This window comes from Trachemys scripta, chromosome 1, assembly GCF_013100865.1.
Source record: "Trachemys scripta elegans isolate TJP31775 chromosome 1, CAS_Tse_1.0, whole genome shotgun sequence".
Lineage (NCBI taxonomy): Eukaryota > Metazoa > Chordata > Testudines > Emydidae > Trachemys > Trachemys scripta.
The window spans coordinates 188,973,096-189,045,184 of record NC_048298.1 but is presented as its reverse complement, the minus strand read 5'-3'; the positions used below and the strand labels follow the sequence as shown (position 1 = coordinate 189,045,184).

At 42.5% G+C, this 72,089-nt stretch overlaps 1 protein-coding gene and 1 long non-coding RNA gene across 3 annotated transcripts; one reads left to right on the top strand and one right to left on the bottom strand.

Annotated features, from left to right (window-relative positions):
• Positions 1-11,863: 11,863 nt before the first annotated feature.
• On the bottom strand, positions 11,864-44,826 carry KCNJ15 (potassium inwardly rectifying channel subfamily J member 15). Its single transcript, XM_034752822.1, has 3 exons — positions 44,637-44,826; positions 44,439-44,498; positions 11,864-13,082 (listed from the first exon to the last, which is right to left on the bottom strand). The coding sequence occupies exon 3, from the start codon at positions 13,064-13,066 to the stop codon at positions 11,939-11,941; it is 1,128 nt and encodes a 375-aa protein (XP_034608713.1). The 5' UTR covers positions 13,067-13,082; positions 44,439-44,498; positions 44,637-44,826; the 3' UTR covers positions 11,864-11,938.
• LOC117867634 lies at positions 15,911-39,108 on the top strand. 2 transcript variants are annotated; one of them, XR_004643452.1, is made up of 3 exons: positions 15,911-16,019; positions 35,114-35,240; positions 38,539-39,108. It is a non-coding gene; the product is annotated as an uncharacterized LOC117867634 (long non-coding RNA). The 2 variants fall into 2 exon arrangements; XR_004643451.1 differs by lacking the exon at positions 15,911-16,019 and adding an exon at positions 30,684-30,903.
• Positions 44,827-72,089: the final 27,263 nt, after the last annotated feature.

Below are 72,089 nucleotides of genomic sequence, written 5' to 3'. Positions count from 1 at the left end.
ACCAGGTGAATGGTGAACCGCAGCCACTGGGAACTGCAGACAGTCAATGTAAACAAATGGTCTTGCGGCCTGCCAGCGGATTACCCTGACGGCCTGTGTGGGGCCTGCAGACTCCAGGTTACCCACCACCAATCTAGATGCCTACAAACAGATTGTTTAATAATTTGTTCCTGTATCTTTCCAGGTATGGAAGTTAGGCTGACTGGTTTTTGTGGGGGGTTAGGCGTGCTCTGAGCCTGCCTATTGGGTCACACCTCACAGGCAAGATAGGTGGAAGAACTCCTATCTATCTTGCATAGGTTTGTGAAGCACACTGGGGCTTAGTCAGGAGATATAAATTCGGGTGCCTAGAGTGAGGCAGCAGTGCATGTGCTCAGAAGCAGAAACATAGGTGCCTAGGGAACTTTTACTGCAAAAACTTAGGTGCCAAGTGAGTTTCGGTGCCTACAGTGTTCAGCAGCGGCTGAATGGGGGTTTTGTGCATACCAATAGTGCCTGTAGCAATTAGGTAACTAAGTCCTTTTGTGAATCTAAACCAGTGCCTCTAATATATGCACAGAATGGAGATTCTTGTTCTGGAAAGGTCAGTATTCAGCTAACTCTAAATTTCTGTTACATCTACTAAAGTCCCATATTATATCCTATCGGAACTTTTACAAGTCATGTTATTTCATGTTTCCTCTATTAACAGTCCACTAAATGAAAACCATGAAAATCATAATCATATAATCAACTTTATTCTAATGCCAGTTTTTAACAGAGGGGGGGGCTACCGTGATTCCCAAACATAACGAAAAGAATAAAAAGTATACATGCAAATGGTTAATATTTCAACAATGCACTGAAACACAAGAACACATTTAAAAATGATTAAGGGAAAAAGCAAAACCTTCACGGTGTAATTGGACACAGAGTGTAGTCTATGTGCTGATGGGCATGAAAATTTAATTACTGCTTCAACTATTGAAATGAATGTTGCAGCCTCCCGTGCCTATAGAATAAAATTTATGGGCCAGATTCACTGTTGGCACGACACAATTCCATTGACTTCAGTGGAGCTGAGTTCACTTAATTCAATAGTGTATTTGGCTCACAATCTCCAAAGCCCTTTGAAATCTGTGGAAAGGCTTCTTTTGCATTCAGTGAGTTTTGCATCATGCCATAAGTGTGGTTTGCCAACAATTGAATTAAATTTATGGTATAGACCAGCATGTTGACCAGACTTAGAACTGCAGGAATGGGAATGAAGTACCCAGTAGTTAGTGGTTCTATTTCTGTATCTCAGGGTCAGGTCAATAACCAGTCAATGTACATTTAGAGTAATTCCATTTAGTAATTAGACCATCCATTTTCTTGCATTATAGTTACTGCCAAAGTGTTCTCCCATCACCTAACACATTGCTCTCCAGCAGCCACACAAAAATTAAGGCTATTTTGAATCACGCTTCATCGGAAAAAACATGATTCTAGGCCAATGCATTCTTGTACTGCACCAGCTCTCTATTCTTTAAGCCTATCCAAGAAAATAATTTCCCAAAACAAGTTATTAGGTAGAAGCTAGGATTGAAAAGAAACTGAGAGAGAGAGAAAATGTATTTTTAACTACCAGTTAACACCTTTTATTTGTAGATCTTGTTGTTATAAAATATTGCTAGAGGTTTACAGCTACTGGCTTGTGCGACTAAAGCAGTTACTCTAATTGTAGCTGATAAAGAAATGCAGCCAGAACCCAGTACAATGTGAAGCTTTACAAAAACTGTACTTTAAGATGCTTTGGAATGGATCCCAAAATCACATTATGGGAATCACATATGGGTTCAGAATAGCTCTGCTAGAGAATGTCAGCAAGCCACATCCCCAGTCAGTCTTTTAGCTGAAGAATTTCGCAGGGAGCCACAACGGCTCCCTTAGCCCTGCAGTGTTTGCAGGAGGAGGGAGAGAGTATCTCTTCTCCTGCCTGCCTTTTGTGTGTGGGAGGGAGCTCAGGGACGGGGGCTGACCAGGAACATGTGGAAGAAGAATGGCAAAAGAGACAGAAAGAGCCAGGCTATGCTGGTGAGCAGTGATGATAGAAATGGTGCAAAACAAAATAAATATTTAATAGAGCCATATCCCTGCTTATAAGGACTGGAAGAGATACAGCCAGAACTACGGATAGAGCAGATTCCAGTGGTGTGCAGTACGGACAGTAGCAACAATGTCACATACCTACCATAGCCTAATTGATAGAGCACTGAGCTAGGAACTTGGGTTCTAATCCTAGTTCTGCTGCTGGCCTATTAGGTGACCTTGGGCAAGTCACTTCTCTCTGTGCCTCAGTTTCCCCTTCTATAAAAGTGGGGATGATTATATTGACCCCATTAATAAGTGCTTTGAGATCTATTGATGAAAAGTGATATATAAGAACTAGGCATTGTTATTAAATAGCAACTGCATTCAGGTATCAGTTGGGTACTTGGGCAAGATTCTTGGGCTCACAATGGTACTTGGACAACTGGATGCTGATAGCAGATGGTCAGGTTTGAAAATATCACTTGCATTTCATTTCTGGCTACTATCAGACTACAGCAACTCTTGTTTGCTCATCTGCTAAATATTAACACTGAAAAGACCTGAATTTAAATTCCAGGTAAACATCTACATTTAAGGCATAAGAGAGAGAATTTAAACAAACCTTTATCTGTGATCAATTTATCATCATAGGACAGAATTAGAGTTAGGCAAAATATTTGTTATTAAATTCAAAACTATTTGACGTGTATTTCATATTTAGTTATGATCTCGATTGTGGACTCCGTTTTTGCATAGGATTTCACTGAGGCTTTTTTTTTTAATCAAAACGAGGCCCATTTTCCAGTGGACCCAGGACAGTCTTCATGCTGTTTCGATCTACGCCAGGGAAATTCTCAGCTCGACTGTTAAGTTGGCTTTACACCTTTGCACCACCAGAGCAGTGCAAAAGGACCATTGTGAGCCCAAGAATCTGGCCTATTGACTTCAGAGGCATTATACCCAGGAAATTTGACTCTGTATGTTGAGCATATGTCAATTTAATTAATCCTCACAGGCAGGTGATAAGGAACCATTGTTAACAATATCATGCAGTATTAGTGCATCTTTCCTGTGAAGGAACATTTCAATAAAAGGAACTACAACCATTACCAACAATCTGAAAAAGCCTGGGAAACTCAAGTGTTATCTAGAACTGAGGGAATTGGGAAATCACACCTGAAGCAAGTTTTGTTTGATTCCCCTCCCCCCTCAAATTTAGCTCATTTGTCCAGGTCAGTGGATTCAGTGCTGTAAGTGAACGGAGAGATCAACGCTTCAGAAGAGAGCCATTTTGGAGATCAGAGCCTTTTTAAAACCACCAGTCAGCAGATTCAGGGTTTTGTTTTGTTTTTTGGCTGGGCTATTGTTTGTAAACGTTTTATTGCTCTAGCCAAGTTTTGTGCTCTGCTTTTGTCTCTCAAGTGCTGTGGAGGGGAGGAACAATCAACTTAGAGTCTCTCTGTGATCTATTTGTAGAGGTAAGCAAGGGAAACCAAGCCAATAGGTGCCTTCGCTTGAAGGGCTAGGTTTACAAAGGAATTTAGGTCTGGCGATGCTGAGCATCGCCACACTCAACATTTAGGTGCCTAGAAAGTCACTGGGATTCCCAAAGTCTGGTATAGGTGCCTGTGGTCATATACACTGAAGGAAAAGAGATAGGCATCTCAGAATAGGAGTCACAAAAATCAGCACATTAAGTGGCTCCCTGGTTAAACTAGCCAATGGGAGATGCCGAGGCAGGGGATGTGTCCTAAACCTGCCCCCCCTCTCAGGGAATTAGGCTTCTAAATCCAGGCAGGCACCGTCCTCTGCTTGGGATTCTCAGCTGCAAACCCTCTCTTGGGGTTCAGCTGCGAGGGCTGCACTGCTTGTGCAATAGGCCTGAGAAGGAGGAGGAACAGCTCCCTCATAACTTTTAGTCCAATGGGGCTCCCTCAGGCTCCCCTGTTGAAGCTGTTCCGCTGTGGATAATAAATAAAAAAGTCATTGGAGTAGGGGACTGGATCCTAGTTCTTCCACTTCCAAGGTGACCACGCTAACCACCAAGTGACAGAGCCAATCCCATGCTTGTGCTCACTCTCCTTTCCCCTGCCCCATAGTTCTTTCATGATTTTCCACAGTGGAACAGCTGCAATAGGGGAGACCGAGGGAGCCCTCTCAGAACATTCCATAGCCCAGTGGTTAGGGCATTCACCTGAGAGGTAGCAGATCCCTGTTAAATCCTGTCTCCTCATCAGGCAGATGGGGGACTTGAACTGGGGTTTTCCGCCATCCCAGGTGACCCCCCTCAACCCCATCCTAACCATTAGGCTAAAAGGTATGAGGGAACTCCTTCTTGCCTCACAGCTATTCTGTGTAAGCTGCCCTATAGGGGCCAGATGCAGAAGGTGAAGTCCAAGCATGCTTACTGGACTGGGCAATGCAAGCAAGTAACACCTATCTTCCCCCAGTTTGTACATTGCTCTGTGGCTTAGTCATCTGGCTAACTGGCGCAGTGGGGTAGTTCACACATAGGTGCTTAGGGAATATGTACTGAAAACATTTAGGCGTGGAGTAAGTTTAGTTGCCTACAGCTGCCTGATTCTGGGATTTAGGCACCTAAAGTGGCAGTTAGGAGCCCAAATCCTTTTGTGACTCTAACACTAGATCTTAACCTTTAATACTTTAACCTTAAATCTTAAAGACCTCCTCTCAGAGAAAGGTGTTTCTTTCCTTCTCCTCTTCTGCTCTGTATTTTGTTAAGAGTTTGCATTATTATTTGACAAGTAAAAGATGGCACGGTATGTACCGGGGGCTGGAGCTTGGAGATATTTGTGTAGCTTCTCACCCTTCAGGAATCCCACAAATTACTGCCCGCTATTCTGATCCACAGGACACTCTGTGAACAGTAAATCGGGCCAAATGAATTCAGAGAAGAAATCAGAAGAAAAAAGTGCAGGGATCTCTTTTAGAACTATGGTTAATTTTCAAGTCTGTTCTTAGTCAAACGCCTAATGGGCACACATTGAGGCTTTCACAAATAGTGTGATCCTAGCCAAAGGGTATTGGTAGTGAGGCAAGCTAAGGCCAAGGAACATTGTTCATTTCAGTTTTCTCACGAGGAAGGCAGTAGTCTACAGGCTCATGCTCAATGATAATATCTTCATGGCACACCACAGGCATCCTTCATTGGTTAGGTGAAACCATTACTATAATATGTATTATTCCTTCCAAGATTTATCCTAGTGTAGGATAACATAAAGACCTTTACTTAAAGACCTCTCCTACTTAATACAACATTCTCAGAGAATTGTTAAGGATCTCTGTGAAAATAGCCCTCCCTTTTCTTGCCATAAGTAGCAAGGTTAGCAGTTGAGCAGGCATTACATACATTATTCCCGGGTGTGGATTTTCAGATTTATTCGGAGTCATTTCTTAATTTGGAGCACTGCAATGGGAACATTTTTGCACACAATTTTACAAGTTTCGTTAATGAAAGGATAAGCAATAATCTCCTAACTTTTGTTGTTTTGACCACAACTGTTAAGTGAAATCTTACTCTTCTCAGTGATTCAAGGGTATATCATCTTAGCAGAGGAAAGTAAGTGAGTTGTGACCCTATCTGAAATCAAACAATTAGATCCGTAACATGTACAGTATAGAGGGAGAGACTTTGGAATGGAACAATGGGAGGCTAACAATTCGTAGCAGAAAAGCTATGCACAAATATTGAAAATATACACGGTCCTTTAAAGTTCCAGGTCTAAGTCTCCACTACAGGACAGTAGATTTAATGGAGTACAGCATCAGGCCCATAGTATCTTGTTCATGAAAATATTCATCTGAGGTTGGTGTGTCTGCTCCAAACTTCTAGCAGATACCTACATCTATATACAGTACTTAGCGCCTATCAATTCTACTGATGTCAGACATCATATCACCTCTTGTTCAGGATAATGAGCAAAGGAGGTACAATTTAATGAATTTAATACAGCTTATGCAATCTGTTGAGGTGTGCAATAATCATCAAAAAGTTTATTATTAAAATAGATACAGTATATACAAAATACAGTTGCTGGGCTACTTGTGGATTACATTGTTTTGTTTCTGTTTACTATGTGGTGATTCAGAACAGGACAATCCTGAGTAGCCTCCGCTGACAGACTATATAAAGCACTGGAAATGTTTCAAACATTTTTCCAAGCCAGTTAGGTACAGGATGTTCAGCAGAAATCTTCTCCATTAAGAAGACCCTGAACTGGTAATCTAATATTTTCACAGAATAGGCTGATGGCTGACCAGCCTAGTAAGAGCACAAAGTTCCATTATTCATGTAATAATGTACATACGTGTGACAGATAGTTATATTCCAGCCAGGCAGAATTTTAATATCGAATATGCAAGTTCTACTATCTACACAATACCTTCTTTTGTGCTGCTTTACATTATGGATCAGACACAATCGATGCACAGTCATACCTGTTTTGAATTGAGAGCAGTCTGTCATAGGAAGTGTTCTCACTGGAGCTGGGCAAATACTACCAAATGTAACGGTGGAGATTTGTTTGAATATAAAATCATGAATTCACTTCAGAGCTCACAACCCGTTTTATTTGTTTATACAAACATGAGCGCCATTTTTGCAAGAAGTTTTGCATTTCTTCAGAAAGCAAAGGCCTCCAAAGTAGAACGGGGCAAATAATAATAATAATTCAGTGAATAGTAAATTTGCCAAAAAATGCATGTTGAGGGGTACTAAAACTATTACTTGGGTTAAATTTAATGAACAGGTTTGGCTGAACGAACCCTGAAAAAATATTCATTTTTTTAAACTATCCCTTTTGCCATTTTGTTTCAAAACAACATTTGCAAAATGAAATGACAGTCTAAATATTTTGTTCAACCCAAACACAATGTTTTTTGTTTGGTTTAGTTTCAGTGAGAATTCACTTTGTTTGAAACTAACCAAATTTTTTTTCCAGATTTTTCGGTTTAGACACTGAACGAAAAAATCAATTATTCACTTAACTCGACTCACAAATACGTGTACAAATGCATTTGCACAGTGCTATATTCTAAGGGTGGGATCCACAAAGGGACTTAGGCTTTGCAAAACTGAGCATCATGGTGCCTAACTTTTAGATACCTAGAAAAATCACAGGAACAACAAAGCTGAGTTAGGTGCCTAGGCTCCTTATACAATGAATGGAGAGAGACAGGCACTTTGCAATGGAATCCACAAAAGCCACCAATGCTAGACAGGGAGCCACCTAAGCTAGGTAATAGTGGGACACGGATCAGAGGAGTGTGTGCTAAGCCCGTCTTCTCTCTCAGAGATAGGCGTCTATCTCTACTCAGCAATTCACAAACAGGAACCCAATAACTATAGGGTGGCCTTTAGGGTCAGGCAGCATAGATGGCTAAGGCATTTCTTGCAGGAATGAGTTAGGCACCTGCCTCCACACAAAATGGCTGGTGGAGGAGGTGATGCTGCCGCCCACGTTAGAACCTTTAACCCAGTGGTTAAAGCACTCACCTGGGATGTGGGGAGACCTAGGTTCGATTCCTCCCTCTCTTCCAGAGGGGGAACAATTTGAACAGGGATCTCCCACCCCTTAGGAGGGTGCTCTAAGCATGAGATATGGGATATTCTGACATGGGGCTCCTTCAGTCTCTTCTGTTGAAGCTGTTCCACTGGGGATAAATAATGAAAGAGTGATCAGAGCAGGGGGACTGGCCCCTGGTTCTCCCATGTCCCAGAAGCATGCCCTAACCACCAGGCTAGGGAGTCATTCTCTCACTCTCTAGCCCAACGACTGTTACAATGTAGGTAAATCCTTAAATAGTTATTGGGCTAGAGAGACCAATGGGACCCGATCCAGTAGACACGCTCAGAGGCTGCCTCTCAGATTGGGCCCTGCACATGAGATAGGCAACTGAATGCCTATCCTCTCTCAGTTTGTGATTCACTCTGAGGCTTAGGTGGGAGATAGGCATCTGGATTCCGGACACCTAGAGTGAGGCAATGGTGCTTGTGCTCAGAGGCAGTAACGTAGGCACCTAAGGAACTTCTACCCTGAAAACTTTGGTGCCAAGTGAGTTTAGCACCTTCAGGGTTTGGAAGGAGTTTTGTAGATCACAGTGGAGTGAAAACTGGGATTTTGGCACCTAACACTGAGACTTAGATGCCTAAGTCTTGGGTTTAGGCACTTAAGTACCTTTTGGATCCCACCATAGGTGTTCAAGGCCCTCTCGAAATCTCTTTAATTTATTTTTTCCTGTTTCTAAGATACCCAGGGATGCAGCGGAAGGTAGCCGCTTAACAGCATGAAAAACTAGTAACGAGGAGTTGAAGACATTGACGAAGCAAATAGCTCATAAACAACCCATAGGCTGAAATTTCTTCATATTTGTTCATGGGTTGTACAGTTTCAAATCATTAACACATTTTCAAAATCAAAGTCTACTCAAAGCTAACTTATGAGCAGGAGAAGAAAGGGCTAACTTTCTACTATTATTTGGTACAAGTAGATTAACAGAGTTTAAGGACAGACTGGACTATTATAATCATCTAGTCTGACCTCCTGTGTAGTACAGGCCACAGCATTGCACCCAGTGATGTCTGCATCTAGCCTAGTGACTTGTAGTTCAGCTAGAGCATATCCTTTAGAGCAGGGGTCCCAAGCTGTCCACCCCCCACCGCTTCCCCCAATCCCAGCTCACCGTGTCCCCGCGCCTCTGCCTACCTCCAGGTGCTTCCCGATGCTAAACAGCTGTTTGCCGGCGCTTAGTGCTTTCCAGGAGGGAGGGGGAGGAGCAGGGAGCCCCGTGCTCAGGGGAGGAGGCGGAGAAGAGGCGGGGCTGGGCGGGGATTTGGGGAAGGGGTTGGAATATGGGCAGGGAGGGGGCGGAGTTGGGGCAGGGACTTTGGGGTGTAGGGATATTAAAGAAGGTACTAACAGTGATTCCCCCGAATGACAGTGACCCCCTCATAATTTCTCCCCCACACTTTAAAATCTAACAGTTTCACCAAGTACAAAAATCTCTTGGGTCTTCTGTTAAAATTTGTAAGCTACTGTCTGTAGAAACCATTGATTGTATCTACACTGTGAAAGATACTTTATTACTATGTAAAATTTACAAACAAGTTAATTGACTTTGTTCTTGAAGTAATTGATATAATGTAAACAAATACTATAAGCCATTAAGTGACTTTCACTTCATTGTAATAGCACCGGCTCCTAGGACAGACCCCCACCCTCTGTGATTAAAGGGCCAGGAGTCTCAAATGAATTAGCACACACCCCGAAAGTGGTGGAGACAGTAAATTAAAATATGGTTAAGATATGGAATGTATGCTGATGAATGCTTGATATTCATGAATGGTTAGGGAGGTGCCAGCCTAGAAAGGGAGTATCCATCGGCCGAAGAATGTGTCAAGTGGACCACCAGAACCCCCGGAGGGTAAACTGGGATCCACCCCATCACCTGGAAGGATGAGAAACACAAACTTTGGACAGTTTGGAACCACCAAGAATGTGCCCAGGAATGTGCCATCTGCTGATTGAGTCAGCAACAGCAGGATGAAACAGCTCCCATAGACTAACATAGGAACTAATTCCTATAAGAATGGACTCTAAAGACTGATGACTTTGAGTCTCTGGTTCTGCTGCCAACCTCCAGGAGCATCAGGTGCATCTGACACAGACTCGGCTCCATCCTCATGACCAAGATACCTGGCCAGTAACTTGGCATGAGCAACTTCTAGGCTGGTAACTATAACACCTATACAGAACTTGAATGAATGATTGTGTGAATGAATCTCTCTCTCTATATATATATATATATGTGTGTGTGTGTGTAAGGAATAAGTAGTGATAGGAATAAGTAGTCAAACAATGTTGTTTACTTTTATCTTTTGCTTTACCATTATATTTACAATAAATGTGGCATCTTTGCCTTATCCCTCTTAATAAGATCCTGCTGGTTTTTATTCTATTGGTATAACAGGGGAAGGGAATGGGGGCGGGGAAGGGGTGGCAAGAGGCGGGGCAGGGGTGGGGCCTCATGGAAGGGGTGGACTGGGGGCGGGGGCAGGCTTTTGTATCTTTATATGAAAAGGTGTCAGTGATGCGGCCCTTGGGCCAATGTATTAGTCCTCATGTGGCCCTCGTGGTGATTCGAGTTTGAGATCCCTGCTTTAGAGTTTGCACAGCTCTAATTCTGGTCATGTGCAAGTGAGCTAAAATTTTTCTTGGCATAAAATCATAGAAATGTAGGGCTGGAAGGGAACTCGAAAATGATTTACCTTAATGGCAGGACCCAGCGGTTCCCAGACCTAGGCCCAGCCTGCATACACGACACACCCAAAGCTCACACTCCGGACAACAGGGACTTTTCCATGTACCAGGTTTGCCAGATCAGGGCCTCTGGAGCTCAGCACTACCACTGGCAAAAGCACACCTGGGGCTGAAAGGAAACTCATTTCTAAATTATATCGGATAGCTGTTCTTCATGCAGAAAGTATGTTTCCAATTCACCACTGCTCCACAGCTTTCTCCCCATTCCCTGACTAGTTAATGTGAGTCAATCTGTAATCTTTGCTTTTGCTGTATGTAAATTAATATGCCAAGCATATCCTAACTACCACACCCTCTGACTGCGCCACAAAGAAATCAGCAATCGTTCAAATTACATTCCTTTATTAATAAAATGGTTTAATAGACCAAAACTGAAATGGATCAAAGGAATGTTTGTCCATTAAAGTGGCCAGAAACAGTAAATATTGGCTACAGATGTCATCAAGATTTCATTTAACAAAAATTAAATATGGCCCATGGCAAAACAAGCAACCTTCAGAAATGTATTGTTAGGCTGCTAATAGAAATGATTTACACTTTATGAAAACAAAAGTCTTGGCAAAGCCAGTTTTAACTTAGTTAATTACTGTTTTGATTCTATGTTAACTGCCCGCAGCTCCCTCCCTAGATGTTATATACAAGCCTGCCATTAACATGGTAAAAAAACAAATGAGTGTTCAAGAAACTAATGGTCCCTAATGGAGCTGAGAACACCCTTTTAACAAAGTCCAGCGGGGCTATTAGTGTACAAGTCATTTTCTCTCATTCAGGATAAAAGGATCTGTTTACCAGCTATAGTATGTCTGCATTGATTGAACCACACATCTCTCACATTAACTTAGTTAAGACCACTTAAAGAAAATAAAGCACTGGTATGAAAATAAACATTTTAAAGGAGCCTATTTCCTTCTGGAAGCACTGTGTGCTAACTTTGAGATCCCACTGTTATAATTAAATGATGGCAAATATCTATGTGAAGAAATCTTCTCACGGTATCAAACTCCACTTACCAAATGGAAAGTAGTATGTCTGATCTTACAGCTGGTACAAGGCAGACTCTCAAAATAAATCCAACTCTGTTAAGTCATTATGATAAACAAAGAAATCCCACCTAATTAAAACAAATACTCGATTAACAACTTGACTTCACAAAAGGACAGCTTTACTCTATACCAAGGCACTTGCTTAAGAGGTCTCTGCTGCATTTTCTTAAGAGCCATACAGTATATAATGTATGCTTTTGTTTCAGTTTGTAAATAGGCATTACTAATGTTAAAGTTTGCTCATACAATCAGGGCCGGCTCCAGCATTTTTGCCACCCCAAGCGGTGGAAAAAAAAAAGCCATGATCGGCGGCACTTTGGCGGCAGCTCTACCGCTGCCACATTGTTCTTCGGCGGCAATTTGGCTGCAGGTCCTTCCCTCTGAGAAGGAGAGAGGGACCTGCCGCCAAATTGCCGCCGAAGAGCCGGACGTGCTGCCCCTCTCCGTTGGCCACCCCAAGCACCTGCTTGCTGCGCTGGTGCCTGGAGCCGGCCCTACATACAATCACACATTGCTTTGCTGTAACAATATTGTTCTCAGTCCTCTCTCTCTTTCATCTTCCTGTCTGTATCTCTCTTCTAGTTTCTGTTTTTCAGAGTCCATGCTATAAAAAGTAGAGTCTACACTTCTTCTGATTTGCTCAAACTGACTAAAATCAGCAACATATTTTCCATTTTGAGAGAGAGAAACCACAGGCACAAACTCATAACCCCAGTGGATCTCCTCTGGTATATAAGAAGTTCTGCTTTGGCAGACGGCACTAGTGGATTCTACTGTGGCATTCAAGAGGACAACCAGTTCAAAATCCTTTTCTTTTAGGTTTTGGGGTGTGAGATCTCTTAAAGGGCTACTCTCATCCAATAAATGGTAAAAGGTTAAAGGTAAAATCAGAAAAGGACTTTCTGAAGAGGAGTCAACATGGAATTTGACACTGGCTTGGTTGAGCAGGATCCTCTCCCCTTCTTTGGTTTCATAGGTTTGAAGAAGTTTCCCAGACAGCTGACACTGAATCAGAAGACTCTTCCTCATATTTGCTACTCTGATCACAAGGCAAAGCTCTCCATTGTGTTTGGTAATTACAGCACAATGACTGAACTTAATAGTCTCAGCCCGTTTTTTGGGTCTTGCAATTTTGGCCAAGAAGGTACCAGTGATAAAGATCTCAATCAAGGTTGTGATGACCAGCTGAGCAACCAGGAGGAATATGGCATGAGGGCACTCCTCTGTGATGAAACGAAAGCCATAACCAATAGTTGTCTGTGACTCCAAAGAAAAGAGAAATGCCCCAGTTAGTGAATTTACTTCCTTGACACAAGGCATATGTTTGGGGGGGAAATGATCCCTTTCTAAATCTCCATGAAGAAATGCAATGGCATAATAGATAACTCCAAAGAGGAACCAGGTCATCACAAAAGTAGCAGCAAACAGGGTAAGTTTGTATCTCCACTTCATGTCTATAACCGTTGTCCACAAATCTTGAAGGTAAAGCAGGTATATACCATCTACTTTGTCAATCCTCACATTGCTGTGACCACTTTTGGACATCACCCGGGGTCTGTGTGTCTTGAGGTCAGCGCTGATGATACCGTTAACGAGTGGGGCACTTGACGTATTGATTTGAGTGGTGCCCATTTTCAGTTCCTCAGTTCTAAGAAGAGAAAAAAAGAATTCAGTTACTTAAAGTCAAAGTACATGTGCCTTAAAAATCATTTGAAAAACACAGAAGGACAGAAGTACACAATCATGACCGCATTACATATGTATAATAAAGGAATGCCCCTGGAACAAAAAGCTACCATCATATAGTGTCTGATATTAAAGCTATTTGACTTTTTTTTGACTTTCGTGACTGCCATATAAAGAGAAATGGACTATCTTATGGTATCTTGGAAAAGAAATTTGACCAAGCTAAAATCCTATGTTAGTACTGTGTTTTTTAAAAAGGCATGAGGTAAAATTCTTCTCATATATTGTTGAGAAAGCAGGAGAGACTTGTTTTGACTACTATATTTATTCCCACTCATGCACTCAGGAGAAGGATTTCATTAAAATTAAACACATTTTGATGCTTGATTTAGAATGCCGGACCACCTTTGTCTTGCAAAACAATACAGTCAAAATAAGCAAAACAAATTTTGTTCATGGCTAATTAACTTCCATAAGTGATATAATCAATCATTTCTAGCTCTTCCCTAAACATATAACTAAGCTACAGGGAAACAGCATAGTCCTGTGAACACATAAAAGAGAGTTTTGGAAAGAAATATTTGCATCTGAAAACGCTTCAAGGCTCTTTGTAACATATAGCACTCCAATTTCAAAACAGTCAGTGGAAAACAGGAGGCAATTCACAAATTCAGCATTCTAGCATTAGGCCCTGACCTGTGCAAACACAGGAATCAATGGAGCACAAAACTCAAGAAGTTTGTTTACTGTGAACCAAGTTCAGTCCAGATGGAGATTAAGTGGGAGTACATTCAGGACGGAACAAAACCCACAAAGTGCAGGAGAAGGTTGCCTGTGCCAGTTTGATGAGGCAAATAAAGAAACACAGCTTCCAGGACAAGACAGTGGTTGCGTAGTGCAAGGACAGGGGATGTTACAGTAGTAGTTTCCAATAACAAAACTTCCTGCTCTAAAAAAAGCCCACTGTGCATCCTTTGTGCTTTTGGCAGGTCATACAACAAACATTGGTTTGTTCCATTGTTTTGCTTAAAAAGAAGCTTTAATAAGTGTTTCTTTTTTATGAACCACAGGAAAAAAAAGTTCTCCCTTGTAACTACTTAAAAGAAACTCACAGGAAACTCAAGACCTATTTGTGGTGGGAGGGTGTGCCTGCCCAGGACAACAACATAATTGTTCAGTGTTGTAACTTTCCTGTTATGTCAATAAAAGAGAGTTTTGTTTACTAAATACACTGATAACCAAATTACTGTTTTTCAGGGGGAAAGTAATTGCAATTTTATTTGTGTTGTCACACTGTAATTCATTCAGCTTTTGTTTTAATCGTTAAAGCTCATTTTCCTTATTTTAGGCTCAGTTTTAAAATATTAAAAAAAAAATAGGACTGCACTGGTGATCCCAGTAGGAGACCTTTTATTTGACAATCAAACCACCACACACACTGTGTAGCATGTCCAGATAAACAGAAAAAAAAAAAAAAAAAAAAAAAGACCAAGTGATCTTAAAAAGAACTACAGGAGGAAGCAGAAAAAGCAAAATAAAACACAGCAGCAGATGAGCAACTGCTGTTTAGACAAGCCCAGAATTCAAATGGTGCTGCCAGAGAAAATACAGCGTATGTAAGTATATGCAACATGCAGTGTAAAACTCATTAGGAAAAAATGCATGCCATACAGTCAAGAGGCTCCATTGCCCACATCAAGCATTACCATGATATAAAAAGTGCCTAAAATCTGTCCTGCTATCAATCCTATCTCCTCTAAAGCTCACTTCTCCGTAGTCTCTGCTTCCATTCATGAGAAGTGATGGGTTACAATTAGTTCTCTGCCACAAGTAGCTTTAATCCGCTAAAGGCCAAATTGTACCTGGACTTTGAGGCCATGCAGCAGAGTAAGGGCCAGCCCCACTCCCCTGTGCAGCCTACCAGCATTGCTGCTTCGTGTGCAGGGGGCAGAGCAGGCTCCCCAGAACTACTACCTCCTACCAGTTGTGCAGTTGTGTGAGGCGTGGGTGGAGAGAGCCAAGGACCTGCCCTCTTCCCTCAGGGCACCAGTTAGTGGAGTTGAGCTGTTGGGGGAAGGAGAATGCTGGGCCTGTGAGGTGGGAGGGTCCCAGAGCTCGGGCATCTACACCACAATTAAACAGCCCCTTTGCCTAAGCCCCGGGAGCCCAGTGTAAACATACCCTAGTGGGCTATCGCAAAACAGTCTCCTCCAAGAGAGCAGGGAGGAGCCAGGGAAGGAACTGTGATTCGAAGGCATGATTCTTTCTCAGGGTTGCTCGTGGCATGGAACAGTTACAACATGTGCTGCCTCTTCCAAAGACATCAGATTTCAGTTTAGCTGTAAGTGACCTACAGAATGTTCCAAGTAACCTCCCATTCACCCCTTTACTCAAGCGATCTGCAAGTCTGTCCCTGACATCCCCAGCCTTTTCTCCACTTCTGTGGTGGGGATTTACACATCTGTAGGTTGCTGGATCTCCCTTAGCTTAAATACGAATTATAATGGCTTCATTCTGGTTTTTGCTAGGCTCCTCTCTTGATTTGTATTTCTATATTATCTCAAGGCTCTCAGCTCTTCAGATACTTCCTTTGGTATTCTGGAATGGATCCCATCTGATCTTGGACTTTTTTCTGACTTCCTGCATTTTCCCTGTTACATCATCTATTCCTGCACAATTTTGAATTCCTTTAGTATATTTCTTCCTCTCACAGGAAATTCATGTTGGTTTTCTCTCGCTATAAAAGTACTTCCTCTGTTTGGTGTCATCCTAGCTGCATGAATAGCGGAACAGAAGCATTGCCATACTGTATCAGACTAGCAGCCCATCTAATCCAGTGCCAGATGCTTCAGAGGAATGAACCCTTGAGTAACCAGTTATGGGATAACCTGCACCTAAGGTAAATTTTCTCCAAACCCAAATAGTTAGAGATTGGCTTATACCCTGAAGCTTGAGGGGTTTTATCCCTTCCAAAGCTCTTGGTTTTTAAAATGTTCTCTATTTTAACAGGATAGTCTTGTTACTCAGATAAATATTGAATCCCTTTTTGGACCTGCTAAACTCTTGGCCTCTGTGATATCTTGTGGCAATGAGTTCCACAGGCTCACGGTGAGCTGCCTGGATAAGTATTTCCTTTCTGTATTTGCCACTTTCCAATGTCATTGAATGTCCCCTTGTTCTTGTGGAGATTAGAGAGAAAGACTGAACAGAAGTTGCCAATCAACCTTCCCCCTCTAATTCGGAAAATATCCTTTCTAAGATGAGGTAACCAATACAGAATCCCAAATGAGGGCAAGTCACTGAGTTATATAATGTCATTATATTTTCCTTAATATTCTCCATCTCATTCCCTATGCATCTTTATATACAGGCATCTTAAAAGATTTCTACAGGGTGACTTCCTTACATTTGGAATTTTTTAGTTCTGTCTTGATTCCCTGCCCAGCTTTTATTCTACTTCTTTTCCTTTCAATTTTTTCCTGAATCAGCAAACATTCCTAAAACAACAAATTTACATTTTTTCAAAGAAACATTCCCAATAACAATAACATGCTAGTTGTAAGGGAGCAAACTAGTTGATTTATACTGAAGTGAAAACTACCAAAATTTAGCCAAAATACCCTGTTAAAAAAGAAACCAAACCCCACCCCAATTCTAACTACAGAATTAATTGATAGCTTAAAGAAACAGTAGCATAATAAGGGAAGGGAAGGACGAGTCTGATATTTATATTGTACTGTCATGCCCAACAGTTAGCCCCTCCAGATTTCTGGTAAGAACTCTGGATCCACCAGAAGAGAGATTCCCCACCAGAGTGCACACTGGTAAAGGACTTGAATGCACACAAGATCAAGAAAGCTTAGAGTTATGTACCAAACCACTGACAATCAGTATCTTGATGTTAACACTGACTCCAAGGGCCACATTATCAAAGAGCTGAGACCCACTTGCATACACACTAATGTCCACACCGTACAACTAGAGTTGCTTGTTTAGGACCTACTTGAGCCTACACAAATCAATTAAAGAAGACAAAAGCATTATTTGGTCAAATGGCCTCAAATGCCTCCTTTCTTATCCATCGGATATGCTTTGCCAATGGAGCCTCCCTCACTCTCCTCTTGGATATAAATGGCTAAAACTTACATTGCTCTTTTAGCCATTGTAAGCTACCAGCATTTGAAAAAAAGAAAACAAACCTTTTTCGTCTTGAGATCTTTGACAGGTCACACATAGGGTTGCCTGACATCCGGTCAACCCTGGTTGAAAAGGGACTCTGGGGACTCTGGTTGGCACTGCCAACCAGGCCATGAAAAGTCTGTTCGGCAGCGCAGCAGGGACCCGGGGCTAACGCAGGCTCCCTACCTGCTCTGGCTCTGTGTTGCTCCTGGAAGCGGCTGCCAGGTCCCCGCGGTCCCTAGGCGCTGGGTCAGAGAAGGACTGGGAGACTCTGTGTGCTGCCCCTGCCCCAAATGCTGGCTCCACAGCTCCCATTGGCTGGGAACCGCAACCAATTTGAGCTGGAGGCAGGCAGCGCTTGCAAGCACGAAGACACTGCACAGACCTGTCTGGCTGCCCGTGTGCCTAGAGGCCGCAGGGACCTGGTGGCCACTTTTTTCTCTGAGCCAATGTAAGTGATGCCAGGACCCCATAACCCCACCTGCACCCCAAACCCCTCATCCCTGGCCCCACCCCCAGCCAGAGCCCTCACCCCCCACACACACCCTAACCCCCTGCCCTAGCCTGGAGTCCTCTTCCGCACCTCAAATCCCTCATCCCCGGCCCCACCCAAGAGCCTACACCCTCAGTTGGAGCCCTCACCCCCTCCTGCACTCCAACCCTCTGCCCCAGCCGGGAGCCCCCTCCTGCACCCCAAACCCCTCATCCCCAGACCCATCCCAGAGCCCGCACCCCCAGCTGGAGCCCTCACCCCCACACACACACCCTAACCCCCTGCCCTAGCCCAGAGCCCCCTTCCACACCCCAAACTCCTTGGACTGAGGTGGAGATGGACATAGGAGACGGAAGTGTTGAAAGTCTCTGGGTTAGGCTAAAAGGAGTAAAAAACAAGGGTGATGTCATGCTAGGAGTCTACCACAGGCCACCTAACCAGGTGGAAGAGGTGGATGAGGCTTTTTTTAAACAACTAACAAAATCATCCAAAGCCCAAGATTTGGTGGCGATGGGGGACTTCAACTATCCAGATATATGTTGGAAAAATAACACAGCGGGGCACAGACTATCCAATAGGTTCTTGGACTGCATTGCAGACAACTTTTTATTTCAGAAGGTTGAAAAAGCTACTAGGGGGGAAGCTGTTCTAGACTTGATTTTAACAAATAGGGAGGAACTCGTTGAGAATTTGAAAGTAGAAGGCAGCTTGGGTGAAAGTGATCATGAAATCATAGAGTTTGCAATTCTAAGGAAGGGTAGAAGGGAGAACAGCAAAATAGAGACAATGGATTTCAGGAAGGCAGATTTTGGTAAGCTCAGAGAGCTGATAGGTAAGGTCCCATGGGAATCAAGACTGAGGGGAAAAACAACTGAGGAGAGTTGGCATTTTTTTAAAGGGACACTATTAAAGGCCCAAAAGCAAGCTATTCCGCTGGGTAGGAAAGATAGAAAACGTGACAAAAGACCACCTTGGCTTAACCACGAGATCTTGCATGATCTAAAAAATAAAAAGGAGTCATATAAAAAATGGAAACTAGGTCAGATTACAAAGGATGAATATAGGCAAATAACACAGGAATGCAGGGGCAAGATTAGAAAGGCAAAGGCACAGAATGAGCTCAAACTAGCTACAGGAATAAAGGGAACAAGAAGACTTTTTATCAATACATTAGAAGCAAGAGGAAGACCAAAGGCAGGGTAGGCCCACTGCTCAGTGAGGAGGGAGAAACAGTAACGGGAAACTTGGAAATGGCAGAGATGCTTAATGACTTCTTTGTTTCAGTCTTCACCAAGAAGTCTGACGAAATGCCTAACATAGTGAATGTTAATGGGAAGGGGGTAGGTTTAGAAGATAAAATAAAAAAAGAACAAGTTAAAAATCATTTAGAAAAGTTTGATGCCTGCAAGTCACCAGGGCCTGATGAAATGCATCCTAGAATACTCAAGGAGCTGATAGAGGAGGTATCTGAGCCTCTAGCTATTATCTTTGGAAAATCATGGGAGACGGGAGAGATTCCAGAAGACTGGAAAAGGGCAAATATAGTGCCCATCTATAAAAAGGGAAATAAAAACAACCCAGGAAACTACAGACCAGTTAGTTTAACTTCTGTGCCAGGGAAGATAGTGGAGCAAGTAATTAAGGAAATCATCTGCAAACACTTGGAAGGTGGTAAGGTGATAGGGAATAGCCAGCATGGATTTATAAAGAACAAATCATGTCAAAGCAATCTGATAGCTTTCTTTGATAGGATAATGAGTCTTGTGGATAAGGGAGAAGCAGTGGATGTGGTATACCTAGACTTTAGTAAGGCATTTGATACGGTCTTGCATGATATTCTTATCAATAAACTAGGCAAATACAATACTATAAGGTGGGTGCATAACAGGCTGGATAACCGTACTCAGAGAGTCGTTATTAATGGTTCGCAATTCTGCTGGAAAGGTATAACAAGTGGGGTTCCGCAGGGGGCTGTTTTGGGACCGGCTCTGTTCAATATCTTCATCAACGACTTAGATATTGGCATAGAAAGTACGCTTATTAAGTTTGCAGAAGATACCAAACTGGGAGGGATTGCAACTGCTTTGGAGGACAGGGTCATAATTCAAAATGATCTGGACAAATTGGAGAAATGGTCTGAGGTAAACAGGATGAAGTTTAACAAAGACAAATGCAAAGTGCTCCACTTAGGAAGGAACAATCAGTTTCACACATACAGAATGGGAAGAGACTGTCTAGGAAGGAGTATGGCAGAAAGGGATCTAGGGGTTATAGTGGACCACCAGCTAAATATGAGTCAACAGTGTGATGCTGTTGCAAAAAAAGCAAACATGGTTCTGAGATGCATTAACAGGTGTGTTGTGAGCAAGACACGAGAAGTCATTCTTCCGCTCTACTCTGCGCTGGTTAGGCCTCAACTGGAGTATTGTGTCCAGTTCTGGGCACCGCATTTCAAGAAAGATGTGGAGAAATTGGAGAGGGTCCAGAGAAGAGCAACAAGAATGATTAAAGGTCTTGAGAACATGACCTATGAAGGAAGGCTGAAAGAATTGGGTTTGTTTAGTTTGGAAAAGAGAAGACTGAGAGGGGACATGATAGCAGTTTTCAGGTATCTAAAAGGGTGGGATCTGAGTTGCTACAGAGAATTCTTTCCTAAGTGCTGGCTGGTGAGTCTTGCCCACATGCTCAGGATTTAACTGACCGCCATATTTGGGGTCGGGAAGGAATTTTCCTCCAGGGCAGATTGGCAGAGGCCCTGGAGGGTTTTCACCTTCCTCTGCAGCATGGGGCACGGGTCACTTGCTGGAGGATTCTCTGCACCTTGAGGTCTTTAAACCACGATTTGAGGACTTCAATAACTCAGACACAGGTTAGGGGTTTTGTTACAGGAGTGGGTGTGTGAGATTCTGTGGCCTGCGTTGTGCGGGAGGTCAGACTAGATGATCATAATGGTCCCTTCTGACCTTAAGTCTATGAGTCTATGAGTCATAAGGAGGGGGGAGAAACTTGTTCACCTTAGCCTCTAAGGATAGAACAAGAAGCAATGGGTTTAAACTGCAGCAAGGGAGTTTTAGGTTGGACATTAGGAAAAAGTTCCTAACTGTCAGGGTGGTTAAACACTGGAATAAATTGCCTAGGGAGGTTGTGGAATCTCCATCTCTGGAGATATTTAAGAGTAGGTTAGATAAATGTCTATCAGGGGATGGTCTAGACAGTATTTGGACCTGCCATGAGGGCAGGGGACTGGACTCAATGATCTCTCGAGGTCCCGTCCAGTCCTAGAATCTATGAATCCCTGGCCCCACCCCAGAGCCTACACCCCCAGCCACAGCCCTCACCCCCTCATGCACCCCAACCCCTGCCCCAGGCCAGAGCCCCCTCCTGCATCCAAACTCCTCATCCCTGCCCCCACCCCCAGCTGGAGCCCTCACACCCTCCTACACCCCAACCCCCTGCCCCAGCCCAGAGTCCCCTTCCTGTACCGCAAACCCTTCATCCCCAGCCTCACCCAAGAGCCTGCACTCCCAGCCCAGAGCCCAGACTCCCTCCCGCACCCCAACCCCCTGCCCCAGCCTGGTGAAAGTGAATGAGGGAGGGAGGGAGGAACGGGGGATGGAGCGAGCCGGAGCAGGGCCTTGGAGAAGGGGGGGGGGCATGGGCAAGGCCTCAGAGAAGTGGGGGTAGGGGGCGGGGCAAGGGTGTTCGGTTTTGTGTGATTAGAAAGTTGGCAGCCTTAGTCACACAAGGTTCAGTGGGTTGTACAAGTGTCTCAGAAATTCTCACAACTTTGTCCACCATCCCTCTGGACTACACAAGTGCTGCATGGTGGCAGGTTCTGCTCTGTGACAGTTGACCAGCTAGACCCTCCTCCATGTTCCAACACATGGAATCAGAAAGGTGGGCAGTACCTGAAAATGAGCTCCTCACCTTCCCCAGGGTGCAGCATCCAGTAATAGAGCCTTGTCACCTGAAACCCTGGACACTTCCAGCGACTGTTACTTCTAGGCTCCTGGCTGGGCTCCAGGCTGGAGGAACAGTCTCCTCTACAGCTGGGACCAGGGAAGGACAGGCTGGTAGCCCATGTGATCAACAGAGCCAATATTTTTTTAAATTAATTGCTTTTTATTTGTAAAAGGGCTGGACCCTTATGCCTATAAATATATCTGCCTGTGGCTGATAGATCAGTTCCTGAAGCTAGCCATTTAATAGCCTGTCCATTTGCCTCTCCCCAACCACCAGTTGATACTAAGGCACATAAAACAGAATCCAATGGATGATATGAATAGCTCTCTCTGACTAACCTTAGACATGCATCTCTCAGCGAAGGGAGTAAAACATCCAAATCCAGTCATGGTTTTTCATAAGTTTTTCTATGCCTGACACATTTGGTCAGTCGAGGAAGAGGTCAAATCAAACAAGTCTTGGGTGTTCCATTGTGTCCAGCAGAGATTCATATCTCTCCAAGGGCCTGATCAGGGTCATTGCTATTGATTTGATGTGTAAGATGCTCTGGTACCACAATGATGGGCCGAAGAATAAAAGAAGATAGATAGATAGATAGATAGATAGATAGATAGATAGATAGATAGANAAGAATAAAAGAAGATAGATAGATAGATAGATAGATAGATAGATAGATAGATAGATAGATAGATAGATAGAAAATCCATCCAAGTCAATGATTCCGTTGGTTTCAATGGGCTTTAGATCAGACCCCTCAAACAGGTTTGAGGAACATAGTCCCTGCCACTGCCCATGTCCAGTAGATAAACAGAGGTTTTTGCTGTCCACAGAGCTATCAATCTAGAATCCTTCATGAGCACCATTTTTTTAAACAAACTAAACGGTTACTAAAGTTTGTTTTTCTGTTGTATGAAACAAGTTATAAAATGCTGCTGGAACAGAGACAAACATTTATGCAAAGCATCACCAGAAACCTGTTATGTTCAAACTTTTTTATGAATGACTTTTCCTCAGTAACAAAATGTTCAGAACTTTTTTATGTGGCTCTTGCTGGGATATTATTTTTTCAAATTCCTTAAGTTCAAAGCGCTTTCATCTTTACTCTTTATTAGCATAGCCAGGCATTCTGACTCCTAATTCCTGAGCGGTGCTCTGCCCTCCCATCACCCTTCCTCTAGTTCATGCTGTGCAAACCTTACCTGTCTCTTTAGGAGGGCAAGTCTAAACAGACACTAGTTCACTATGAAGTCACACTTTCCATTTCTGAGGCTCGGAGTGCTGGAATTAAACTGCAGGTTACAAAGAGCCATTATCAGCTGAACATGCTTATCATCATAATACTTAGCACTTCCCCACTGTATCACTTACAGCTTCAAAGCACTGTACAAACACTATTTAATGCTCACAACACTGCTGTGAAGCAGGCAAGCATCCCTAGCCCACTTTATGTAGGCAGAAAGGAGCAGAGAGAGAGGCCAATGTCTTAGCCAAAGCTGCATAACAAGACAGTAGCCAAGCCAGGATTAGAACTCCGAAGATCCTAGATCCTACCCATTTTTTGTCCAGTAGGCTTTGCTGTATGAGGCTCCCCATTTCTTTTCCCCTTACCTTGTTAGTGTGCCCTCCTGGGGTCCTCCATCCCCATGCTCTCTCCCCACTTCCCTCTGGGGTGTGTCTTTTCCCTGTGAGGTATTCCTAGGTGTGCTGTTTTCCCTTGTCCTGGGAGGTATCCCCTTCCTGTCCTGCCCTCCTTAGCTCTTTGAACTAAAGGGGCTCTACCTATTTGCATGTGTTACCACCACAGTATATTGGTCTCTTACATGTTTTATTTATTGCTTTACGAGTCTCTTATGTTAGGCAAGGCTGATAGCACCACCTACAGTGAAGGTGGTCTGACACTTCCCATTATCACACCCTGTTTTCAGTTATAACTTTGCCAAACTTTAACCATTTGGGCTCAAATTTTCCATGCTGGGGGTCTGCTGCAGGGTGAATTATTTATGGGAGCTTCAGCCAAAATGGTTCAACCATTTCCAAGAATGAGGCTAGGGGGAAATATGTTGTTTTATGTAGTGGCAAGTGTCCATAGTTCTGGGGCAGCCCTGTTGTGTGGCTGGCTTTGGGGATAGAGACCTCAGGGCTTCCTGGGTCCATGGTTCCAGGGCACCTCCTCTCTGGCATGGAGCCGGGAGCCTGGAAACGCTGGGAGCCCCCACTCTAATTATAGCTTGGATCCAGTCTCCATAGCAAGTAGCCTGGAAACCTTGAGGTTCCCAGGGCTTCTAGGCTTTCCAGCCATAACCTGGAAACTGGGGGATTCTCAGGACTTCCCAGCACGGAGCTGGGAAGTCTTGGGATGGATTTCCTGAATGCAGCTCCTTGGCAGCCCCATCCTACAGACTGTCCTGGGATGTGGAGATCAGGGCTTCCAGACTGCCAGGCCAGCTGGTTCCCTGGGTTGGGGGAGACATTTGGCCTGTCTGTCTGGAAGTCCTGGCATTCCCAGCTCAGGTAGTCCGTGTAGCAGGGCGGCGCCTAGCCACAAATCCCTGTAATCCATTCCCTGGCAGTTTGTGGTGAAACTAACAGGATTCTTGTCAGGTTTACTGCTGCTCACTCCTGAATCCTATCAAGATTCCTGTCAAGACAAGAATTCTATCAATTTCATGCAGCCTAGGGGAGCCTTTTTCATTTCAGAAACACTCTGAGTCAGCATTTTCAAAAGAAACCATTTCTGGAGTTTCAGGTTCACAGGAAAATGTCAAAACATGGTTTTGGTCCAAGTCAGAATGAAAAATTTTTAAATGTGAAAATTTCTTGTGAACTAGGCCAGCGCTAACAAAGAGCTAATTTCTAAGCAGCCAGAGCGCTACTCAAGGTGCTTAGCCCTCTTAGCACACTTCACTGTGAGAAACAATGCAGATCAAAGACTTTACCACAACAGACAATGCAAAGGACTTTATGGTGTGGGACAGTGAAGGGGACAGCAGTTCATTGAATGGACTCTCCTTAGTAAACCTGAATGATTAAAATGGGTTAGGTGGTGGTACCTCCAGGCAGGACCAGGCAAGCTGCTCCTTTGGGACTGGAGGAGACCTGCAAAGAGACACTTGGACTACTGATTCCAATGAGTGGATCTTGGTGGATGGGTGAGGTGGTACAGTCAGGGGACTCCCATAGCAGGGGGGACGGAAGTTAGGCAGACTACGGCCAAAGTTACTGAAATGGGTTGGGTCTATTTGCATATACATTCTGGTGCTGCGTTTTCCCAACTGGGTTCTCTTTCCCATAATAAAGATTTCCTTCTGCATACGCAGTCGCAGAGAGCTTGTGCACAAGACAGCTCAGTCTGTTAATGGCTAGGATGCATTTAACTTTCCCAGGTTTCTGGGAGGGGGCTCGAGACATCAGTTTAGTTATTTGGTGAGAGGGACCCTACTTATATTGAACCTGACTCTTATTGCTGCTGTTAACTTCCTGGCAGAAGGGTTACCTGTGTATATACCTTAAGGGAAGCTCACACTGTTGCTACTGATGAGGACTAGGACTGGTACCTGCCTCCCTTGCTGTATGCTGCAGAATCAGAGACAAAACTAGAAGAGGAAAAGTCCCAATGAGAGGTGGAGGCATACAGTGCAAATAGCCAGACAGATGATGAAGCAGAAAGAAAGGCAGAATTTGCTTCTTAGACAGCTTCTGCACAAAGGGACCCTCTGCTGGCACCTGGGGAGCAACAGCACTAAACCCTCACACAGGGCTTGTCTTCACTACCGTGCTAGATCGGCGCCACTGCATCAAATGCTCTCCTGGTGACATAATTACTCCACCTAAATGAGAAGCAGAAGCTACGTTGGTGGCAGAGCATCTCCCACCAACGTAGCACAGTGTAGACAGCGCTTTAAGTGGATGTAAGTCGTGTCGCTCGGGGTGGTGGTGGTTTTTTTCACACCCCTGAGCAACGTAACTTATATCGACTGAAGTGGTAGTGTAGACAAGCCCTCAGTCTCAGCTGCCTCGGAACCAGAAATGGGGCAAATCAGGACTCTCCCAGGCAACCTGGGGCAGCTGGTAAGTCAGGCTTGATTTTTGTTAAATGCTGATGCTCAATTTTGCTAAATTGATAAGGATTGTTAATTCTGGATCTCAGCCTCTGTGTAAGCAGAAATATTACTGGTCAAAACCTTTATCCAGGGGCTCAACAACCTGGGGGGCAAAAGAGGGGGGGTGAGACAGTGGCCTCCAATTGCAGGCAGATTATTCATCCAGTTGTAGGTTGGACACTCCTGTGTAAAGTTTGTCACCCTGTCCAGGACTGATATAAAATCAGGCATGGTTTTGTCCAGTATCATTGCGACGTGGATGCACCGAGAACGTCATTTTACAGGGCACGCTGCTCCACCCCTGCCAGCATGGCCTCACCATTGCACCCTGGGATAGAGACTTTTATCTGTGATATTTCCACTTGGTTTATACCATGTTAGGTGTTACAGTCGCTGAGCTCCAGAATTAAACATCATCATCCATTTAGCAAAATTGATCACCAGCCCTTAAACAGCAAGTCAGGCTCATCCTGTGACGTGTCTGTGCATGCGAGGCCATGCTGCTGGGGGTGGGGCAGCAAGCTCTGCAAAATGGCATCCTCTGTGTGGTGTGACTGCACAGCCGCAGGGTTGTGACAGCAGGGGTGGGCCCACACCACTCCGGAAGTTCATGCAACCGAGCTGGATGTCCTGTATTCTGGGGATGCGTTAATGGCCACCCTACCCACTTTGGCCCCTGACCAGAGCAGGACATTTGAGTGGCATTGTGCCCCCATGCACCAGTTTGCAATGCCACTCACTGGACAGCCAGGCCAATTGGAATATCACTGCAACCCCATGTGCCTACTTGGTCCCCCAACTTTTGTAGTCTTTCTGGTGCCCATGGGCATGGGGGCCTCCCAGCTGCTGGGGAGCAGTGGAGCAGAGGATACCTGGAATTCCCAGCATAGTTTGAGGACTGGAGCTGGGCTTTCAGTGCTTTCTGGGGAAGTGGAGATGCAGAAGGAAGATGGGATCTGGGGCTCCCCGAGCTGCCTACCCCCTAGTGAGGATGGTGCTCTTCAACTTGACTGCCTCACTGAGTAAGAGCATGGAGCTGGGTGTGGGGGCAGAGAGACTGCGGGGCTGGGTGCAGGGAGCGCATGCACTGAGTGAGTCTGGGGTCACAAGAAGGGAGTGCATGTGGAGCTGGGTGCAGGGGGACGAGCACAGGTCTCTAGGTGCAGAAGAAGAGAGCTTGGGAGAAGGTTGCAGGGCGGGGGAGGGAGAATCCTGGTCCCCTCCTCAGGAAAATTCTGGTTGTACCCCTGTCTCTATCCATCTGCCATACCTATACTGCCCCCATTACCACATTATCTGAGTACTGTATTTATTAACAACACCTCGGCGAGGTAGGGGAGTGCTATTATCCCCCTTTCCAGATGGGGAAACTGAGGCAGAGAGAGAGAGGCTAAGTGACTTGTTCAAAGTCACACAGGGAGTCTGTGACAGACAGGGCCAGCTCTAGGTTTTTTGCTGCCCCAAGCAAAAAAAATTTTGGCTGCCTCCCCACCCCACTGCACCCTCCTGCCGCCCCAGCCCTGGGTCACTGGTAACTTGCTCCCAGGGCAGGTCATTCAGCAGGAATTTTGGATGTGCACAGAACACAGACAGGATTGGTTCCCATATGGTTACAGAACTGCAGTAAAGTGGAACAATTTTCAGCTTGTGTGATTAGAGGATATCTGGATGCATATTATAAGACTGTCCTACATAAACGAGGAAAAGTTGAGGTGCCTTTATTATTCTTTTGTTCCATTCTTTGTTTCTATGGGGAATTTGCCAATGCAATATCACGGTCTTCCTTTTCAACAAATAAAACTAAAACTTAAAAATAATAATATAATAATAATAATAATCATAATAAAAAGGCACTGGCTGTTGAAAATAGCAATTCCAGTCCTAATAACCACTGGGAAGCATTTCTTGCTCAATTTATTCTACTTTTTCCTACAGCAAGTTACAGTGGCTCAGTATATTTGATTTGGGAGAAATGAAGTAATAGCTGCCCAAATTGAGCTTGAGCACTCCTGAATTTTGAGGGTGTTCAAATCTGGAAGGCAGGTGCTGGATTCCCTTTCTGAATATTAGCTAAATCTGGAAAAGAAAAGTCAATTTCTGCTTCCATAGCTCAGAAGTGTAAATCCTCCTACGTGCCTGGTACTGTATCTAAAGCTGCCCAGTCTAGTAGAGCCGCCCCTCCCTTACTTTTCATTTTAAATTCTAGTGGGATCCAGGTACTTGCCTTGCTAGGCTTCAGATAGAGAGGTGCAATGTCCATTTAGTTCACCTGATTCTTTCTTTGGGGGAGAGCCCAGGGCTGGGGTGGCAGGAGGTGCGAGTGCAGGGGGGAGAAGAGCCCAGGGCTGGGGTGGCAGGAGATGCGGGTGGGGGCCAGAGCTGGGGCAGCAGGGAGGGCAGGTGCAGGGAGAGGAGAAGAACCCAGGGCTGGGGTGGCAGGAGGTGCAGGTGGGGGGGGGGAAGAGCCCAGGGCTGGGGCGGCAGGGGGTGAGGGTGGGGGCCAGGGCTGGGGTGGCAGGAAATGCGGGTGGGGGGAGAACCCAGGGCTGGGGCAGCAGGGGGGTGCAGGTGGGGGCCAGAGCTGGGGCAGCAGGGGGTGTGGGTGGGGGAGAGTCCAGGGCTGGGGCAACACAGGGGTGCGGGAGAAGCCCAGGGCTGAGGTGGGGGGTGGCAAAAAACCTAGAGCTGGCTCTGTTCCTACCATTCACAGCAAGCTGCAGCATGAGGTTTCAGTTCTACACTCCTTCCCCCCTCCCTTTCCTGTTAATTGCGGCTGAGGGAATGCTGGGAAATGTAGTTCTTTCTCTGCTCCAGGGCTGGCTCTATAGGCAGGGAGCTAACCAAGGAACTACAGCTCCCAGGGCTCCCTGTTGGTTCTCAGCTCTCATGCTGGATTCTTGCACCCCTGCAAATTTGCCGCCCCAAGCACCTGCTTGCTTTGCTGGTGCCTAGAGCCGGCCCTGGTGACAGAACCCAGGCCTCTTAAGCCAGCACCCTAACCACTGGACCATCATTCTTCTCCCCAAACCTTTGAAATCTATTGCACGTTACTTCTCACTATACATACCTAATGAATTATTAACGTTAATAGGAATAGGCTCTTTGATGTTCACTTCAGCCATTTTCTGCTTAGCACCATTCCTCCTCCACACAAGCACATAGTAAGAGACACTCCCTGCCCCAAACTCCTCAGAAGCCAAGTAGACAAGGCAGATAAAGATTGAGAAGACAAACAGAGGCACAGCAAGGTAAAGTGACTTGCCCAAAGTCCCACAGCAGGTCATGGCATAGTCAGAAAGAGAATCCAGGTCTCCTGGCCCGCAGATGAGTGTTCAATTCACTGGCTAACAATGCATCTAAAATTAACTAGATTACACTAATTTTTCATGTTTCCATTTAACTTCTCAATGATTTCAACCCAAACCAGCTTTTCCAATGCAGCATTGTTGCAGAGCAGAGAAAATGTATTTTAAAGTGTGCCGCTCTCTGCTGGGAGCATAATTGTTAACACAATTGACAACTCGGTAACTCACAACAGCATTAACTTACCCTGGGCTTTTCCTAGTCAGGAGTTCAGCAAGTAGATGAGGAAGCAGACCAGAGTCTGTCCTAGGCCCCAGCAACACTTATTGAAATGCAGAGTACAGTTGCACCTAGAGGTATCACTTTTAAATGGGCAGGGTTTCTTCATTGTAAATAAATTAGGAATAAACAACCACTTGGATGACTCAGAGAATTCGTATGGGATACAAGAGCTTTTTTAGGTCATTGGTTCAGTACTGGCCCACAGGCACTAGTAGTGATCAATGTGTTACCATCTGTTTGGCTTTCTAGGAACTATATACAACCAGAACCTAGCTGGTGTAAATTGGGGTAGGTCCGTTTACTTCACTAGAACTTGGACAGTTTATAACAGTTGAGCATCTAGCTGATAATTTGTTTAGGTCCCAGAATAATTGATCTGTCATTGCAGGATTTTGCCCAGGGAAGGCTGCCGTGTCCCCTCTGTCACCAATTTCAGTTATTCTTTCTTTCTCTCTTTTAACAGACCAGACCTTCGCGCTGCTACATCTCTCATGCTTACTGTCTCTCCAGCGGAGGTTACTATATGTGGCCCAGATCATAACCCTCCAGGGAAAATGCTACAAGGGTGCCGGGGCCTCCACAAAGTTCCCCTCACGGATCCTCCTGTCAGTTGGTCGGGGATTTCCATCGAGGAAAGGGGGGCTTGGTCCCCACAACTGAGGATCTTTGGGTGTCAATGGAAGTCAAGACAGTGCACTGCCCTTGAAACCCTCCTTAAAGAGGATTCCATAGTCTGGGATGGGCTTTACTCCTGAGTTTGCTCTCCATGTGCTTGGGGAAGGAGGCAGGAGGAGTAATGCATGGCTTGACCAGGCACAACCTGTCCTTAAGAACTAACATAGTAAATCAGTTACACATTGCCACGCTATAGGAGGCTTTGCTGTGCTTCCATATATTGGGTCACTCATACATGCTCTGAAGAGCTCTTTCTTTTAAGTAGTTGCCGTTAACTATTTGCTAATTCATTTCACTGCTGCCTGCATGTGCTCTATTACAGTCAAGTTGGGGTTTGTTTTTTAATTAGTCTCAATACACTTGCATTTATAGCAGAGGGTAGGTGTGGCAGCAAGGTACGGCTGACTGGAGGGTGTCAAAATTTTGCTATGGCAGCTTCTGTAACAAACTCACTCCTTTATTCCGTGTCTAGAAGGCCTACAGCATCATCAGTAGTGAACAAAGGGTAGGTGGCAGTACTACCCAGAGGAGCCCCTCCACCCCCCGAACACTCACTCTCTCTCCAAAATAACTTTATTTTACACACTATAATGAAAATACCAAGCACAGCTCTGAAGAGGGCTTAGAAGAAAGTTTATGATGAAATAAAAACATTACATCAACCTGGAAACATCTTCATAAAATCAAATTCTCCTGGTATACAAGAAGCACAGCATGCTATTTAAAACCATACTACAGCTTCGTAAGGGAAGAAAAAGGGCAAGGAGTACAAAGTCCTTCATTAAAAGGTCAGTATATTGCTGGGTCTTTTGGTCAGCTCAGCTCTAATATAGATAGAATCTAAGCTAGTTGGGGAAATACAGCATATTCTTTCCCAGAAACGGGAGAGACCCAGTCACACTACTAGAGTTTTCCATCGCTGAGAGCTATGGGCCAGATTCACCTGTACGCTTCAGCTGCTATGCAAAATAGCAATAAATCTAACATCATCTGCTAGTTAAATCAGATTTATGGCTGCTTTGCATGACCAGAGCATACCAGTGAAACTGGTCTTATGATTTTACAGTATTATAAAGTGTGTTTCCAAGAAAGGACGACTCCTCTTGTCATGGTTTCATCTCAAAACTTGTTTTCTCAGGAAGTGCTTGTGCTATGCAGAAGAATTCCATTGCCTGTGTGAACAAGTTCATGCTGTGGAAGGGCAGATGATAAGACAAAGTATCTTTTTTCCCCATCTAAGTCTATTAGATTTTAAAGCAAAGCTTTAATTTCATTCTGCTAAACACTAACTCGGGCCAGGTCTACACTACATACTTGCTTTGGTATAACTACCTTGCTCAGGGGTGTGGAAAATTCACACCCCTGAGCGAGGTAGTTATACTGAATTAACTCCCATCCCTTCCCCATGTAGACAGTGCTTTGTCAGTGGCAGAGCTTCTCCCGCTGACCTAGCTACCACCTCTCGCAAAGGTGGAGTTACTAAACCGACAGGAGAGCTCTTTTCTATTGGCTTAAATCGTCTTCAGCAGCAGCACCACAGCAGAGCAGCTGCATTGGTGCAGCTGCACCAACACGTTTGTAGTGTAAACCTGCCCTCACTTACCACATGACAGCATTCTGCTCTAAGCTCAGCAACTAAAAAACCCAATTACAGCAGAATTTCACTAATTTGCATGAGCAGCTAGGAAACACACTACAGGTTACTACGGTCTGGGTGAAATTTACTCCTGTATAGTTGGCCAGTACAAGGTCTATGTGCCACTTAAGCTACACAGGCATAAGTGGGAAGTAAATGGTGCCTTAGGCTTCATGCTGTCTTTTGCACAGGGGTGAATTTCAGCCTTTGTTAATGAGTAAACAGCCATGATGAAAAAATAAAACTATTTATATTTTCAAAATCAAAAACTGGGACACTTGTGTAGACATTATTTTTAGGGCTGCGACATAGCCATTCAAAAGATAAAAGTACAGAGGGGGTAAAAATGTGGCTGCGCTGAAGTCAATGGCAAAACTCCCACTGTCCTAAAGGGTGAAACGCTGGCCCCCTTTATTTTGAAAATGTGTGCTGGTGTCATACTGCCAGCTTCTGAGACAGCAGCGACACATGCATGTTACTCAGAGTGGAGGATTTTCTTGCAGCTATTTTGGGTTTTGAATGAGCTGATCATGTATTACTGAATAAGCATGTTGAACACTCACTCCGAGTTAAAGAACAGCTTCAAGGATGGCCACTCTCGTTTGAGTTTTCGTTTTAAACTCCAAATGTTGTAAAGCACACAACCACTTGTTCCCTTGAACTGTTTGTTTCTAGTAAACACAGAGCAAATTCCACTCTTTAGCTCTTAAACAGACAAACATGTGAACTGATGCAATAAAAAACTGGTACTGTCTGGTGAAATCAGGACATGGAGTCACCTTACAGATGATGCATCAGTACATATACTTTGTTCATTTATTCTGACCACCTCAGGTTAGCTTTCACTATGTATAATAGCACTTCAGAAGATAGTACTCTCTTAAATAACCAGTAGTGTATTTTGTAAAAGTAACTTTTGGTGCAGTAGCAGGGTCTACACAGACCTATTAATGTGCAGCACGGTAGTGTGCTTTAGAAATTACATCCCTGTCATGTGCATTACCCCACCATGTAGACATGTCACTGGTAACATGCTTTAACAGTGCAACACTCATTTGCTGCATCTTCGTTGAGTAGTGGATTGAGAACGAGCAGTTGCAAGTATGAGCAGGTTTGCCTATTAACCAAGTGTTAATTTGTGAGGTATTGCTGGATCTAGGCTTGGTTTGGAAACATCTGGTTTTGAATACACATTCCTCTGCACTTCTTGCCTACAGAATTGCTAGGTTCAATTAGGAAAAGTCTTTAGATCGTGACAAAAATGGAACTTCTGAACTGACCCTTTGTGATACCTTAGCCATATCACTAATGTCCAACAAATACAGGGCTCAGAGTATCCTCTTTGAGCTAAATCTTCAAGTTCTTTGTCAAAACGCCCACTGAGTTTTGCTGACGGGCCAAACAAACATGCAGTTCATGTCCCCAAAGAGGTCCCTCTAACCTATGAGTGGCTGCTAACTAAAGCAGTGCAAAGGGGCTATAGCAGAATGGAGAATTGGGCCCTAAGCCCAGACTGTCAAAGGTACTGAAGCACCTAACTCCCAATGGGAGTTCCACGTCTAAACACCTTTGAGGATCTAGGCCTACTGCTCAACTCCGGCAGCAGCTGCTGGTGCATATGCCACTGAGCCCTCACCATCACCCACTTGGATAATGGCTTAAAGCTACAGTCTGAACTTATAATGAGCACTGAAATAGTTATACTATGAAACTAATGGAATGATATTTAAAATGCCAATGGCACTGTCAAATTGGGGCAGTAGTGCTTGTTTTCAGTACCAGCTGAGTGTATTATTTCAGGGCAATTTTCTGTTTCTTTCCTCACCAGTCCATGCATGTGATCAATTTATGGTTTAAAAGGCTTTCTCTCATACACACACACACCCATATATGTTTTCCACTGAAGACTGTGCTTTTTCCTAGACCCACCCAAATTCCAGTACATAACTCACTTGTGTGCCAAGTTTTCATATTCTCCATGCAATGAATGGAAAAAATGCCTTTTCCCCCCACTTCTGCACATTTCTGGGGAGAGGAAGGAAAGGCCTCCAGAAGAATTTGGTTATACCTGTTGTTTCAGAGCAGAAACTTGAGAGGTCCACTGTTAATGAGAACATTCTAGTGCTGCCTGTGGAAGGAAGTTTATGGTGTTGGAATCCCAAACTATTTGATTGTGTTTTCAAGCCATAAATATAGAGTGCTACAGAGATTTTTTTAAAAAATAATTATAAAGTGAAAATAATATAAACTACTAGATTGTGTGGCTCCCTGCTCTGTTTATACAAAGTATTCCAATTACACTCTTGAATGCATTGATGTTTTATGAGGGAGGGTAAACAAAAATCAAAGCTCAGTGGGGAGAAATATTAGGGAGCTTTATAAGGAAATGGTAGCTTGCAGCTGTAACCTTAGAGCCTCCCTTTAATCCAATATGGCAAGGGATTAGAAAGGATTTGTGAAAGGTGCTGGACTGACAGCATTGCCGTCCTCTCCTTATCCACAGTGCAGAAAGGAGAAAGGCTGCAGCACTGTGGGCTTCCCCACACTGCCACAATTGCAGCTCTAGAGGGAATCATTTTTAGAGCTGAAGGGGTTCACTGGCTGCACTCCTCTTCAAGCCCCACACTATCTCCAAAACTAACTGGAATGCCTATGGTGTTCTGAAAGGCCTGATTCTGTTACCTTTACTCACACTGCACAGTGGCCCCACTGAAGCCAGTGTCCCAGTTCACCCCCATGGTGGTAAGGCCCTCAGGACAGGCTCTGGGGGAGGAAATCTCTGCAAGCATTTCCTCATGGACAGTGAGGGGGGTGTCAGCTTTCCTCCAACTCAAACCTGATGATTCCCAGGCTATCTGCTGGAGGTCAGGGCCATCCACACAGAGCTCCTGGGCAGTATGGCTTCATTGGACTGGGCTGCAGTGGCCACTGGGATCCAATATGGTGTGGTGCTCTGTGGAAAAGATAATACAGCCCCAGGCTTCTTATTTTCCAGGTAAACTCCAGGGGAATGGAAGGGAATGTGTATGTCCCCTTGGTCCTTTGCCCATTTTCCCACTGCAGTCTCTGCCCCTCCCGCAGCAGAGACACCCCCCCTCCCCAGACCTTCAGAGAGATCATCACGGATTCCAGAAAGGGAAAGTGCACGGTGGGTACGTGCAGATAGGGAAAGGGACTGTCAGCATCCCTTCTGCATGGGTCATCTCAGGGGCACTCTCTGAGCCAATGGAACTATTTGTGGAACAAGTTACTATTCATCCTAGGTAAAGGTAGCAGAATCCATGCCTAAGCTCTTTATTTGGGGGGATAACTTTGTGGTATTCAGTCCTAATTTATTTTCTCTTCACTTTATGGTTCCTTAGGAAACCCTTGTAAAACCTGTGCTATGCTGCCCTGCAACATACTTCAGAGAACAATGATACATTCCCAACAAGATAAATACCAACCTGTTTTTCAAAGTCAGCATATCTATAACTTCACTGAAGGGAGGTTGTATTGCTTGTTTATTTACACTCTATCTTATCTTTATTATTGTTTCTTTATGATCCTGTCTCAGCTCAAAAGTTCAATGATCTTATGTACTAGGGAACTTGAGAAAGTCTAGCTTTGATCACTGAAGAATTAAACTGGATATTTCTTTCATGTTCTGTTGAGACATAGGTTTGTTCTTTTTTCAGAGCTCCCCAAATTTATTCTTAAAACTCTACAAAATTCAACAACTTGAGTAATTATATTAAATTATTTTTGTCTTAACTTTTCCAGATGCCAAGAAGGTCAGAAGCTACACTTTGATGTTTTCCAAGTCATCTGCTTTACCAGAATAGCAAATATGACCCTTCCCCAACTACCTTATTATGTCACTACTAGGTGTTTGGTTGACAAGGATAACTTATCAGGCTTTTGATGGCTTCATAATGTGTATCACAGAAGAGAACAGAGAAACATTTAAATTTAAACGAGAGCTGGTTTCAGCGGTTTTTCTGCTGAAAATTTCAATGAAAACAAATTATAACTTTTCAGATAAAAATTGAAAATTAAACTATGCGGCCGAAAACCAAAATATTTCTAGTCAGAAATGCTACCGCAGTGACTCAGAGGAGCTGTAGTTTGAATGCCTGATGTTTCTGTTCTCTTGTATAGGCCAGGCTCTTTGGTCTCCCTTCTTGGAGAGGGGAAGTAGTGCATCATAGGAGTCCTGGTCCATAGAGAAGAATGGGGTCATGAGAAAACCAAACCACATCCTCGCCATGAGACACACAACAGCATTTCCTGAATCAAAATGTTTCAGATTTCAACTGAAAACATTTTGGTTTTCAGGTGTCTTTTTGGATGAAAAATGTAAATTTTCCATCAAAATCAGAGACTTTTAATGAAAGATTTTGTTTAATTGTAATCCCAATTTTTTTGATCAGCCCTAGTAAACAGCCATATGTAGTCTCATTGACTGATAACCCTATATAAAGGTAGCTTTTATTCTGTCATCAATTGTTAAAGAGAAGTGAATCTAACAAGGAGTTCTGAAGCTTGAGTTGTGAGGTACTGTAGACTAAATGTAAGGAAATCTTTTCTTGTTTTTACTACATAGCACACTACAAGTCACCTACTCTTGGTGATAGATAATAAAAAAAATAACTAAAAAAGACCCATGAGCTTTAATTTGCAGTAGTGTATTTCAGTGGAATCTGTTTGTAATCACAGTGATGGATTAAAGACGGATCCAGTCCTCACACTTCAAAGAGGCACAGAGCACTGTGTTTCCATTATGGATTATGTGAATGATGCAACATTCTGTCATCTTTGATGCAAATATAACATCAATCCAGAGGCCTTCATTTGTCCCTGTGTTAGCAAAGTGGCACCCCTGGGAAACCCATGATTTACAAAAGGAACATTTTCTGTGAGATACAGCATCCTTTGCTTCATTCATTAAATGAGTAAAACTCCTCCCTTTCTGTTGGCAGCTAGACACTACAATATAGCCAAAATCCATCCCTTCCTCTGTGAACCCACTGCCAAACTCTGGTTCATTAGCTAGGTGTTTTCTAACTTGCCTACTGCAACCATGTGTTCTTGGCCCTTCTCCTCTACCTTATGGCCTACATCCAAAGTGCTCCTGCAATGATAATTTTTCTTTCCCATTATTCTGATCACGACTTCCTCTTTCCTCAGTGCTTGCACAGCCTTCCCTTCCATTACTGCACAAAAGCATAGCTCGCCTTCAAAGTTTCCCATAACTCTGCCTTCATCCACTCCGACCTGGCCTCCCACTTCTTCTGATTCACTTCTGACTGCTCCTTTTGTCTCCTTTGCTGATATATCATCTGAGATTTCTCTCCTACCACTCCATGTGCCTGGAACAGCCTCCCAATTAACATATGTCAAATCCCATCTCTGGCTGCTTTCAGAACAACTTCCCAAAACACATCTGGTTTGATGGAAGTATTCCAGCTATAGTAGCTACATGCCACCTTATGTTTGCCTACAGTGTACCTGTATCTCTTGTTTGTGCTGTATCATACCCCACCCTCTGTCCCGATTTTTCACACTTGATATCTGGTCACCCTAATTAACAGGCAGGTTGTATGTAAGACACAGGAGGTAATTGTTCGGTTCTACTTGCACTGGTGAGGCCTCAGCTGGAGTGCTGTGTCCAGTTCTAGGCACCACACTTTAGGAAAGATGTGGACAAATTGGAGAGAGTCCAGAGAAGAGCAACTAAATTGATAAAAGTTTAAAAAAACCTGATTATGAGGAAGGGTTAAAAAAAACTGGGCACGTTTTATCTTGAGAAAAGAAGGGTGGGAGCTGATAGTCTTCAAATATGTTAAGAGCTGTTATAAAAGGACTGTGATCAATTTTTTCTCTGTGTCCAGTGAAGATAGGACACGAAGCAATGGGCTTAATCTTCGGCAAGGGAGATTTAGGTTAGGTATTAGGAAAAACTTTCGCAATATGAGGATAGTTAAGCTCTGGAAGAGGCTTCCAAGGTACATTGTGGAATCCCCATCACTGGAGGTTTTTAAAGACAGGTTGGACAAATACCTGTCAGGGATGGTCTACATTTACTTTGCCCTCCTTCTGCACAGAGCAGGTGGACTTAATGACTTCTCAAGGTCCCTTCCAGCCCTCATTTCTATGATTCTACATGTATGCAATTACAAAAATGGTATTGGCTGTTTTTAGTAGCACATTTCATTGCAAACTCATCCAATTCCCTGTCCACTATCAGCCCTACCTCTTTTGTAACATCACTTTGATCTCCCCAAAATGATATTTGTTTCTTAATTCTACCATTGTTTCTTAGTGACATTTGCATTCACTGAGAATTAGCCAATAACCAATAAGAAAAAAAGACAAAATTAGAGCCAAGCACTATCACCACAAGCCTCTGACAGATGCTGCTCTGCACTCTCTGTCTTTGCCTTTCATCTTAACATTTTCAAAGTTACTGATCACCCACGAGTCCCATTGATTTCAACCTTAGTTCTGGATGCTCAGCAGATGCTGAAAATCAGGTCCATTATTTTCTAAGGCTGAGAAACAGCAGTCTGTCTGTTGTTCAAGCCTTTTTTATATATTCCCATGTTAATATTTCAGCTCTGACAGCCTGTGTTTTTAAGCAATGTACTTTAACTGATGTTTTCAGAGGTTATTGCCCTCTGTGGCACTTTCACCCTTGAACAGTGAAAGTTACTGTAACAGCTTAAAATGATTAACTAGTTTCATAAGACTGACTAATGTATCTAGAAGTAAATGGTTTGTTTTGTTTTTTTGTTTTGTTTTCTAGCCATTACTCAGAAGCTTTCCAAGAGAAATGTGTTCTTTAAAATCTCCTCTCTTAAAACTGTAAGTCTACAAAATCATGACTACACTCAGCAAAAACAAAACTCCGTTACAGGATACGAGGAGGATGTATCATTGGGACTGCTCGATTGAACTGTTTTCTGCATTCCACTAAAGGACAAACACAGACAAATGGCATCAGGGTAATATTTCCAGTTCTCCATCACACGGGAGTACTGAATATGATGTTGCAAAATTAATGCAAACGTTATTTTGAAGCCTTGAAAGTCAAGTCACAACTTGTCTATTTTATATTGGAAAGAAATAAATCAAGACCAAAGGGCAAATTTTGTGTTTCAGAAAATCCAATTTTACCCTGCAGTACATTCTTCAATTGCAACAACACTCCTGAAAAGGGATGAACTCAAAGGGCCACATACCCTCGAATCCTGTAGTGGCGCTCACATTATTGCGTATGGAAGATGCACAAGGGAAGAGAAGTATGTAGCTTTAAGTATGTTGGTAGAGTTAGTTCAAGAAAAGCAAGGATATGAAGAAAAATAAGACAAACTATTGGCGGGGGGGGGGAAGTAAGCATAGTAAGCACAACTGCACTATTGTGTTTGCTTTTTAATTTATCTGAAGTTGATTTTAGTGCTCATGAATTCTACCCAAGGGATCTCAGTGGAGGCAAAGGGCCTGATTCTCACTTGCACCAAGATCTCTTTACACCACTCGGGCAGTGTAAAGGGACCTTGATGGGAATGAAAAAAATCAGGCTAAAGAAACTTGTTTATCCATAATGTACTGATAACAATGGCAGTGCAAGTTTTCCCTCACTGCTTGCTCTACATTCTTCCACTTTTACTGGTGAAGCAGCACTTCACATGCTGTGCCATTTCAGTCTTTGACTCTCTCGTGAGACTGCCAAAGAGGACCAGTGTGGTGGCAGTGGTTTTTATGAGGTAACATCAGTATACCAGGAACTGGGCTGAGGCCAAGGGCATGTTCCAGATGGGCCACGAAACAGCTGCCAGATGTTAAATCAAAAGTTTCCTGATCAAATACTAATTTCTTGAATCACCCAATCCCCTGTAAAAAGCAACAGAGGGTCCTGTGGCACCTTGATTGAACTAACCTCATTATCTCCATACTGATTTATACCTGCCTCTGGAAATTTCCATTACTTGCGTCTGATGAAGTGGGCATTCACCCACAAAAGCTTATGCTCCAATACTTCTGTTAGTCTTAAAGGTGCCACAGGGCCCTCTGTTGCTTTTTACAGATTCAGACTAAAACGGCTACCCCTCTGATACCCAATCCCCTCTATTCACTCAATTCACTGCTTGAAGCGTTATGCAAATGGTGCCGCAGTTAATTTCTTCCTAAGAAAATGAATGAGAATTACACGTGTCCTGGAACATCTATGCATCACCACACATACACCAGGGCCAGGGCCTTATTTATATGAGGGACAATCTGACTCACATTTCCACGAAAATAACAGAAATCACATTGGCTTTTCTTCCATTATTTCTTCCATATTTTTTTCGTACACTGGCTGCTTTTGTAGTTTTGTGGCATGTTTTTTTGGTGGGGGGCGGGGGCAGATTGTTAATAGATTTAGCATCTGGGAAGTTAGGGCAGATGCTTTTGTGGATGGCTGCAGGTGGCTAAGGCAGCAGGGAAGTAAGGACTGTTTGCTGGGGCTAGAGAATGACAGTGGATTCACCAGCTGACAGGAAGAGTGAAGATGCTAGGAGTGGGACCTGGCAGTGGTGCATTATAATCAGAGCTTGTCAGAAAATCGAGGGGAGGGTTCATGGAAATCATCAACAAAAACAAATACAATTTAGTTTTCATTGAAATTTTCCACAGAAAATGTCAACTTATTGACCCCTCCCCCCCCCAAAAGAAACAAAAAAACCAACCAGTTTTGACAAGAAAACAGTTTTGATGAAAAATGTTCAACCAACCTTAGGTACAATATCCATTGCTCTGCCATGACTACATTTGCCTTTATCTCCCATGATCAATTAATCTTGATGTGGTGAATTATGCCTTTGAGAGAACCTTAACTATTGTCCACAAAGTTATCTATTAACAACAGAGCTGGTCGAAAGATTTGAAAATTTATTTTTTATGAGATTGTTCGATTTTGTGATGGAAAAAGGGTAGAAAGTTTCATGAAATATTTGTGATTTTTTCCCATGTTTTTTCCATCAGCTTACTCTAATCCACTTTTAAATCAGAAAAGCAACACATACAGCATTTTTAATGGCATGCATTGAATGAAATGTGTTGTGTTGTACATTGGTCCATTACAAATTACACTCATTATTTCAACAGATAATCTTTTTATTAAATATCCTTAATAAAAAGTTAAGTTCAAATTAAAAAAAGTGTAGATGAAAATAAGACTTGAGAAACTGGATGTTTTGTAAAAGCTCTGCTCTAGGAATTATTTCGGGGAATTTCTATATCTTGTGCTATACAGGAGGTCAGACTAGATGATCACAATGGTCCCTTCTGGCCTTGAAATCTATGAAACTAGAGAAGAGGAACAAGCTGTGATTTAATCTAGTATGAAGCACTTGAGTTGAAGCTGTGGAAACAAATTGAACCTAACCGGGTCAGACTAGTGTGCCACTGCTGATCAAAACTTACTGTGCTTTATCACTTTGGATTTATAAAGGAAGTTTAAAGCCACCTAGCCAAAGCTCTGTCTACCTTTTACACTTATTTAAAAACACCAGGCATACAGCAAGTCCAGCTGCCAATCCTCGCTACATAACAAAAGTAAACCAACCAAGCTTTACAAAAAACAAAACAGGTGAAATATCTCACCCTTCTCAGCTGCTAATCCTCAGATGTCCCCCATCCCTCCCTAAAAGCCAGAGGGAGAAAATAACTTTGTAATATGTCCTGAAGGTCAACAAATTGGGCTATTTTGAACCAAGTGGGGAGCAGATTCCTAAGTTAAGGGACCCTCCAGGAAAGTAACACACCAGCAACTCCTTTGCTCCAGCTTGAGCAACTCTGCAGGTTTCAGCTGCAGCAGCTGTGGCACAGGCAAAGGAGGGGGAGGTGTCTCTCAAGTAGGCATCTCCTAAGCCAGTTAGAGCTGCATAGACCAAAATTAACATTTTCTGCTCCACAAAGAAATCCAAAGGATGCCAGTGTAGTTCCCAGAGCACCAGAGTAATATGGCATCCCATGGTGAAATGCACAGGGAGGCAAGAGATATTCTTAAGACTTGGTGGCTTTACAATCACAGAATTTCCATAGTATCACACAGGTGGGAGGATGGGCTTTACCTCATCACTTAGTCTGGTGGGCCCTGGAATATCTCAGGTTATCATCTTGCAGAACTCAGTAAATCCGAGTGGAGCACCTGCCCCTTCATGGTACTCCCTGGCCCCAGCCTACCCCACAGCAGCATTGCTCCACTCCACACCTGAGGTGTAATCACGGCCCCACTGAAATCAATGGGAGTTTTGCCTGATTTCCTGGAGTCAGGATTTCACCCCTGAACCATAACTACTCTCCCTGAGGTGGGCAAAAATGAACAGAGCTGAGTTTTTCAGAAACTAACTCTGATCCGGCAATTGCACAAGAGTTTCCATTGGCCACTGGGGGGGGGGGGGGGGGGGTGATGATACGTAGAGCCACCCTTTCTAGTTTTGCTCCCTTTCCACCTGGCGGTGTCCTCCAATTTAGTGAGCCTCAAAATATGTGCTGTCCATGCAATGGACTTTCACATGTTCCTGGGCAAGGAACAATGCTGCTGATATTCCTTCCCCCTCCCATATGAAGAATTTATCAGTGGTTTGGGCTGGTATGCATTGCATTGAATCCCATGCATGTCTAGATACCGAGAGAATGATTTGGCCTTTCACTTTAAACACATATGCAAGAGTTATAAGAGTGCTGTCTTTTTCAATTGTGCCATTTACTCCAATAGTGCACACTCTTGTCTTAGTTCCAAGCCTTTTAACGTATTAGTAGCATAGATATACAGAGTGCTGAGGTGATCCCGGAGTTGGTAGTAACTCATTCAAGTAACTCATGAATGCTTTTTCATGCCAGTGAGTTAGGGACATCACAGCTGGAAGGCAGCTTTCAAATACTTGACATTTAATGGATTCAACTCAGCTTAGAGATTTTGAATTTAACTGTTTGAGGGTCCAGTCAATGTTTTCCCCAATTACCTGTATATTTTTACAGGCAATAAGATAAAGATTGCCTGACCGCAACCCCCCGCCAAATTAAATACAAACCCATCAACTCACAATTCACTCTAGTTTTTCTAGAAGCTAAAGAATCCAAGTTTATTTCAAAATGTCCTGAAGTTCAGTGTGCAAAACGATTAAGTGTGTTTTTTTGGTCTCTACCTGTACCCAAAGAATACAGCTGGTCTCTGCTAGTTGTGTGTGTCAGGAGAGAGAATAGGGGTCAGAACACTTTTTGTAAAATCTGTGCAAACCCAAATTTCAGCTCCAATCAGTACTACAAGCTGATGACTTGGTTGTTTTTTTTCTTTTCATGAGCAACTGGGGTAAAAAGCACTATTTGTTTTCACTTGAAAGGCTATCGAAAGTAGCCTGAAGTGTTGAAAGTCATCTGTTGCTGTTTTTGTCTCTAGTCCATGCCTAATTTACCCACATGGAATTCTTTTGGAAGTTTTGGACTCCTCAATGCTCCAATTTGCAAATGTGATGCCAGTTTGTAATCTACGACCAACTGCACGAAGTTATATTTTGAGCCTTTCTTCCCCACATAAGCTGGTTACCAGAGAGTGCAGAGAGCCCAGAGCAACATTTTACAACAGAGAAAAATAAAGGCATTTCTGTAGCGGCTCTCTATTTTGAAAATGCCCCTGCTACCTCCCTGCTTTAAAAGAAGAAATCATGAGTGATGATATCAAATCAGAATTAAAAAACAAAATATGTTGAGGTTTAAGCTGGGCACTCAGATACTAAGATGAAGAGGACTCTAGAAATGCCTATAAATATAAGCAAAGTAAAGTGGAGAAATAAGGTTAAGTTATAAAGATAATATAATTCTCCATGGTTCACGTAGAAAAGCTAGTTTTGTTGCATTTTCATAACCTACATAACATGGAAAAAGTAATGTAACTATAAATATGTTCAAAGCATAAATTATACAGGAAAAATAATAGTGGGAAGGTACAAAGCTAAACAGAAGTAATGGGGAATTTGCAGCTCAGATCTAAGATTCTGATTGCTGACAGTAAGTCATACTTGTTATACAGTTAAGGAAGAAATATAAAGACACCATCCAGGAGCTGGGGGAAAGTGCATAAAGTTCTCCAAATCAGAATTGTTTACATTCCTTATACCTACCACAGAAAACTTACAAATCCTTTCTTATCCAGATATGCACCAGAGATTATAAAATGTTTCGGTCTAGTTTCCCACTGTGGAAACTAAAACTGATTTTTCCACTGAAAAAGGAGAAATAACTGACTGAAAATTAGCAAAAACAGATTTTTAACAGAACAAAAAGCATTAAAAATGTCTTCAGAAAAACACCATAACAGGAAAAGTCTTGCAAAGATAACTATTATTATCCCCTAACAGACCAAAATATCCCCCCCCCCCACACATTGTAAACATAATGTTTGGAATACTGCATCAATAGGTAGAATAAAACATGACAGCTTTTGCTGCACCATCACTAAACTGCTATGTAGTTCTAGTTTTCACATGCAGGCATGAGCTAATAAGCAGATTTTCTTTTGCAGATAGTTTCTAGAACCATACATTATTAAAATAGTTAAAATAGGACGAGAATGGATTCATTAAGCTTTATCTGAAACACAAAGTTTTTAAACCTCTCTTAAGCATGTATGCAATTTTTTTTAAACCAATTACTTCTTACCTGTGAAAGATCAATGTTCAGATTCCTTACTAGATGTTATCGTCATGACAGGTCAAACAACTGTTTATAAAAGAATGAGTATCCTTTAGGTACAGCACATATGTATGTTTTAAACACTCTCCCTCTATCCCCCTAAAAAGTCTTCCTTAATTCACTGTCAGTCAAAAACAAGTTGGTAAGAGTCTGAGTTGGAATTACCTGAAGGAGGAAACCGGAGAGAGAGGGAAAGGAATCTGAGAGGAGATTCAGTGATGTCAGCAGTATGTCTTAAGGAAATCTAGAGCTGAGCCCAGCAAACTTTATAACTACAATAGCACTCAACACCCAGTTACGTGGTAAGCAAATACCTGCTTAAAAGGAAACTGATGTACTTTTAAAGAATGTCAGTTAATCTTTGAAGAAACTTTAGTCTCACTGAGCAAAGTCCCTCAAAGGCCTTCTTGCCGGAACAAATAAGGGCACAAAGCTTTGCACACATGAAAAAAAGAAAATAGAGACCAAAAAAAAAAAAAAAAAAAGTCAACATTATTGATGATCCCCTTCCTTCTGGCAAAAAGGAGACTGAAACCCATCTGAAATGAATTTATACCAGGACTATTTTAGCACACTGAACCATAACAACCATGGTCATAGCTGAAATCCCTGAACACTAATGTTTCCAAGCTGGTTAGCCACGACACTGTTTCTTTTTGATGACTTATTCTGAGCTTTCCTGTGTGCCATTTCCTCTGTTATTTACAAGATGCAGAAAATAAAGTGAGGTGGTGCAGATTTGATTTGGGGAAAATTGGGTGCCTCTGAATGTGAAGAGTGAGTGGTGTAAGTGTTTTGCCATCCATAACCGTTCTGAAGTGCCTTAGGCGCTACTTTCTTGTTTGATGGGATTCCCAGAAGTAAATCCCAAAAGCAGAAATGAAAGGGAAGACATTACAGCACTGGAAACACTGATCTGCTGGCTCTGGGATATTGTTCTCTGACATACATCCTCCCAGATGCATGGCTTCACGGAATTATGTCACAGCAAGACGGTCCAATGCAACAGATCATAGAGACAAGCAACCATAGAGACTTCTCATGGGGCACTTGATGCTAGATTAATCTTGCCCCCTTTGGTGTTGAGGTGCGAGAGGTGTTTTAAGTATGGCTTTTTACTAACAAAATCACAACCATCTCACTTAAAAGAAAACATACTAGCAGAAGCAAAAGCTCTTTTTTCCACAGTGGCATTGGTAAACAATCATGTCATCGATATGCAACCATAGGAAATAGAGGCCTGGAATTCTGCCTTCATGTGGTCAAGTATGTAGGCATTTAGGCAGTGCCAGCAGGCAACAGCTGTTTTAAATTTAGAAGAACATAAGTAAGATGTGATTTTATTTCCTTGTCAAAGACAAACAAATTTCACACCACTCACACATACACTCCTCCCCCAATCCTTAGACCTGTGGAACTGATTGTCCCTTTATTAATTATTATGAGAGATGGAGCTGGTAGCAACCCCCATATTTAGGTTGTCTGGTGCCTTGCATTATAAAAAGAGTCCAGTGACCTTTTTTTGAGATGCTGTAACACCGTTGTTTGCAGCAGGCCTTTGGAACTGGGCAGAGATAAAGCCCTTGAGCTAGAGAAATTCCATTCTGGGTTAGCTGAGCTATGAATTATTAAAATTGCTATTTCCTGGCTCTCACTTGTGTTTCTCAGGAAAATGGTGGCAGCTTGCCAACATAATAACTGCACGTGAATATTCTAAAGTGTCAGGCCCACACTGCCACTGACGCAGCACACACTGCACTGGGAAAGCCCGTTAGCTGCCAAAGCAGTTAGAATGGTGGGTAGGGTGGAGTGGAGATGGAAAGAGAGGCAGGCTGGGCCCTCAACAGCCCTGGCACATGGTTTCAGCATCTTAGCCTCCCCTCTGTGGATATCAAATGGGGCAACAGTTCCTCCAACTCCCAGAGGGGTGAGAAGAGAGACAAAGGTGGCTGAGCTCCGCCCTCAATCATACCTTGGACTCAGAACATGCACCAGCAACAGATTTCCTCTGAGATAAGAGCCTTCTTCTGCTGTTGGATGCAGTTAGCCCCATATCTCAAGTGGCAGTAGTCTGTTTTGCAGTGCTGAAGGTTCGTAGTTCACACCCTGTTAATGATGCATGATGACAGATATCTACCTTTTCCCTTTTTATAAAATCCTAGAAAATCACTTGCAAAAAGTTATGTTAAGATTGCAAAGTTAAGCACTTGAAAATTAGGAAATGCCTGTTTTACAGTTGCCTGTGAATATTTATTCAGCCCCTTTGTACATATGTGCTATGATACAGTCTTTAATTACATGATCTATTACTATTTTTCCCACAGGATGCCTGCCTCATTCAGTGCACAAAGTGGCGGAATTAAGGGTCCACAGGTAAATATAAATCTGACATTTCCCAACTTTTGCGTGCTTGACGTTGCAACTCAAATGCCTTTCTTTTAATGTAGCTTTTTCTGAGAATTGTGAACATAAGGTCCCCGTCTTAAACCACTTACTCTGCATATAATCTCTTCTACTGTACCTCAGTACTATGGCGGACATTTAGAACAATGATAGGGAAGAGTGTAACATCCCAGAAGTTCAGCTGTTTATCTGTACTTCTTGGATCTATAAATTTGAGCAGGAAATCTAATGACAATAATTGACTTTCTCATGGTATTTCCAACTCTTGTTTTTGGAAAGAGTCAAGTAGGGAAGAGATAGAAGAAAACAAAAATCTCAGACAGAAAATGCTCCAGGTAATTCAGACTTGCAAAAAAGTTTTAGTCAAGGTTCAGTTCAACATGTGTCTGCATGCATCCCAAAGAGGGAAGAAAAGTCATAATGAACATTTGAGTTTTAACTCTTCCCTATCACAAATGTGTCAGAAAAATGTTTTACTGTCCCTCTGAAACAAAAATAAAGATACACATTTCATTGCACAATTTCTCTAGGTAAATATATATAGGAAGTAGCAAAAGTTGTGTTATAATTTATGATCATAAACAAGTGCAGAAACATATCTTGACCAAAATGCATCTCTAAGTTCTATTTACTAACAAATAAAAAAATTATTAAATCTTTAATTATGTGCATTAATTAGAAGTTTTAGAATCACTGGGTGGGTTAAGCAATGGAAGAAAGAGTCTCAGAAGAGAGAGGCTACTTCCACCTAAATATGATAGATGTGCTTGAGCCATGAAGTTCAGACCTGAAATTATATCTGAATCTGGATCCAAAATGTCCCCAAAGTTTGGGGGAATTCAGATCTAGGATTTTGGCCCAGCTCATTACAGAAATAGGAGACACTATGCACTGCTCGGATCCTGATCGAAATGTCCTGCAGAGGTATTTGAATCACGGGGTTTGGGTGAGGTCCACATCTAATTATTATTGCAGGATTTGGGGAGAAGAAAAAATGAGTTTATGGTGCATCTCAAAAGCTTGGAGCAGCAGAAAGCATTGTTTCCAAGGGACAAGATGTTCTTTTGGAAATGCTAGAGCTATTTTAGGTGAGCTGATAGACTGAAACCACTGACTCAGCTCGTACATGTCACCTAAGACACCCAGCTAAGTAGGTAGAGACCAGTTGGTCAGGCTAACTTCACAGTATGTTCACTCTCCTGAAAGTTGCTTGTGCTAAAGAGGACAGTTCTTGGGATACTACTGAGCACCTTAGAGGAAAAATCCTAGCTATGTAATATCAAATATGTTTTTAGAAAAAACAACAACTAATTTTGATATGATTTTACCATTGTTATCCTCTATCATTTGATGGTTTGAAAGAGAGTATAATTGTGGGGCTAGCCTAGGACTTAGGAGTCTTGAGTTCAAGTCCCAGTTCCACCACAGGCTTCTTGTGTGACCTTGGGAATGTCACTTAGGGCCAGATTTACAAAGCCATTTAGGTGCTGAAAGATACAGGCGGGTACCTAGTGGAATTTACAATAGCTCCTGAGCAAGTTAGATGTTTAACTCCCACTCAACGTCAATAGTTAAGTGCCTATCTCACACAGGTGAGTTTGAAAATTCCAGTAGGCATCTATCTGCATCTTTAAGCACTTAAATACCATTGCAAGTCTGGCCCTTAGTCTCCCTGTGCCTTTGTTCTCCATCTGTAAAATGGGGATAATAGCACTTTTTACTTCACAGGGGTGTCTTGAGGATAAATACATCAAAGATTGTGAGGCCCTCTGATACTGTGGTGATGGGGGCCATATAAATACCTAAGAGACAGAAAAGCTCTCCCTCATAATATTAAATTAATTTTTCAATATCTTGACAAAATTTTGACAAAATGTTGAGGTTCAGTGGCTGGGAGTCCTGCCTATCCTAGGTTTGGTCCTTGTGGTTTCCTATGTTCTGTGGTTACTTCAGCTTTTTGTCTTAGCTATCTATAGCTAAAGAGTAAACTCCAGAATCTTTAACGTTTTCTTTATGTAAAGAAACAAAATACCAGTTGAGTTTCCACTTCAATCACTAAAACATAATTGTTTCTGTTTTTATTATTGGCTTTTTCAAATTTCATTTGTAATGTCAAAACATTAGATCAATAAAACAAGGATTGAAAAATTGGCAAGTACTTTCCCTGAATTGTCAAGGAAAAAAAAGTAAGCTCATTGCAAACCCCGCAAAATGTAGTTTGGTTAGGAAGTACCTAGTAGAGAGAACAGCCAATACAACCAAAAACATTCCTTTCAGAATAACAACTTTTCACACACACAAAGAACTAAGCTCAAAATGCATTTTTATCAATTACTCTAGTTAAATGAGACCTGGTTATTTAATATGTAAAATCTACATAAAAAAGCCGATTTCCATTCCCATTAAAAAGATAGTAAGAAAATACACACTGCACTCTATAAACGATAGTTTTAATTAAAAAAACAAAAACAAAGATGCTAACTGGAAACTTCTTCTTAGATTCCTGGGCTAATTAGAAAAGCCTACAAATCCAGATCCCTACTGACATTCTATTCTGCAAATACTCATGTATTGCTTTCCAAACTATAAAGCTTGATTACAAAAGATCGGTAGAAATTTGTCAAACTGCTTTTTCAGTACATCAGTCAGTTCCCCTTTTAAAAAAAACCCATTGACAACTATGTACTCTCTCCTTAGTATATTTTCTTTCATTGTTTTTAAATAACCTTGTATTGTTTGCATACTTTTCCTGAGATTAGAGATTTTATTTGTAACTATATCTAATTTTGAATCAAAATGGTAAATCTGTTTCTTAATGACTGCATTGTTGATAAAGTTAGATAAAGAGGTGGCAAGGACATATGTTTCAACTAAATGCGCTGTTTCTTGGGCAATGTGACCATGAAAGGAAATGAGGACCCACTTCTGCTCCACTGAAATCAGTGATAAAGCTGCCGTGGAATTCAATAGTACAGGATCAGGTATTGAACGAGAAGACATTCTCTTCAGTGTCACTCCCTCCTATTTAGATGTCATCGTGGTAGTCACTGCTCTCCACTTTTGTGTCTCCATCTTGCTTTTGTCATCTCTTTGAAAATATCACAGAAGTCCACACTAGGGGGACTGTACCATGGTATAGTTAAAGTGATACAGTTTGTGTGTGTAGACAAGCCCTCCTTCGCCTGTATCTTAGGGTGGATGGGGATGGGAGACTCAGGTGCTGGTTGACAGTTGGCAATGACATGCCTGTAAGAGTACACAATTGGAATGGGCTTCTTTTCCACTTGAAGAGCTTTACACTGAAAGATTTGGGTGGGATTTTCAAAAGCATCCACCACTGGCCTAACTCTGCTCCCATTGAAGTAGATGATAAATTTTCCATTGACCTTATTGGGAGGAGAGTTACCCCCACCAACTAATGCCTTTGAAAATTCCTTCCTTTTTATCAAGTAATTTTATTTCACCAAGTGAGCTATTGCTGAGATGGTTCTTATCAGTGCATGGTAAGGAATTTGTTTGTTTTTCCACCTGATTGGTCACATTATTAGAGCAGCAACAGAAGTGATTTATTGTTAGTTACCTGAAAACTTCCATTGTAAACCCAGTTTAAAAACTGGATTTAGGACAAGCTTTTCAAAAATGGACATTGAAAGTTAGGTAACTACATCCTGAAGTTTTGGTCCCAAATGACAGAACTATTGATATATTTCAGCTCATGGTGTCAGGAACCTCAAAAGATTTCACAGGATGGCTGTAACCTCATGATGATAGCTGTTCCTGTGAATTTGTGGCTTCATTTTAATTAAATCGGTTAAATTAAACCCTTCTAGTTTTGATTGTGACCCAGAACCAAGACTGAAGCTGTAGATTTAGATGCAGGAATTCAAATATAAACGGCCTTCAAGCCTCAAACTGGAAATTTTAAAAGGCTCAGGTTCAAGAGAGGTGTTTTTTTTTTTTTTTTTTTTTGCCTGATACGTTCATGCAACTTCAAAGCAACCAAAATTCACCTCACTTGCCCGAAACTCAAACATGTCCCTTTCCCATCCCAAGACTCTTCTGGTGAGTGACTGACTGGCCCATCTGCTGTATTTTGAGGTGGGAGGACAAAGTGAGCTTTCGCTGATTACACACACAATATCGCTTCAGGGGAACAAATTGCCCACCTGCTTGTAACAAACTAACCTACACAGATGCTTCATGTATGCCCCTTCTTTCCCTCCTCTTGGATCAGGAACTGAAGGATCCAAAAGATTCATCCAGGTCTCTCAGGCTGTGTACAATGAGGCTGAAAATGAAAAACCTCTATTGAGGTTTCTTCCCCACGAGGCCATTGTATCTACCTCTCAAACAAAGAAATTGCTTCAGATTGATGATCCTAAACACTGAGAAATACCTTTATCACTTTTGCAATCCAAGGATGTTCAAAGGAGCCCTGCTTTGGAAAATTAGTGCAAACAATGGATTAATTTAATTAGAAATGGTTTCCATGTACCAGCAATATGGGATCTGACCCAACATCCACTGAAACAATGGAAATTCTCCCATTGAATTCAACAGAGTTGTGTCAGGCCCATGGGGATTTGAGCATCAAACCATGGAATTAGTACAATCAGTTTCAAATGCCCACACACTAGATTGATTCTCTGTAAATAGAACTAAGAAAACCCAAACCAAACTAGTGCCTCATTGCATTCCAAATGTGTATTCCTGGAAAATAGCATCTTGAATAAACATTTGAGAGTTCTTCATCATCCGACTGTAATCAAAGGAAATGAAATCTGTGTTTTTGCAAATACGTTACTAAGAAAGGCTTCAGAACTGAACCTTGAGAAAACTACTGAGGTTGATAGTGCCTATGAAATTTTATGAAAAGTCCAAGAAGTGATGGTAATAAAGAGAAGAGTACACATATCCTGCACCTCAAATCTGGTACAATGATTATCTCTAGGAATACTATCTCAGAGAGATCTTTTTATTTCTACCATGGAAAAAGTTAAGAAATGCCCTTGGAAGGTCACAGAATATATTTATTTCCAGATGTAGCTAAAATTACTCAATCTTAAGAAATAATCTATAGAAAAGAGAACTATTATCCTTTATCCTGCTAAATTCAGGGTTGAGAAGGGGTAAAAAAATTTCTTCCTTCTAATTAAGTTGGTCCAATAAAAGACATTACCTCGCCCACCTTGTCGCTCTAATATCCTGGGACCCACAGGGCTACAAAGAACACTGCAGACACTGAGAGACAGTTCTTTTCTTCACAAGAAGATGTGATAGTAGGTCTTGGCCACACCTATTATCACTATAGTTGCAAAATAGTTTCCATTATAACCCTCTGTTTTCAAATGCTCAAACATTGCAAAACATTGACCTTTGGGGCTTCATTTTTCCATAGTTGCTCTCTACCCGGAAGGTGAATTCTTTTAGAAAGTTTGAACAAAATCCATTCAGAGACAGAGGCTATTGCTTTCAGGCAGTCGCTGGGACAATTTGCCTGAGGAAGATTGTATAGTAAGTGTTTTTTTCCTCTGAGGTAAAGTAAAATCTGCCGTAAACCATCTGCAGCTGAAAATTATAAGCATGAAAAATAATCAGGGACTTCAGAATTTTAAGGTCTGCAAGGAATTTTTTACGTTTTCAGGTTGCTGGGGGTTGAAATGGGGGAATAATTAATTGGAAAAGTTATTTTAAGGATGATTGTCCCTTTTCCCCCTTCCCCACCCAACGTGCATCTCCTTTAATGCAGACTATATAGAGTATTCATATTAGCAGAGTATATTCCTCTCAAACTCTTGGTTTGATGGTGCTGATCACTGATATTTGAAACATGCTAAAAGGTATCAGTAAAGCAGGGGACAAGGATTTTCTCGGTTTAAGGTGATGGCAACGAGAGGGAATCAGCCAGGTTACTGGGTGTCTACAGAAAACAAGGATCAGCTTTTCTAACTTGATGCCTAAAAGGGAAAAATATGTCACTAACTTTCTCCATGTAGCTAAGCAAGGAGTAAGGCAGTGCCTTTCTCTCCTGTATCGCCTCTGTGCATTGCTGGGGAGAACAGGCTCCATGAGGTCATTCCTCTATCCCCCCCGACACTTACACACAGGCAAGAGGGGACTGGACAGAGGTGAGCAAAGAATGGATGACGTTTTGGCTCCCACCCCTGCAATACCTAAGCTGGCACAGAGAAGGAAGCAATCTACTACTGTTGTAAGCCAGTAGTAGATATTAGTTTCTCTCTGGAGCAAGAGGGAACCGGTGAAGGAACTGTGAGTCTCAAAGCTCCTGGGGCAGGGGAGCTACATGTGGTCTCTTACACAGGAGGAGACAAAGTCATTATGTGAAATTCTTCCCCTGTTCAAGTCAATGGGAGTTTTGTCACTCACTTCAATGGGGCCAGAATTTCACCCTTAGTTAGGCACCTGCATCCAGTAGATGCCTAAGTAAGTGACCTGATTTTCAGACATGCTGAGCTCACAACCTATACTGATGTCAATGGGAACTGCAGGTGCTTTGCACCTCAGAAAAATCAGGCCACTTATTTAGAACTCTAAATGAGAATTTCAGTGCCTAACTTCAGATACCCAAGTTTGCAAATGTTGGCCTTACAGAATACGTATCGATGTTCATTATCCAGTGCTGTAGCAATCCTGGATTCAAGTATGAGTAAGGAACCAGAAGAGCAGCAACACCCAAATCAAAAGTAAGATATGGCATTAAGCCACAACACTCCAGGAAGTCTGCAGCCTCATCTGTCCACACTCCTGAATGTGTCATCAACATAAGACATGTTAGAAAGAAACTGTACAGACAGGAAAAACAAGACTTCCTAAAGGCAACAGCAAATACATTTGTTTCGTTAGGTCTAATTTGTGATGATTCATCTCAGACATATTGCATGTTATTCAATGCCAAGTTGCATCAGATTAAAGTTGGCATTAGTTCATTATCATCTGGCTAATGCTGCATCTCCAATGTAAAGCTGGTTGGGAACTTTTGACCAATCTCATTTTTGTCAGAAAATGTCATTTTGTCTCAATCAAAACTTATCACAAAACAGGGGCATGTTTGACAAATTTCCTTACTCAAAAAAAGGCCACAAAAAAGATTTAAAATTGTTAAAATATTTCATTTTGGCAATTTCAAAACAAAAAATTTTGGTTTTCAGTTTCAAAATGACATTGTTTAGAAATGTCAGCTAATTAGAGTGAGAAAATGAAAAAGGTCAAAAGAAAAAATGAAATGTTTCAATTGACCCAAACCAAACAAGTTTTTGGTTTGTCGGTTTGCAAATATTTTTGAGATTTCAAATTTGCACCTTGATTTGAGAAAGGAAAAAATTTGGAACTCTTGCAAAAATTCCCAGGATTGGAAAACAATTTCCCACCCAGCTCTGCTCCAATGGCAGAGTACCTGCAGGGATTTCTACTTCATCTTAGATTTCAATGCACCTGACATTTTGAGGTAAAACTAAATGATCTACTTTGATCATGATCAAGTTATGCCACCCTTGCCCCAGCACTGCCATCACCCAAAGCCCAACTACAGCCCCTTGAAAAAGCTGCCTCTTTATGAGGTAAACCTCCTGTCTTTTGCTTCACTGGCTTTTTCTGCTCTGACTGCTACAGCTGACCATCTTCATTTTCTTTTTGCAGTTGGTATGAAAGAGAGATTTATCTGGCTCTAACAAACAGGGAATGTGGGCCTGCAAAATATACTTATAAGAGACACTTAGGGTATGTCTACACTGCAGTCAGAAGGTGAAATTGCAGCTCATGATACCTGAACAAGATCAAAGAGAGCTTGAGTAATAATTTCAGTGAAGCTGAGGCAGCATGGGCTGGCTGCTCAAGTATGTCTCCAGGGTCCTAGGTGAGCCAGGCTAGCTCGTGCTACCTGGATCAAAGCTAGTGCGTGTATGTCTACACGTGCAGCAATCACACCTCCTGATTGCAGTGCACACGTATCCTTAGAGAGTGAATTAGTAGTTGGACAAAGAAAGGCAAGTAGCGTAGGCCTAAGTTTACATGAGCGTGGTCCCTGAACAGAAATTCAGAGCTACACAATAAAAAATACATTATTACAAGTGCAAAAAATTATGTGTGTAATTTGCCTATTTGCAGAGGGCAAGCACCAGTCAAATCCCACTTGCAGTCTAGTTACGTGCCAGCCCTCTGCACAAGGATGAATTTTACCCTTTCTGAACACACAACCACAGCCGGCAATATGGTGGCCCCTTTGACTATATGGAGTTCAGTTGGTTCAACCAGAGTTCCAGAGAACCTACTATATAATTTACACCAGGGGATCTTTTGCAATCAACCTGAAATGAACCCATTAAACTTAGCCTCTAGAAATTCACATTACTCCAGGCAGAGCAAGGCATTTCACTTCTAATTCTGGCAAGAAGTTTGCAGTCTCAAAAACAATTCACAAGGCACCTTGCTTTCTCTGGTTTTGGGTTCACTCTCTAAGGCAGGTGACTGTTTGCATGGCCTTCACTTGCACTGTGAACAAAACATCTCGCACAGCACTAGCCAAGAAGAGACCAGCTGATTGTCAGTGAGAGGAGGTTAAGAAAATGTGCCCTCCCCCCTCCAAGCAGGTAAGGACTGCACGGCTATTGCACTCGCTGCCAGTGATTTCTGAAGCCAAAAAACAAAGTATTAAATTAATCAAGATCATCAAGTCTGATACTATATATATGCAGATTAAGAGTGAATCATTAAGCCTTCAGAGGGTGCCTGAACACATCTACAGGCTCTCTGTTTCCTTGTACCACACCCTTTCATAATATTCTCTTGGAGGGGGGAAGAAACCATTTGCTCCTCTTTCCTTAGGTGCTACTTTCATTCCTCTGCCTCCCCCTAGCATATTGAGTAATCAAAGCACAGTGCTGCTTCCTTTACTCTCCTTCTCTCATGTTAGGAATAGGCCTACTATGAAGGATTTTGGCAGCTGAATCTCAAAGATTAATATTTATATATAGACTGTCAATGGCAGGTAATGCAAATGATTAATGCAAAACAAATTAGATTTAAAAAATAGTTGTGATTAATCACAGTTTTAATCACACTGTTAATAATAGAATACCAATTTAAATTGATTATAAAAATATTTTTGGATGTTTTTCTACAGTTTCAAATATGTTTGTTTCAATTACAACACAGAATACAAAGTGTACAGTGCTCACATTATATTATTATTTTTATTACAAATATTTGCACTGTAAAAAGATAAACAAAAGAAATAGTATTTTTCAATTCACCTCATACCAGTACTGCAGTGTAATCTCTATTGTGAAAGTGCAACTTACAAATGTAGAATTTTTTTTTACATAACAGCACTCAAAAACAAACCACTGTAAAACTTTAGAGCCTTCAAGTCCACTCTGTCCTACTTCTTGTTCAGCCAATTGCTAAGACAAACAAATTTGTTTACATTTACAGGCGATAATGCTGCCCACTTCTTAATTACAATGTCACCTGAAAGTAAGAACAGGAGTTTGCACAAAGTGAGCACTGTACACTTTGTATTCTGTATTGTAATTGAAATCAGTATATCTGAAAATGTAGAAAAAAATCCAAAAATATTTACAATAAATTAAAATTGGTATTCTATTATTGTTAAATAGTGCAATTAAAATTGCGATTAATTGTGACTATTTTTTAATCTCATGATTAATTGCTATTTTTAAAAATTGTTTGATAGCTCCTATATAGGTGTAGATATAGACAAACAGCAAACCCTTTAAGAAGCTTCAGTACAATTTGCATTTTCTCACAGTGCTACAAAAACCATAGCAGCTTGTGGAAATTCCAGAGGAGCAGCTACAAAATATCTGGTAAATAATATTTATTTTCAAAATTGATGTGTGAGCCAAACACAATATGGGGTATTTATCAGCTTGGACCTATTACAATCTTTTAGATAAATATTCTGGTTTTTAAAAAACCTAAACTGTGTATCTAATCCTGTTGTGTCACTTCTCATTTCCTTCAAAGAGAGGGGGAGAAAGCTAAATTAAGTCTGAAGCTCTTTTGAATTTACTGCCCCTTCATCATTAAGAGGCCTTGTTGTGCCAGATATCACTGCATATATTGTTTCTGAGATCACTCACTTGCCTCAGACCCCTGCAATGCCTAAATACAAGGTGGTGCACAATAATGGTAGTACATTGATATAGTGCTTCTCCTCTCAAAGGACCCTAAAGCGCTTTGCACACTGAGCTACTAACTATGGACTAGATTGTACCCTTTAGGGACCAGCTCACACTGTGTGTGGTAAGTGCTAGTAAGTGAGGGGAGGAGCCCACTTGTACCACCGCATGTTAGGGTTGCCAGGAGTCCAGTTTTCAGCTGGAAAGTACAGTCAAAAAGGAAACTGCAGTGTCCAGTCAGATCTACTGACTGGACACTAAAAGTCCACATACCAGAGACAGGAGGTTGGAGGGGGGAGTGGTAGCCTATTGCCCAGCCCTGAAGCAGCGGCTCCTGTGGCAGCAGCATGCACTGGCTTGGGCCCCAGCCGCCCCTTTGAGGAGCATGGTTTGCAGGGCTGCAGCGGAGGACAGAGTGCGGGAGCCCATGGCGAGTGGGGTAAGTGGCTCCCAGTGGGCATGGAACATTCTCCGAGCAGGAAGGAATGCGAGTTGCCCCACCAGCCAGCACTTCCCCTGGCCACGCTCTCAGGCAGCTCCAGGGTGGGGAGGGCTCGAGTGGGTGGGAAGGGGGCTGCTGGGCAGGCAGCGAAGAGGGAGGTGAAGGGGGGGCTGCCGGGCAGGAGGGCCGCATCTTAGCTCACCAGCAGGGCTGCCTGGCTGCTCCTGTGTGGCCACAGCACTCCTCTGACCTGCACTGCTAGGTGACCTGCTGGAGCTGCAGCTGCTCACACTGGAGTCGAGGGGGCAGAGCAGAGAGTGATGAAGGAGGGGAGAGGGGAGAGGAGTGAGTGGTGGGGGGCAGAGCCTTGGGGGAAGAGGTGGGGCAAGGACGGGGCCTTGGGAGAAGAGACGGACAGGGGCAGGGGAGTCCAGTTTTCAGACATTAGAAAGTTGGCCAACCTATTCCACATGCTTCCAGTTAATTTGCCATTTCTAAAGTGTAGCCCACTGAGGCGAAAAACCACAGGAAGCGCACAGCAGCACTGCACTGCAGTTCCAAAACACAAACCGAAGAATGCTCAGAGCCTTATTCTCATGTACACTAAGGTCTCTTCACATCTCTCTGGCAGCACAAAGGGAGCTTACGTAAGAACCGGGCCCTCGTTCTAACTGAGACTGCGGGGGAAGGGTGGGGAAGAATTTATGTTTGCACAGAATGGTTAAGTGAGCTGCAGTGCTCACTTAGTCAAGGTTAATGCATCCTTATTCTGATGAAGAAGTATCTTGGCACCTTTCATTACCACAAGCTAAGTGGTCAAGACCTTATTACACTATTCCCCTAAAAATCTATCAATTCAAACCCCCACACATTCTTCTTGCCATCCTCAGTATTCAGGGATCTTCTTTTCGGCAGCACCTCTGCAGACATTCAGGCTGAGTAGCTTGCTCTTGATTCTGCTGTGTTGGTGACTGAGACTGTCCCATCCTCCCTCAGTTCTCCTGCCAATTGCTCCCACTCCTCCTCCTCTGCTCAGCCATTCCCTCAACTTCCTCTCTCTCTCTCTCTCTCACTGGACAAGGTGGAGGTGCGGAGCACAGATAGTGAGCTGGATGGCTGGCAGGGGAAGAAGGGATGGAATCTCTACTATTGGTCATGCCTACCCTGAAAGACAGCCAAAAAATAGCACAACCCAGGGGAGAGGCTTAGGAACTGGACCTGAGGCCAGAAAGCTCCAGCCAAACTCAAGTGTTCAACAGGTGTATTCCTCCAGCAACATGATAACCTATCATTCTTAATTGTCAATGCCAGTGATGTGCTGTGGGCCCACAGGTTCCTCTTGTTAAAATGTCCTGCATTCTTCTTCCCTAATCTGCTGAGCAGCAAAAAGAGAGAGAAGATGACAAAGAAACCAGCTGCCCTGGAAGAAGAATGCCACATTTTTTCCAAGTGTGCAGCAAGGACTAGTAGAGCTTGATGCACATAGTAGATTGAGCTAGTATATCTGCTCCTGACCTCTATAGGTAAAATGCCTGTGGCCACTGTCACTATGCCTCCTCTCCATGCCCTCGTTTAGTTTAATTGTGGCCCTAGGAACATTAATTCAGACCTTGACTTTGACTTCATTTATCCCAGCTGCTGCATTGGGGGGGGGGGGAGAAGCAGCAATTCACTGACAACACATGCTGTCTCTGCACTAACTAGATAAATCAGCTACACAAATAAAAGATTGTTATGTACCGTTTTGATTCTCTGGTAATGTTTTAGTGTTTTCACTCTTAATATAATGATATTTAAATCCCAAGGATGTCATAACATTTTATATTATGGGAAACATCCCACTGGTATTTGTTATGAACACAGTAGTTAGTTACTGCTAATTTAGCATTAAAAATTAGGGAGAAATCAGCATTCAGTTTATTAGAGTGGAACATATAGAACATTCCAGATTTTTCTTCAATTTACATTTCTTCAATTTACTTTATAGCTTTTATTTTATATATATATATGAGGGAGAGAGAGAGAGAGAGAGAACTGTTCCATCTAGGTGCTGGACTCAACTTGTTCCAGCCCTCTACTTCTCAGATCACATAGGCTCTACACAGGACCGGCTTCAGGGTTTTTGCTGCCCCAAGCGGTGGAAAAAAAAAAAAAAAGCCACGATCGCAATTGCAGTTGGCGGCACTCCGGTGGCAGCTCCACCGCGCTGCTTTCTTCTTCGGCGGGAATTCGGCAGCAGGTGCTTCCCTCCAAGAGGGACCCGCCACCGAATTGCCACCGAAGAGCCCGACGTGCCGCCCCTTCCCCTTGGCCGCCCCAAGCACCTGCTTGCTGGTCTGGTGCCTGGAGCCGGCCCTGGCTCTACAATAAATATCTCTGGATATATTCTATCTTAGCACTAGAACAAATTAAAAAACTTTATCACTTATATATGCTTGCTTGCTTTCCTTTGTTTTAATGCAATGTCCCGAGCTGATCTTACAATATATTAGATAACACTGATTTTTTTTTTTGGTGGAAACATTTAATCAGTGTTTACAGTTCTAAGGAAATAAAAGAATGTACTGAGCACTATAACCTTGAAATCTCACATGAAAAATATTGATGCATTTCAGAAGTTGAATTAAATGGAGACAGAAAAGTATTATGTTGAATGTATTTTCTTCTATACCTGTTAATTCACAATTTCATTTAGGATTGATTAATGGGTTTCAGAAATGGACAGATTTGGAATTTAGTTTAGCGTTAGTTTTTTTTCCTTAAATAATGTGTTTATGAATGCATATACAGTACATACGCCAATGTGTGACGAAGTTTATCTACGATACACAATGAAAATTAAAAAGATAGCGATGATATTTTGATTATACAGCCACCTTCAAGCGTGAGTAAGGAAAATGCAGAGGTTTCAAAGGAACACAAGGAGAACTAAAGGTTAAAATAAAAACAAAAGATATGATTATGTACTCAGACCATAGTTATATACACTCCCATCATCCCCCCTCTCCCTTGAGACTTGTGATGTCTCCCTTGGAAACATGCAAGCACAATGGCTCAATTAACTTGGTTTCAGATAGTCCTTCCTACAGCCAGTCCAGCAAAGAGAGGAGTGCACTACTCCAAGCACTTGTTTTATGGTGCCAGTAGAGTCTCAGGGTGCTAGGGTCTTGACCACACCTCAAGATACCAGTCAACAAACACTTAGGGCAAATAACCATTCCTGGCATCTGAGTTAGATCACCAGGATAGTACTCAGAACACTAAGTCACCATTCTACCTGCTTCCTGTGCAATGCAAATTAACTGTTGGGCAACAGGTAAGCAGAGAAGAGTCTCCCAAACTCTCTTCTTCCTAGCGCAAGACAAGGCAGAACTTACCCCGCATCATTTTCCTTTACAGATGATTTCAAAAGGGGATCTTCATGTTTGAAGCACGGTTCCTTATTTGACTATTTTAAGTCATCTGTTTTTCTATTTACAGCCAAAATGCTGATGCAAGACTTGCTATTGACTTCAGTGGGTTTGGATGAGGCCCTCACATCACTCTCGTGCACACTCTGTGATAGATCACAGGGTATAAAGCAACAGAAGAGAATATAAAACCTTAGCCTTTGACTGGATTTGTGATTTCTGTAGCTATTTGTTCCCACCAAGAACTGATCACAAGCCCTCAAGGACATATACAAAACTTGAACATGTCTACAAATGGATAGGTCATCGTCATAAGTATAGCTTCTTGATGGGATTTACACCCAGCCACTAAAGTCATGATCTCATATTCATGAAGTGTAAGAGAGGCTGTAGCAATGCACAGGAATCTGTTCTAGAGTTGGTTTCCTATTAACAAGGAACAAGATTGGGTGTTGAGATTGCCAGAGCCCTAGACACCAACTGATGCCAAGTAGAAACTGGTTGTGGAGCCACTGGAAGACTCCAAAACACTGGAGATTGTTGCTGAACCCAGGTGAATTATTTGTACTGTGTCCATTTCAAGAACATGTTTTGTTAGAGTATTTGTTATTGATCATGGATATCATACCTAAAACTGGCTTTACTGTGGCCCTGCCCTGTGCGTGGCACATGAAAGTCTGTTGATTAATCTCAAATGTTTCCCCCTCAGCACTGAGCGTTATAATTGTATATAGCAGCAAAAGTGTGCCAACATCTATATGCTATTGGTGTGGATTAGGTGTCTTTGACATTTTTATAAAGTGATTCAGGGGAATTTTCTCCCTCAAAGTTTTATTCTTGAGGGTTTAAGAGTGTATTTGTTATAAGAAGACAGGGGAATAAAACAATCGTACATAACTAGAAATAAGAGAGAGAATCATCCCCAGCCAAGGTTACCATGGCAGACATTCAATACGAATATGCAGAGTTCCCACAGTTTCCAGCGCATCATTCTATTATGTCTCACAAGTAGCTGCTCTTATAAAGTTTCCTGCGTCCCATGCCCAAGGATGTGTCTCACACTGTGATGAAAGACCTTTGGCATCACTGTGACTGGCCCAGGTCAGCTGACTTGGGCTCACGAGGCTGGGGAGTTATAAAACAGCAGTGTAGACATTTGGGCTCAGGCTGGAACCAGGCTCTGAGACCACATGACTGGGGAGGGACTCAGGTTCTCAGGCTCCAGCCTGAGCCTGAACATCTACATCACTATTTTTAATCCCACTGCCCACACCTCACAAGCCTGAATCAGCTGAGACTCTGTGCCACAGGTTTTTTATAGCTGTTGGCATAACCTAAGAATCTGAATGGAACTTACTACCTCATCCCTGTCTCATCACTTCCCTCTGACCATCTGTGTGAGGTCTTAGCAGGGAGCTAGCTCCCTTCTTGTTGGGCACATCTGACAGAGTATGCAGACCCGTTCCCTACCCAAAGAAGCTCACAATGCAAATCGCAAGAGTGAAGCAGCACATCACTCTCCATTTTCATTACATCACGCTCCATTATTTTTCACATGGATATGTTAAGCTGTGAACTTGATTACCTACTCCACTTATTTGTCCACTGAGGCCTTTATTTACTAGCAGCCTCCTTCTTGTAGTGGCTGAAAAACTGGCTTCAGCTAAAACTGAGTTTAATAAGACTGCTGCTATACAATGAATGCAAGTTAGCAGAGTAATTGTACTGGCTATTGTAAATTAACCCCCAGCATGATACCAGCATGACACATTTAGTTCTGAAAGTCACAAATCAGAAGTTTTAAGTAAGCTACTGAAGTTCTCCAGTACTTTTATTGATAAAGATGTGTTAAATCTGTATGTAACAAAAACACTTTATTCGTTTTTTGCAAGAATAATAAGATGTTACTTGGGAGGGGTTGTGCCAACAATAAAACTTAAGGGTGAAAAGTAAAAGTAGCTATAATGTATCTTGGTTCTATTCCAGTTGATGGCTAATCTCCCATTGACTTCAGTGGATCCAGGATTTCACCCTTGTTCTTCAAACACACTTGAGTTCAAAGAACAATCCTCTACCTGCAACTACAGAAAGGAAACAACAGATATTAGAACCTTCACTGAAGAATATTTAATTTTTAACTTAATATTTTAACTTTAATAGTCACCTTCATCCTCTTTCATATTTAACTTGTCCTTATGGCTACTTCTACTTATTAACAATGTCCTGGCTACTTTTTAACTGCTCTTGATGAGCATAATCCTGACAATGCATATCAAGGCAAGTTGTTAATAAATCAGTGTGAACTTTTAGCTCAGTTAGTTTTACTAACCCCTCAGTCCAAGTGGTTAAAAATCTAGAGAATAACTGAGGGTCTAGCCAATCTGTAACATAGTCATAGGGACAAAGTCCACTCACCTGAACAGTCCCATTAAAGCCAATGGGAGTACTCGCATGAGTCAAGCAACTAGAAATCTGCCCATTCTTATGGTGGCTGATGCAGTGGCCATGGAGGTCACTGGAAAACTCCCAATGATTGCAATGGTTGCTGGATCAGGCCCTTAGTTTACAGTGTGTTAGGATTATGCTTGGGAGATAGGAAAAAAGAAAGCGATTGTTGTATTAAATTGTGATGTGCTTTTTTACTTAATTCATCACATTTCAAACTGTGCATCTTGTAATCTTTTGCAAAAGGAAAGACCTAAAAATCATAACAGAGCCCTGGAAACATCTTTCAAGTATTGCAGTAAACAAAGTGTAAATGTAATTATTGCTCCAAGAAAAAAAATAAATGTCAGTATATTGATCATTTTTTTCAGCTGCAACATGAAGATCAAGGATCAGAAAATTCAAGCCAAACATCTGAGCTAACTAATGAATTTTTAACAAAAATGCCATTTTTTCACTGTACAGCTGCCACAGCAAAGCAGATGCTAGAAATTCTCACTCCAGAATTCTCTGCTTTCAGTCCAAAATAAAAACTGTGTGGCGTTCCAAGTTAAACTCACAAAAGAGAGAGAAATATGCTTGTGTTTTTGCTGTAATATGAATTTTCCATTGAAGATGTGGTTGAATTAGCAGTTCATTTTTTAAACTATTACTTTAATTTACTCTTTGTGGTCAGTGTTTTCTTCTATAAAAACCATGCCCCAGTCCTACTTCTTTTGAGATACCTCACAATAAAACACATACAAGGGCAGAGAACTGTCTAATTATATGTCTGTAATATGCCTAGCACACTTTTGGGTGCAGTAAAACAAATAACAAAATGTGGTGGAATGTGCTGCTGAATGGAGGTGGGTATGGCCATCTTGTTTCTGGACATGTGCAGCAATACACAGGTGTTGGGAGTAATTCCTTAGTTAAAGTTGAGTCTAGACACCCATTATAAGCCCTATATTTTCAAGCCCCCCCCCTTCATTACTTCAGGTAAAAGTTGATTTGTTTCCACATGGGGACACTAAAGCACAAAGAGGTTTTTTTATCCCCCTGAACATTTGGAATGTACTTGATTAAAGGTGTTTTTTGTTGGTTTTTTTGCTGCTTCATCACAAACTGCCTGTGTTTTAATTTCTTCTCTAGCATTATGCTTTTGGTGGGGCCTCATATTCCCATCACTGATAGGTTTTCAGAACCTCAGATGTTATAGTCTGATATGACTACTTAGGACAGTTTTAAATCATGGGACATTTTTTCCAAGGAAAGAAGTATTTTTTACTCTTGATCCTTATGGACAGAAGTCACATCGAACAGGAAGGCATCAAGGAAGACAGACTAGGTTCACTGGCCTGGGAAGTGTCTCACCTGTTTGCTAGGATTGTCTACAATTCTGGAGAAAAAGAGATGAAATCCCAAGAGGCTGATGGGGAGAAAGTGGAAAATGGAGAGAGAGGAACCTGGAGGGGAGTGAGAGAAGGTGGAGACCAGAGCGGGGAGCATGGTGTGTGGAATGTAAAGGATGGGCTGGAAAGAAGTACCTATGGTTGTTGTGGCTGAAGATGTCAGTTAGGCTCACTGAATGGCTGACCTGCCCAGTAGGACCCTTTGTGTTGAAAGGAGGAGGGGGTCTGGGGAGTGAAGAACCATTTCCCTCTCCTCATCATGATACTTCTGGCCTAAGGCAGGAAATGTTGGACAACAAAGCACTTCTACACCACCTATCCTGCTATATCCTGATGCTCTCTGGCATCCATGCAGCAGGACTCTGCCCTTCTCATGCCCCCTGCCAGGGGGTAACATGAATGTTTCACTGATATTAAAAAAAAAAAAAAAGGAAGTTTCCAGACAAAAAACCCCACCTTAGATAATGCAAGAGTTAAGGTTGAGAGCAGGTGTCAGAAAGCCTTTCAAGAACATGACCACACATTCTGGAATGCTTTACAAAGTCCATTATACAGAGTCTGACGTCACTGGTGGGATGAACATCTTTGTAACGGGTGGATAAAGTTGTCTCGGATTTTGGTTTCCTTGCTCAGGGCACCACCACTGGGGTAAAGGTAAGGTTGTTTGGATGCCTTTAACAGGGCATTTTCATACTTTCAGAGGTTTGGGATCCTTTTAACTTTGATTCTGAGTTTAATGCTTTGGTAATTGCAACATTCCTGCAATTTTTTCTTCTTTTCCTCAAAGTTACTGATATGTACTCTCAGCAAGTGTGCGTGTGTGTACAACAGCTCTTTTCTAATTCTCTACTTATACCATGCCAAAACTCATTTTTCCGAGCACAGCAGCTGACAGAATTTCATAATAACTTACTACAGATTTAGACTGCATTTTTCCTCCAGAAGGATTCCAAAGTGTTTCACCCCCCACTAAAATAACACCATGTGCAGGATGAAACAAACTGACTTTTTAATCTCATAGTGCAACACTACACAACAGGTTAATCCAAGAAGTGAAGAATATCATTATCCAGTTGAAACAATGCCTTTCAGGACAGGCACCTATCTGTTCGGCATTGACCTATACCTGTCCAATGCTACATATATTTGTGGCACTGTTGAAATATTCAACAATTCTCAATCCTTTCTCCACACTAGTAGATTTTAATTCTTACTCCCATTGCATCTTAATCTGTAGTTGACTTAATTCCCCCAAATTTACTTTTCTGAAACTGAATGTCCTTGTACTGCTGCATTCTATGACTCCCATTCCTTACTATGTTGAATTCAAATATTTGAGGTCATTGGTTCCAAGCTCACCTATTAGCTTCTATCAATGCCTCCCTGACAGGAGGAAGAAGATCTAGGATGGCTTCTCCTCTGGCTGAAGTCTCTAATTTCTGGACAACAAGTTGTCTCTACTCTATGCAATTTAGAAATCTTTCTGATTATGCCTGTTTATCTGTATTTCTTACCCAGCAGCTCTCTGGATGGTTAAAATCCCCCATGAGTCCTGTTCCTGTCTTTGTGGTCTACAGCTTGTGTTCACAGTCCTCTTGCCTTTGCTTTTCATTTGTTGTTTACTTACCCAAAAAAGCTGAGCTTGGACAAGATTCGGTAACAATTTACCTAATGTAAATTCAGGTTATGACTCACCTGATTTTAATGGAGTTACTCTAGATTTTTACTTGCTTAACAGAGCAAAATCTAGCCTCCCGACTTCTGAGTTGCCATATGGCAACGGAGAGAAATATGATGAATATTTATATTGTCTGATCACAATAAGCCCAATTGTACAAGCTTTCTTCATATGGGGCCTTATTGGGTGAGTAAGTGCTCTCGAAAATGCGTAAAGGCTGCACAACTGAGTTATATGTCTTGTTCAATTGATTAAGATCTCAATTCAGCAAAATACTTGAGCATGAACTTGATCATCAACATGTGCTTAAGTCCTTTCCTGTTCAGCAAAGCTTTTAAACACATGTTTAACTCTCAGTGAGGTCAATATCATTTAACCATATACTCCAATGCTTTGGTGAACAGAGATGAACATAAACACGCACTTTGCTGAATCAGGGTTTAACAGTCTGAATTTTTTTTTTACAGAGGAATGTGTGAGATAGTTTAGAGAACTCTATGAGCAGCCATGATATACTTCTCCTAGTTCTAGTTAAGAAAAATAAAAGATTTCAACAGAAGGTGGCTGATATTTGAGACCTAACTTTGTTGTAAAGATGTGAAAGCAGTGACCTTGACTGTGGTGCCCATTCCAAAAACCTCCAGGCCACTGACTGTGCAACTCTTTGTAATCTAAGGCTGAATAATGTATTGCTTCAAAAGAGAGACTATGAAGTAGATCCTATTGTGCTTTTAACATGCGGCTCCAATAAGCTCCAGAATTACTTTTTCAAAGTTTAAGAAAACTAGAGGGGTCAGCATCACAGAATGTTCCTAACCTGTCTATTCCCCGGGCTGTTTAAGAAATAGAAGGCTTCTCCTTTGGACTAAATCACACTTCCACCACCCCACTGCTGCATGCACACCCACAACTGCTGTGGAATTTCTCTCTTTCTGGCTTTGATCCTGCAAGATCATAGAATCATAGAATATCAGAGTTGGAAGGGACCTCAAGAGGTCATCTAGTCCAACCCCCTGCTCAAAGCAGGACCAATTCCCAGCTAAATCATCCCAGCCAGGGCTTTGTCAAGCCGGGCCTTAAAAACCTCCAAGGAAGGAGACTCCACCACCTCCCTAGGTAACGCATTCCAGTGTTTCACCACCCTCCTAGTGAAATAGTTTTTCCTGATATCCAACCTGGACCTCCCCCACTGCAACTTGAGACCATTGCTCCTTGTTCTGTCATCTGCCACCACTGAGAACAGCCGAGCTCCATCCTCTTTGGAACCCCCCTTCAGGTAGTTGAAGGCTGCTATCAAATCCCCCCTCATTCTTCTCTTCTGGAGACTAAACAATCCCAGTTCTCTTAGCCTCTCCTCATAAGTCATGTGCTCCAGACCCCTAATCATTTTTGTTGCCCTCCGCTGGACTCTTTCCAATTTTTCCACATCCTTCTTGTAGTGTGGGGCCCAAAACTGGACACAGTATTCCAGATGAGGCCTCACCAATGTCGAATAAAGGGGAACGATCACGTTCCTCGATCTGCTGGCAATGCCCCTACTTATACAGCCCAAAATGCCGTTAGCCTTCTTGGCAACAAGAGCACACTGTTGACTCATATCCAGCTTCTCGTCCACTGTGACCCCTAGGTCCTTTTCAGCAGAACTGCTACCTAGCCATTCGGTCCCTAGTCTGTAGCAGTGCATGGGATTCTTCCGTCCTAAGTGCAGGACTCTGCACTTGTCCTTGTTGAACCTCATCAGGTTTTTTTCTGCCCAATCCTCTAATTTGTCTAGGTCCCTCTGTATCCGATCCCTACCCTCTAGTGTATCTACCACGCCTCCTAGTTTAGTGTCATCTGCAAACTTGCTGAGAGTGCAGTCCACACCATCCTCCAGATCATTAATAAAGATATTAAACAAAACCGGCCCCAGGACCAACCCTTGGGGCACTCCACTTGAAACCGGCTGCCAACTAGACATGGAGCCATTGATCACTACCCGTTGAGCCCGACGATCTAGCCAGCTTTCTATCCACCTTACAGTCCATTCATCCAGCCCATACTTCTTTAACTTGGTGGCAAGAATACTGTGGGAGACCGTATCAAAAGCTTTGCTAAAGTCAAGAAATAACACATCCACTGCTTTCCCCTCATCCACAGAGCCAGTTATCTCATCATAGAAGGCAATTAGGTTAGTCAGGCACGACTTCCCCTTCGTGAATCCATGCTGACTGTTCCTGATCACTTTCCTCTCCTCTAAATGTTTCATAATTGATTCCTTGAGGACCTGCTCCATGATTTTTCCAGGGACTGAGAGCTTTTGATGGGCATTGCTGAGTCCTGTCAGGACCAACTGAAGTCAACCTGGCAGAACTGAGCTCTTTGTTTCTAGCTAAGGCCTAATTCAGGAAAACATAGGAATGTGAACTTAAACCTCTGAACTTTAAGTGCATGCTCAAGTCCCATTGAAGTCAAAGCAACATAGTAAGTACATGTTTAATGTTAAGCATGTGCTTACGGGGTTTCCTGAATTGGGGACTGTGATGGGATGGTCCCTTCAGCCAGGTCATTCAGTGTTCCTCCTTCTGGGGTATATCAAAGTCTTTCCTTCAGCTGTCCTAGGCAGTCTTCCCATTCACCACCTCAGGTGCCACTCCTTCAGTGGCTGGTAGGGGAACCTGGGCCCATCCTCTACTCCAGGTTCCAGTCCAGGCAAGGATTTCCCTACAACCCCCAGGAGGGGTGTACATCCCACCTAAATTTTTCCAACAACCCCCCCCCCCAGTTTTGTGAACTAGTTACATGCAGTGTTGCCAATTTAGTGATTGTTTGGACATTTGAATTGAAATTGAAACATTAATACACACTTTAAAAGCATATAAAGTGTATGATAAAATACGTGTATCTGAAAAAGTATAATAGATTTGAAAAGTATGAAACAGACTAGCTTCCTTATACAGCTGTTGTTTTTTAGGACAATGTCAGTGCATTCATTTCGGTGATGGTGGCCAACCTAATAATTTCAAATTATGATTTGTAAGCGAAGTCTAAATGAGCTCTCCCTGACAGCTAATGGTGAGCTGGGGGCTGGGGGGAAAGGCTTCAGGACCCGATTGTATTTACATTCACACCTAATCTACCTAGGTATCTATCAAACAGAGCTGTGTTGCCCAAGTGATAGATTTTGGCTGAGGTTGGGTTACAAATCACTTGAATGCAGGGGCGGGGCGGGGGGGAGGGAGAACGAAATATTGTTATTCTTATTGTATGAATAAAGGACAGTAGAACTGTACTTAACCTGTGCTGATTGAGGGCATCAAGAGAGAGGGTGGGGACATGTGCTTTGCTTGATGGTCTGCCTGAGTCACAAGTACTATTTGACCGGCCCTTCTCCACTGTTTAAAGACAGAGCTGATTAGGTTCCATGTTAGTCTCTTGTTTTGTTACGTGACCACTACAGCTGAAATCACTGATAATAAGGTCTAAGTGCTCAGATCTGCTGTGGGACAGTGTTTCTGTGGAAGAGACGGTCCAGTCTGCACTAACAGCGAGGTTCCCCCACTGACAGCTCAGCTGAAATCACTGAGAGCTGGGTGGAACCTCAAGAGACCAACTCACAGAGGTCACCGTGGTAGGTGACAGCAGAAGGTGATGGCGCAGGGCCATTGGCAACAGAGCGATGGAGTGAACGGTGGCACAATGAATAACAGTGGCCAGAGCAAACAGTGAGCAGCTGGAAGAATGAGCAAGGTGCCTTCTTGCCCCCGACCTGGGAGGTAAACTCATGTGAAAGCATCTCTGAACTCTGAGTCTCCACTGACCAAAGACAACACCAATGAGTGTTAATGAGGCTCTTAAGAATGCTGGAGACACAACACAGTTCATGCGAACAAACATGGCTGTGGCATCATACTTTCTATTTAAACAAGAGATACCACACACTACAAACTGGAGGCCAATGTTAAGGGCATTGTCACTTGTTCATCCTGAAGTTGAACACTGGTTCCGAACGAGACCAGCAAATGCTCACTATCTTTCTGCAAGAAACTCAACTGACTGGCTAGAAGCATGTGGTGCAACAGTGAAAGACTCAACAGTTGAAAAAGTGAAGAACTCTCTCACCACATTCAAAAAATTTGCATACATGGCTGATGAATGCACCGATGCAAATGGACATTAAGTATTAAATCATTGTGTACGTTATCTTGATGTCAGTGGTAGGCTAGTAGGTGCGTTTCTAGATGTTCAAGTTATAGAAGACACATTGGCTGCATCTGTGACCACCCACATCTTAGAAGAGTTAAATGCTTGTCAATTGGACCCCAAACAGATGGTTGCTTGTGCATTTGATGGAGTTGCAAAAGTCTCTGGAAGACATGGTGGAGTACAAGCTTTGCTCAGAGAAAAGTGTAACCCTAATCTCTCCTATACACACTGCAGAGGCCAACTACTCCAACTAGTGCTAGTACGTGCTGCAGACTCTTCAAAAGACATAAAAATCTATGCATTTAATGTCTTCATTATGTTCTTTTTTCATCAAGAATCCAAAAAGACTGAATATCTTGGAAAATATAGAAGATACATTGGGACTGAAATTCAAATTAGTCCAACCTGGGAAAACCCTCTGGCTTTCTCATGAGCTATCCTTGGCTGTTGTCTTAAAATTACTCCAGCTGTTATTACTGGCTTTGGAAGGTATCTACCAAGATGGGATGGATCTAAGTAGTGAGGCTGGTGGATTACTTTTGCTACTACGTTCAGAGAAGACTATCGCCATTCTCTCTCTTGTAAGTCTACTGTTGAAACCACTTGGGTCATTAAACAATGCCATCCAGGCATCTGCTACAACAGCAGTAGATCTTTGTCCAGCAATAGAAGCTACGTTTGGATCAATCAGAGAGCTATCCATTGAAAAAGTACAGGAAGAGGCAAAGACTTCAGTCCAGAAGTTGACTAATGAAGGCATTTATATTGAATCCTTAAGTGAAGAGGACAAGAAGTGTTTGTTAAGACATCTGAAAAAGTACAGACTTGATTCTTAAAAATCTACAACAGCGAGTTCTAGATTCTACTCAACCTCTATGTAACTTTTATAGATCGCTGTCCTATAAAACACCTACAAGTTGCATGGAGTGAGGCACTACCAGCAATGGGGCTGCCATGTGCTCAGGACAGAATAGAGAATTTGAACACAGAGTAGACTATCATACAATGAATGAATGAAGATTTGACTTCAACTTCTTTTTTATCATCACTAGTGGCTCAACCGACCCGATCTTTGTGTTCTGTTTCCTGGGATGAAAGAAGTAGGAATTCGTCTCTTGCTACTCGCAGTCACAACAGCTACAGTTGAGCGTTCTTTTTCATCATTGAATAGAATTTTGTGCTCTGAAAGAAGTCGCCTTCTGCCTGATCATGTGAATGAACTAATGAGCATATCAATTGAAGGAATGGAAGTACCAGACACACGAGAAGCCACCAAAGATGAACGCATTGTATTCAAGAAATTCATTAACAGAGTTGTGCAAAATTATAACAAGAAACCAAGGATGTAGACGTAGTGCTTCATAGAAGGCTTGAGTAGCCAACTTTACTTTGTGTAATGATTTTAAAACGTGAGTTAAATCTAATAAAAATGAAACATTTTTCAGTTTTTACTATGGTGCCATACAGCCCACCTTCACCCTCACAGTCTCAACCCTCATCG

Bases quoted from the DNA above. Each gene is read 5' to 3' on its own strand.
- KCNJ15 (XM_034752822.1), bottom strand. From the start codon at position 13,066: ATGGGCACCACTCAAATCAATACGTCAAGTGCCCCACTCGTTAACGGT.